At 49.7% G+C, this 72,089-nt stretch overlaps 1 long non-coding RNA gene across 1 annotated transcript; it reads right to left on the minus strand.

The window, feature by feature from the left end:
- Positions 1–20,184: 20,184 nt before the first annotated feature.
- LOC109277782 (uncharacterized) lies at positions 20,185–43,145 on the minus strand. Its single transcript, XR_002085329.2, has 3 exons — positions 42,996–43,145; positions 38,760–38,829; positions 20,185–22,196 (listed from the first exon to the last, which is right to left on the minus strand). It is a non-coding gene; the product is annotated as an uncharacterized LOC109277782 (long non-coding RNA).
- Between the last annotated feature and the right edge of the window lie 28,944 nt (positions 43,146–72,089).

Consider the following 72,089-nt stretch of genomic DNA (forward strand, 5'->3'; position numbering starts at 1 on the left):
TGTTACTAAGGCTCAAGCATGCCCCTCTACGGGTCTGCATTCAGCAAGCGGATCAGTGATCTCTTTATCACTTCCTCTAAATTCACCCAATGTTGAACCATCTAAAGAGACCTTGGGAGGTGAGCTCATTTGGACTTATTCCACATTAACCCAGAAACCGCAGGCTTCCGGCCATCTCCAGAGATGACATCACCGTCTACTTAGTGACCAATTTCCTTTGCATTTCTGAGCAAACAGCAGTTCAGATTTTCTCTGACAGCACATCTATCAGGAAACATACCCATTGTAAACTAAGTGTGAAAAGAAGATGCTTCCCTGGGGCAGGAAAGCCTTTAAAATGTTAATGCAACTTTTTGGGAGTCTTTGGCACCTCATTCGTGCTCAGTCCAGTGGATATTGGGAACCTGAAAACTTTATTATTGCGGAGTAAGTTGGTAGGTGCCACCTTCCAGAGCGGCAATAGCGTTTTTAGCTATTTCTGTCCAAGAATGAAAAAGCAATCCAGCCCCTTGCTGATGATGTGGGACTGGCTTCTGGTGTTCTGGAAGCCAAGGTTCACTGGCAAACAATACAGTTACCAGTAACGGAAAAACAGCAGCCCAGCCCTCAGTCAGAAAGGTAGATTCTCAAAGGTTGCACTATAATCGCACCCTGGAAATCACATTCGTCTTCCTTCCGGAAAAGACCTTCAAAGAAACTGGAAAGAAAAAGGAAAAGCAAAACAAGAAATGATATGAGGTTTAGAGGTGATGTGGTTAAATACAGAAGTGTTTTTGAAAACTCAAAAAAGCTCGCTCCAACTAACAGATCCCTTTGATGGAGGATTAGCAGGAACGGTACTTTGGCTACTAGTTCCTGAGGACGGCCTCTGTCGACACATCCACGCTGAAAATTCAGTAATGCGCGGTGTGGGGAGGGGCAGCTCTGGGGTCTGCAAGCACCCGGGAGCACCTGCCCACTGGGCGACCCGGGGTGAGTTTCCTAACGTCTCTGCACCTCTGATCACACATCCATAACATCGCGTGGTAAATAGTCTTACCTGCCTCAGAAACATGGGTGAGTTAAATGAGTCAGCAGTGCCTAGCACATCGTGAGAGTGAGAGTGAGTGAGAGGGAGTGAGAGCTCCAAAAAGGGTTAACTAGTTCTTTCCCTCAGGCTGGTTATCACCTTCCACGGACAGGACACATATCCGTATCCCAGCTGGTTGCCCACCAAGCCCCCTGCCCATTGCTGTGCTCAGAGCAGACCATCATCCCTGTTGGAACAAAAGCATCCCATGAAGCAAAACCACACTTGGGCCAAGGTTGCAAGCCCAAGTCAGATCACTTCGACAAAGATGCTCCAGATACCAGTCCTCTTGGAAGATGTCCAACAGCAGGGTCTTCCCCAGGGACGTTCTAGCAAAGACTAAACGACCACAGAGAGAGCTCACTGCATCTTGGGAAAGAGCTCTGGAATGAACTGCATCTCCCCAAATTCACATGCCGAAGCCCTAACCCCAGTGTGACTGTGTTTGGAGAGACGGCCTCTGGGTGGGGGTCATGAGGATCCAGTGAGGTGATTAGGGTGCAATGCAGTAGAAGCGGTGTCCTTGGAAGAAGAGGGACAGACACCAGGGACCTCCTCCTCTGTGCATGTGCACAGATAAAGGGCCATGTGAGGACACAGCCAGGAGGCAGCTATCTGAAAGCCAGCAAGAGTGGCCTCACAAGACACCAGCCCTGAGAGCACCTTGCTTTCAAACCTTACTGATAAAATGAATTTCTACTGTTTAAGTCACCCAGCCCATGGTATTTTGTGAGGACAGCTCTAGCTGACAGATTTCCCTAATACCGTCTGTCCTACATACACATTAGTACTTCTGTGTGTGATAAACATTGGTGAATGAGATAGAGTTCTTATCCTATGGAGCTTTGAATCAAGCGGAGGTAAAACATTACGGACATCCCTACACACAAGCTCAATTCCTAAAGGGACACGCAAATTTACTCCCAGATTGGCAAAAACAAAAGCAAACTCGGAGTCTAATTCCATGGGTCTTAGACTGGATATTTTGGACAGAGAGAATGCTTACTTTGCCAATGAATCATTTAGGCACATTCTGTATTTCCAGAAAGACACAGTTCTTTCTTGGCATCCTGGTCCTGCTCATTCAATCTTTTCATAGTCCACTCCTGATAGATGCCAGGGCATGGGGTTAGAAAGAACAGGTGTGAAGGAACACGGCACATGCAATTGTCGTGCTCAACTTGACCTTCTCAACCATCTATATGGTAAGCACTATTTTTCTTCTCTTCTACAGACAGATGATGTGTTTTTCTTTGATAAAAATTTGGAACTAACAACTACTGGGCAAGAGAACAGAAAGTTTGGAGTGCAAATTTGAAAACATGGTAATTGAGCTAAGGGAGGTGTAGCATTGGCATGTTATACATATGTGGGGATTTTTTTCTCCTTCTAGATAGAATTATAATCATTCATCCATCCATTCATCTATCTGTCCATTCATACATCCATACATTCACTCACCTGTCCATTCACTCACACATCCATTTACTTATCCATCCATCCACCCATCCACTCATTCACTCACTCATTCATCCATTCACTCATCCAAATCATTCATTCGCCCATTCACTCACACATTCATTCACTCACGCATCCATTCACTTATCCATCCATCCACTCATCCATTCATCCACCCATTCATCCAATCATTCATTCATTCTCCCATCCATTCATCCACTCATCCATCCACTCATTCATCCATTCACTCATCCAAATCATTCATTCATCCATTCACTCACCTGTCCATTCACTCACACATCCATTCACTTATCCATCCATCCACTCATCCACTCACTCATTCATCCATTCATGCATTCATCCATCTGTGCACCAAGCGTTACCTGAACGCATACTTCGGTCATTTTTCTATTCTGTACATTAAGATGACCAATAAACAAACAACCAAATGATACAGATTCCCCACTGGGAAGAATCCATTCTCACAAGAAAAAATAAACAAACACAAATAATTAAGATGTCCATTGGGAAAGCCCTGAGCCATTGGGGATAAAAAGACATCGTGGCAGTTCGGACAAAAGTGCAGATGTGGAGAGATGTTCTTGGAAGCAGAGCTGAGGTTTTTGAAGAAAGAAGAATCCCATGAGTGGATGGCAACCTCAGCTGCTGTCCAGCTTTCCGGGTCCACATCCTGACAGCGTGCCCCTTGGGTTTCTGACGTGCCTGCCGCCCCCACCGCTGTAGAGACCAGCTCTGTGCATTGCTTCTCTTAGCAGATGCATGTGCCATGGTTTCTGTTCCTCACCAGCTGGCTGGTCGGGTTAACACAGAGGCTGCTCAGGGGAACAGCCAAGATCGGAAGAGAGACTCTTAGAGTCAACACCCACCGTCCTAGATGAGCTAAATACCGTGCTATTTCCTCAGCCAAATCACCTCCTCCAATAAATGCAGTTACAATATCATCTTATCTAACTAAAAAGGGATCTTTGAGGGTGAACACTGACCTCCTAAAACTTTAGCTAAAACAAATGAGAAAGAATGCACAACAAGAACTAATTGTGTTTTGCACGATGTGAAGTTCGGCCAGTAGAGAAATACCGAAGGAGCCCCAAGGCTCACGAATATTGACCACAAGGCTTGTGGTTTATGATATACCCAATCCGCCTACATCCCGAAAGCTCCAGGAGAGGCCGCAAGCCCTGAGGTCCAACGCCAACCTCTGAGGGTGACTTCATTCCATTTTTCTCCCTTTGCCCTCACGTGCCTCGAGTCATGCTTTATAAAACTTCAAGACAGCTGTAAACTTCCGGCAGAGAAAAACTCAGGTTTTTGCTACCACGTACATCATGATTTTCAATCCCCGTGCTGGGCATCAGATAACTCTGAAGTCTGCCTAGCCTACCACTTAAACTCTATTTTTGTGGCCTCTGATAATAGGCTATCCTGGTGGTATACACTTTCAAAATCCAGCTACCTGTTGGTCCCTGCAGAAAATGAGGAAAGACATTTCAAATAAGATAGCACTTAGAGAAAAATTCAATAAAAATTCAGCTCAGCTCAAAGCACACTTGCTGTGTCGAGGGGGTAATAGCTAATAAGGGGAGACGGGAAAGCTGGAGGAAACTCCCATTATCACCATCCCTGTGGATGGAGAACGTCCATCAGTAGCCAAGACTAACTAGATAATAGCATCCACCTACCTGCCCCCCGGGGTCACTGCGAGGAAGCGACTGGCCACTGGGCTTTATGTATCGTTCACCAAGTTTTCTCGATTAAATGCATCTGTACAGCTTGCAGGCAGAATATAAAACAGGTGAGTTTCTAACCTGTGCACGGAAAGCTTGAAGCTGGGGAGGCAACAATAAAGACAAATTGCCCCTTCCGGCGAGAGTGGGAGCATCTGAACCGAGAAAACTCGAAGGGGCTGGCAATCCAATGAGAGTAAAAGACCAACTTTCATGTCTGCAACATGGTGAATGAGTGGCCACCCCATGTTTGTTAAATAAATGTGAGGCAGTGCTATTCAAACGCTCATTAGGAATTTCTCTCTTCCTGATATCCTTCTGCCTGGGGACAGCTACAGGGACCCCAGAAGCCATTCTGGGAAGCTGGGAAGCATGACCCACCTACCCTGACCACCACTGATTCGTCCATTGGTGAACTTGCCCCAAACTGGGTCTTGAGGCAACAGCCATGGGTTTGGGGGGGTTAAGTCTCTGTCTTAGCTCTTCTCTTGAGAGGTAGGGGCATAAACCCAGGAGCAGCTGGTGGCCATTTCATGCCACCTACATGAAAAGCAGAGAAAGGAGTCCTGTAGGAAGGGCAACAAGCAAGCACCTTTGTAGAAAGAGGCAGAAATATGAGCTCCAGGGCTGGTTTCAGGTTATCCTTAAGCAAGATGGCGGGGGGAGGCGGAGAGAGTCTCCTGCCCTTGGTGTCGTTGAGGCACCCTGTCACCATAGCAACACACATCAGTGCCCTTTCCACCATGAGTCCATTGTGGGGGTTGCTGGCCTACGGTCTCTACATTTTCCCCATCATCCTAAAGCGTGTAAAGCCTTCCCACCTGCACCCCATTTTCACTTACTGTTCAGAGACAGACACCAGCTCCTACACTCCCAGCCACACATCCTCGGCCTCGCTGCGGGGAAGGGAAGATGAGTGGGTACAGGAGGCTGTCACTAAGGGTCACAGGTGAGGGCTCACCTCCGCTGTGCTGCCAGGTTTTGGGGCGACCCAAGCCAGCAAGAGCCTCTGTCCACTTCCTCGCCTGCAAATCTGGGAGTCATAGTCTATCCTATCGTGGTTCCCAAGGATGGACAGTGATTGGACAATGAGTGGAGAAAGGGAAGGAGGGAAGGAAGAGAGAGGATTATTATCTTGCCAAGCGGAGGAAAGGTCAGCCGAACCCTGGAAAGAATGAGTCTCTGAGACAAAGCCCTCCAAAGGTCGAGATGGGGACGGAGAGGACAGAACGACCTGGATGCCTCCCATCGGGGGAAGTACCGGGACACGCACCTTACAAGAAGAGGAGCGGAGGCTCAGAGACCAGTCACTTCCCTGAGGTCACAAGGCGGCTCAGGCGTTGAGCTGGGGCGTGCCAGGCTGCAGCGTCACGTGGGGAAAGCCTGCACTTGTCGCCGTGACTGGGGGTGGGGGGAAGAGGGGGGGAGTCTGGTTTTCAATATGTTGGTAGCTGTGCAGAATTGTACCATGTCATGGTGAATAAAAAACACGATTCGGTTCGTGGCTGAGTCTCCCTCTGCGTTTGATAACGAACAACAAGCAAAGCGAAGCCTTGATGTTCTGTTATCACTCGGGGCCCCCCTCCGTCTGCGGCGTCTGAACCGAGAGACAGGTGTCTGTCAGGCATCTGTGGGCGGGCAGGGCGACCAGTGATCTCCCGGTTCTGTGCCAGGGAGGAACAGAATCCTGGTCTGCGTGAGGGGGAGGGACAGGACCGAGAGGCAGGCAGACAGTCAGATAAGGTAAGGAAACTGAGGCGGAAAGAGAGGACGTCAGAGAATCCCCACGCGCAAAGAAACCAGAGGCAGAATGGCACAAGCGGGACCCCCGTAGTTCGAAGGACAGCCGGAGGCAGCGAGAGGGGCTGGGAAGTGCAGAGATGGGGCACAGGGGCTTTCAGACAGACGGAGCCACGGAAATGAGGCCAAAGACGGTCGGAAAAAAAAATTAACTTCTGCTCCGATACAGGCATCACAGCCTAACCCCGAGGACGGGCCAGTGTCCTCCTGACGGCAGAAGAGGGACTCACAGAGGTGATGAAGTTCAAGGTCTTGAGAAGAGGAAGCCGTCCTCATTATGACCCCTGAACACACCTGCCTGTGTCCTCTAAGAGGCAGGGACAGGAGCGTCTGGTGCAGAAGGAAGGGGGACAGGCAGGTGCCCAGCAGTGAGGGGGCCACAAGCCAAGGGACGCCAGGGGCCGCCAGAGGAGGAGGGAGGGGGTCATCCCCGGGGCCTCCTGAGGGCACGCCCCCTGCGGACGCCTTGGTTTCGGCCCCACCCACGCTGATTTTAGACTTTCGACCTCCAGGGTAGTGAGAGGGCACATTTCTGCTGTTTTAAGTCATCCCCGCTGTGGTCAGTTGTTAACAGCAGTCACAAGAAAGGACACGCCATCGGGCAGAGAGAGACCAGCCGGAGAGGGGATGACAGACAGGCGGGAACACGGCAGAGCCTGGCAGGCAAGGTCGAGCGTGCCCAGCTGACACTGTCTCCGTCATGCAGGTGGGTCCGCTCATTCGCACACCCCAGCGCCGGCACTGAATAATCAGTGTTTATCTCTAATTCCTTCCCGGCGCCTGAATCTATTAGCGGTTCAGTCGAGCTCTGCCTAATTACGCCTGTAACCTGCTAACGCAACCATCTTTGTTGACTGAAGGCGCCTTCTTCCCCGCCGTGGGCCAAATGAAAATTAAATAGGACATCCAGTTGTCACAGAGCTAGCATGCAAATATCGGTCGCTGAATTAACACCCAACCCTGATGAGACAGCAGCTTGTGGAGCAAAGCTCTGGAAGAGAAGCCTGGAACCCCGGCCCGTGGCGGTGGCTTCGCTGAAGAACGAGGGCCCCCTGCCCCATGGCTCCTGTCATATGGACACGGGTAGGTCCGGTCAGCAGGGGAGAGGCGGCCGGAGCCGGGTTGACTCTCAGTCCTTTGGTGAGAAGACGGGAAGGGACAGGGAGACAGGCAGATAGAGACAAGACCCACACGTTGAGTAGAGTCACAGGCAGAGGAGCAGAGGGCTGGACAGAATACGCGACAGAGTATCGATGCAGACTGAGTAACAGAATGAACACAGAAACAGAGGTGGGGGGGGGGGGCGGGGAGAGAGAGAGAGAGAGAGAGAGAGAGAGAGAATGGGAAGGCCAGGCTGGTTAAAAACAGTAGGAAATCCAAGAGAGAGGCAGACGGCCAAGGACACAGAGACGAAAGCTAACAGAGCAGATAGCGGGCAAGACAAAGACATACAGAGAGGGCATCAAAGGGAGATACGGAGGGAGAGGCAAGGTGACCTCGGACCCAGGGACGCGTGCGGTCCTCATGGCCTGTCCCACCCCATACCTGTGACTACGGTGTTCTGGATGTCAATCCAGCCACCCCGGCCCCCGTTTAGCTGCATCCCGGTGCTTATCCAGGCATCTGGCAGGTAGCGTGTTCTCAGCCGACACATGTTGGCAAGGACAGAGGAGAGGGAGGCGTAAGAAAAGAGAGGAGCCCCCCAGAAAGGGGGGTTCCCACAAACCCCTGCAAGAGACCGCACCTGTCCACCCGTTTTGTGAAGCTTCCGCGGGGCTGATTATCCGTCCCCGAGCCACACAGCTGGGGAGTCACACGCCATCCAGTCCCTGAGCAGATGACTTCCTTTAACCATTCGTGCTTCAGCAGGCTTCTCTCTCTTTCCCGACGCTCTTTCTTCCCCAGCGCCCACCGGTGTGGTGTGACGGCTGAAAGCCGGGTCCTGGGGACAGCGGGCCTGCTCCAAAAGCTACCTGTGCTTGGGAGAGTCCCCCATGGGCTCATCTGTAAAATGGACATACTGAGCATTTCCTCTCGTTCACACGGGTTTTTTTGAATTTTTTTTTTAACATTTATTTTTGAGAGACAGAGCGTGAGCAGGGGAGGGGCAGGGAGAGAGGGAGACACAGAATCCGAAGCAGGCTCCAGGCCCCCAGTTGTCGGCACAGAGCCCGACACGGGGCTCGAACCCACGAACCGGGAGATCATGACCTGAGCCGCAGTCGGACGTTTAAGCGACTGAGCCACCCGGGGGCCCCTCGCTCACACTGTTGAATGGCTGATAGTGACAAGGCATTTGAAACATGTAAAAAGCACGTGTGGGGCACAGTTAGTGCTGTTAACAGTAACTACTGATTTCATGACTCACGGCTCCTCATTCTTCCTGGCAAACTCCTACCGATCCTTCAAAACCCCATTCCGATACTGTCTTTACTTTCAAGCCGTCCCAGGTGAAACGTGCCCCTCTTGGAAGAGTCAGCCCTCTCTTTAAATACGGAGACCTACCGCCCCTTAGCATATAGGAACATCGCTTACATACCTGTGTCTCAGCTCTACTGTACAAGTCCTGAAAGTGAGGGATGGGGACAACTTGATTGTTTACGCCTAGAACCAAGTACATAGCACCTGGAGCAGAGACAGTGCTTGAGTGAATTGGTAAAGAGCTGGGGGAGGGGAGGGGAGCTGGGGAAATGAGAAATGTCACCACATTTTCCGTGGCAGAAATTCTGAACGCACCCCTCCCCCCCCCCCCCCCGCCCCGACCCTGAGCCCGCCACGGTCCCCTCCCCCTCGCCAAGAAGCAAAAACTCGTCTCGGGAGAGTGTGATCGGTTAAGTCATTTTTGGGGGAGAACAGCTAGGCACAAAGAAAAGCGGTCTGTGTGTCAGCAGGGGAAAATCTGATAGAAAACTGTGTCTTTTTCCGTCAAGGCTTCGGCATTGAAATCTCTCAGGAGAGGTTACAAGAGGGTAGCAATAAACCAAAGTCTCTGAAAACCATATCATGTGTTCTACTGGTGGCCTCCATGCCGAGCCCCCTCCCACGCCCGTTGGAAGCAGGTGCCCTCAGAAGGGGTCCTCGAGGGGCCATCCTTCCTCTGTGCCATTTGAACAATGGACAGGGTGACTTTTTTTCCCTTTGTGAGAGTTATTCACCACGATGTTTCTTCTTCAGATGAAACAGAAAGGAGACGTATTTACTGAGCCAGCCTGCTATAGAGAGTAGATGATTTGCTAAATTATGATCATGCAAAGCAATTCTGACGTGCTGCCCAGCACTTCTGAGCAGGACTCGGAGCACAAATGCATAAGCGTCGGCCCACAGGCAGCAAGGCTGTTTTTGATTTCCAGTGTTACATCCAAGTCAGCTCTCTCGTATCTTTGCCTAAGTCTTAGAGCACAGAAGGGGCTCCTATCTTTTTTTTTAAATGTTTATTTATTTTTGAGGGAGAGAGAGGGAGACAGAGTGCGATCGGGGAGGTGGGGTGACAGAGGGAGACACAGAGTCTGAAACAGGCTCCAGGCTCCCAGCCGTCAGCACAGAGCCCGACGCGGGGCTCGAACCCACGAACCGTGAGATCATGACCTGAGCCGAACTCTGACGCTCAACCGACTGAGCCACCCAGGCGCCCCAACGGGCTCCTTTCTTAAGGCTACAGGAAGCAGGGCTCACGCTGAACGGTCTGGCGTTGATCTTGCTAGAACACAAAGGAAACATGGCGGCCGTTGCCTTCATCCAGAGAAAACACTTCCTCATCCTCTAAACGATACCGCAGTAGTTTGGGGAAACCATCTGGGTTCTTTTTTTCCCCAAAGAACTCTCAAGTTGCCAAGCAACCATTTTCAGGGTCCCCTTCTTAATGAGAAGTATGATCACCAGCCTTTTATCCTATGGAAAGGTCTCAGTATTTTGCTTCCAAAGGTTGTACTCCAGAAAATGGTCCTGGTCTATGATCAGGAGGGAAAGGGAAGGTAACCTGTACCTTCTCTTCTCCAACGCTGGTCACAGCACACCGTTGTCCAGAACGGGTCGCTGGCCGGGTCGCGGGGTCTGTGAGGATCGCAGGTCTGACAGGGGGTTTGTGATGCCTGCCCGGCCTCGGGTGGGGAGGTGATCATCGAACAGATGGGCTGATGGCACCAGTCTTCTCTTGTAGATTTACGTCTGGGCGGGAGCAGGGAGCCCAGAGTGTCTCTGCCTCTGTCTTCCGTGCTGCTCCCAGACATCAACCCTCTAACCTCCATTTGGAAGAGGGTCCCTGGGGTGATGGTTTCGGAGAATTGGTGTGAGTGGATCCTACTATGAAACAAAGAAAACTCCATGCCTTCCCTGAATAGATTAACGTGAGGAGTGGTGTTTTGCATGGGGAACGGGACAGTACCTGCCTTTGCTTTCCTCCCGACATGTCTCATCTTCTGTGGCTTTGAACCCTCTTGAGCTCCCCGGGTGAAATCTGAAAGCAGGGCCGAGGGAGGGCAGGGAGAGGCCGAGAAACGGGCAGAGCGCCCCGGATGGCAGGCAGCAGGTGCAACAGGCAGGGGCGCTCCCATCCAGGCTTGTCTTGGGGGACGGACGAGCAGATTTGGGCCCCGCCTGCCAGTATCTTGGGGTTCACAGAGAGGCCTCAGCGGGCATCGCCGCAACATCGCCATGGTCTCAGCGCCACATACCCCTCAAGGCCGCGGCCCGGAAACCCGCTCCCACCATGGGAAGGAAGGCAGAGCCCCATCCGGAAGAGAGGTACAGCAGCCATCTTCGCACCATGAGGCAACAAGCATGGGGAAAAGATCTAAAGAATCTCAAAAACTCTGATCCCGATATCATAGAACCATGGCGCCGAAACAGAAGCTTCCAGCCCTCTTGCCCTGGAGACCAATAAGCCCCTATTTCATTTTGTTTTGCTCTGTTTAACCACCATGACTCAGCTGTTCTGTTGCTCACAGACAAAAGCATATCTAATAGCCACCCCTTCCAATGGCTTAGGGGAAGCCCAAGGGAGGCAAAATTAAACAAAGAAGGCCAATGGGACATTAGCTGTCTGTGAAAGGCAGGAGAGAAGTCGGGAAGAGGGGAGAGGGAAAGAAAACCGGCCAGAGAAGCTTGTTCTCGGTGTTCTTTGTGGATGTGGGGGCAAGGGTGGCATACGTTTACCGTGGGACCCAGGGAATGTCTCGGGTGATGCAAACACCGACTTGAACGGCCTCTGGACCTTCACGTACTCAGATTAAGCTTCTCTGTCTGTCTCCCCCAGATCCAGATGTACTTTGATAGCAGAAGGCCGCACGGCAGGTTCCTATTGTTTCATGGATTATTCTAAACCTTCCCCACGTTCGCGATTGCGTGGCATCTTATCGTGTGTCTGGATCCTCAGCCCTCCCGCACCAGAACTTCTCCCGGGGGCACCCCAGATTTTAAAGAAACAGGCACGGGAAGCGATACTCCGCAAGCTATCGCTTTATGAGACCCCAGTGGGTTTCTCAGCTTGAATTGTAATTCATAAAGCGGTCTGTGGCCCGCTCTCTCTCAGCCGCCAGCATTGCTGCTGCTTAATTCTTCAAAGGACTGTGCTAATTGCTTTTCTCCCCCCCCCCACCCCCACCTCCTTTTTTGTAAAAGTTGAAAGAGACAGTTTCCACAGCAGAGGCCAGCTTTCTTCCTCGTCTTTCAGCGGCTCAAGAACCTGTGGGTACAGGTTTTAACGGCTCCGTCACCTTCCGCCAAGATTCTGCTACAATTTGGTGTTGTCAGTGACAAATCCCGCTGTCCGGGCGGCTGAAGATGAAATACACTGATGACAAGGAAAAGGTGAGTGTTTGCGGTGGTGACACAAGAGAGATCCCGCAGCCCGAGACTCGGGCCGTCCCCTCGCCTCGGAGGGGCCTCCCTGCACAGCGTCCCCCGTGGGATTCGGGGCTCGCCTCCGAGACCCCGAGCACGGTTCGTCCTGCCACGGGGGAGCAGTGGCAGCGGGGGAGCTCGGCCTTGGGTCTGAGGGAGGCACGGAGACCCCTCACCCCCCACACGCTCACCCGCCGACACGCCCTGTGCTACTTCGTGTCTCTTCGAAAGGTCACCAGCTTGGTATTTTTCTTTAAAGCAGCTCAGGCCTCAACTCACAAGCCTTGCCGTGAGCAACGGGCTTTGCAAAATACCGTCCGATGGGCCAGCGTCCCCTCACTTCCTTCCTCCTAATGCGTTTTAATTACAGCTACGCGCGTACACGGTGTGCACGCACATAAACGCACGTGGAGATGCGCATTCAAGCACGTGCACGCGCCCCATCGCCTGTGCTATGAAAACCGGCCAGTGACAAACATGAGTCTTATTGAAATGACTCGTTTTAATCAGGAGAAGGGGCCCCGAGAAGAGAAAGGACTTCTCCAGCGTCATTTAGCTAAAACAGTAAGGGGCAGAACTCGAACCCAGGACCACCGATGCCCGATCCAGACCTCTTGTCTGAAGAATCAAGATTGCCCGGCTTGACAGACAAGGCCAAATCAGGTAAGGCGGACGGTGGCCGCATGGGGGAGGCGCATCGGGTAGAGCACCATGGGAGGCCTCAGACCTGCACACCTGGGGGTGTGTTCACACCAGGGGGAGGGGTCACAGCGGCTGGAGCAGGTGGGTTGAGATCCAAGGCCTTATGTCTCCCTCCTACCTAGGAACTGCCTACCTAAGACCCCTGCCTCCAGGGGCGCCTGGGTGGCTCAGTCGGTTGAGCGTCCGACTTCAGCTCAGTTCACGATCTCATGGTGTGTGGGTTCGGGCCCCGCGTCGGGCTCTGTGCTGACAGCTCAGAGCCTGGAGGCTGTTCCAGATTCTGTGTCTCCCTCTTTCTCTGCCCGTCCTTGCTTGCTCTCTGTCTCTCTCAAAAATAAACATTAAAAAAAAATAAGACCCCTTGCTCCATTCAGCCTGGACCCTCAGCGTGGCTTTTCCTCACCCTGTCCCCATCACGACCTTTGCCATATCCAGACAAATGTCAGCTCCTGGGACTATGGACCCTGGGCCTTTTTAAAAAGGAGTAAAGGGGCGCCTGGGTGGCGCAGTCGGTTAAGCGTCCGACTTCAGCCAGGTCACGATCTCGCGGTCCGTGAGTTCGAGCCCCGCATCAGGCTCTGGGCTGATGGCTCGGAGCCTGGAGCCTGTTTCCGATTCTGTGTCTCCCTCTCTCTCTGCCCCTCCCCCGTTCATGCTCTGTCTCTCTCTGTCCCAAACATAAAAAAAAAAATAAAAAACGTTGAAAAAAAAAATTAAAAAAAAAAAAAAAAAAAAGGAGTAAAGATGGGGCGCCTGGGTGGCTCAGTCGGTTGAGCGCCCAACTTCGGCTCAGGTCATGATCTCACAGTCTGTGGGTTTGAGCCCCGCGTCAGGCTCTGTGCTGACAGTTCAGAGCCTGGAGCCTGCCTCCAATCCTGTGTCTCCCTCTAGCTCTGCCCCTCCCCACTCTCACTTTGTCTCACTCTGTCTCTCAAAAATAAATAAATAAAAATTAAAAAAAAAAAAGAAAAAGGAGTAAAGAAGAACAACAGTGAAGTTACCAAGTGAACCCACATCCCAAGAGTATGTTCTTGTCCAACTACAGGGACAACAGGGACCTTGCAAAGAAGGGTCGGTGACTGAGGAGGGAGCAGGAAGCAGGAAGTGCCCTTTCCCCAGGGCTCAGGCCCAGGTGGGGAGATGACGATGGCTGTTTGCTGCTGTGAGGAGGTTAAGTTACTCTTTCCCTAGTCGGGCTACAAGGGATCCAGATCCCGTGGTCTTGGGGACACAGCTTAGTCCTGGTCGGGGTCGCCAAGCATGGGTGAACGTGTCTCCCAGGGCACATCGACAGGGTCTAGATCGTCTTTGGCATCTGGCAGGTGGAATCCAGGGATGCTGCTAAAAGTCCCACAAGGCACGGAACAGACTCTCTGGGCAAAGATTTATCCAGCACAAAACGCCAGCCTTGCTGAGGCTGAGAAGCTCCGAGGTCAAGATTGTGGCTCGGAATTGACGGATGTGACAGGACACAGCCGAGGAAGGGACAGCGTCCTACCTGTGGTCACCAAAGTGTCAGCGGGGCATCCCCCGCCCGCCCTCCACCCGCCGGGGCCAGTCTGCCACAGGGGGTGACATCCGCCAGAAGACAACGGTATTCTCTACTGTGGGAATCATGAATGCTTCTCGTTTCTATCCGGGGAGGACATCTCCAAGGTCATTCTTGTCCGACGGTGTTGTGAACGACTCTGGGGTTCGTGCATGATGTCACATCACAGGGACCATTACTGACGCAAACGGGGAGAGAAACAAGGTTACCCGTGACTCGAGAATCGAGGGGGCTGGAGGAAACACCCAGAAAGGGGTATTTCGCTCCTTTGAGAGGAGCAACCCTACAGAGGAAAAACTGAAGGCGGCTGGAGGGGAGGTGGGGGGGGGCATGGGCTGGATGGGGGATGGGCATCAGGAGGGCACTTGCTGGGATGAGCCCTGGGTGCCATTTGGAAGTGACAGGCCACTAACTTCTACTCATGAAACCATTCCTACACTACATGTCAACCAGCTTAGATTTAAATAAAATTTTAAAAATGATAATAGCCAAAAAAAAAAAAAAACCCAAGCAAACCAAACAGAACCATCACGTGAATCTGTCAGCCGGTCTGTGGGCTCCACCTTCTAACACTGAAAACCGGAGTCCTGCCCGTCGCTGGCACTGCTAGCTCTTGGGTCCAAGCCACTCCCACCATCCACCGTCCGGATTATTCCAGCAGCCTCCCACCTGACCCGTTCGACCTTGCCTTTGCTCCTCTTTGGTATGTCCTCAAACCAGCATCCAGTGTGAGCCTCTAAAAATGTGTAACGAAACAAATCCCTCCTCTACTCAAATTCTCCAACGGCTCCTAATTCCTGCGAAGAAAAAGCCACAGTCCTTCAATGGTCATGAAGACCCACCATGATTTCCTCAATCCCACACAGACACATTCCTGCCTCAGGGCCTTTGTACTTGCTGTCCCCTCTTCCTGGAATCCCTAGGTATCTTTGTGGCCAATTCACACATTTCCATTCGTCTTTACTCAGATGGAAAGAATGTTCATTTTTTTGGAGAAAAATTTCCTGGATGCTCTCTAAAATTGCAAGCTTTCCTTTTACCCCTACAGACACTATGCCTGGTCTTTCTTTTCTGAACACTTTTCACGATCTAACATACCACATATATTAGTCATGTATGTACCTCTCTCTGCCCCAGAAGATGCCAAGTCCCATGAGAACAGAGATTTTTTAAAGTATATTTATTTATTTGAGGATGGTGGGAGGGGCAGAGAGAGAGAGAGAGAGAAAGAGAGAATCCCAAACAGGCTCCATGCTGCCAGCACGGAGCCCAACCTGGGGTTCAATCTCACAGTTCATGAGATCATGACCTGAGCCAAAATCAACGCTCAACCGACTGAGCCACCCAGGCGCCCAGAGAACAGAGATTTTTATATTTGGTCATTATGAAATCACCAATGCCTAGAATCATGCCTACCATATATAGGAGGCTCTCAGTAATTATTTCTTGAATGAATTAATGAGACATAATAGAAAAATTGCTAACCATGCAGCCTTTATACACACACTGTTTCTGAAAAGCTCACGTGATGATGATATATGTGTCCCACTTACCAATCAAATATGTAAATACCAGAAATCAGTAAGTACAAAAATGTGTTCCTTACTTACAAGTTACAAAAGAAGCGCGAGTAAAAACAATATGACATTTTCCCCATCAAATTAGCAAGTATGTTTTAAAAACAGATTGACAATGCCCAGTATCAGGATGAGTAAGCGTTTCTCACACTGTTAATGAGAAATCAGTCTTGCGACTTCTCTGCGAAACATGTTGGCAAACAGGTAGCAGCAACCTTAAAAATATTTGTGAAAACATTAGTCATTTCATTTTAAGAAACAATCTAAAGAAATCACAAGAGGACCAGACAAAGACATATAACATATAACGTAAGCCTGTAACACTGCTTATAATATTAAAAAAAATTGGGAGCACCTGGGTGGCTCAGTCGGCTCAGCATCCGACTCCGGCTCAGGTCGTGATCTCGCAGCTCATGAGTTGGAGCCCTGCATCGGGCTCTGTGCTGATGGCTCAGAGCCTGGAGCCTGCTTCGGATTCTGTGTCTCCCTGTCTCTCTGCCCCTCCTCCGATTGTGCTCGCTCTCTCTCTCTCTCTCTCTCTCAAAAATAAATAAACATTAAAAAAAATTTTTTAAAGAAAAGGAGTTGATTAACTACATTATATTTCAGCCATTTAGCAAGGTGCTCTGGCCAACGAAATCCTGAGTGGTCGGTTACTGGGCGATATATTCCAATAGTATGTTAAGTAGCTGGCTGCAAATCTTCACCCCTCCCTATGTCTACACTCGCCTGCAATAGAGTCCACACTCTCATATTCCTCTGTAGGTACTGGATGCTTTAAATGAACAGCTGCTCCTGTTTGAAAGAGTTAAAGAGTTAGCTGAGCAATGGCCAGCACTGCAGTCAATCGAATCTGAATTTCCCATACATGTACCTAAAATAGAGAACCATGATAGGGAGGTAGCTCTACATGGCAGGTCAACATCCGAACAAGACATAACATGTGTCCTCCCCCCCACCCCCCACGTCAGGACACAAGACCTTCTGTCACACCAGTGCTTCCTCTGGGTCTTTGAGGTGAAGTCTACGGCACAATCCGGGGTCTCTGAAAGTTTCCACGGGGCTGTGTGTGTGTGTTGCCCCCCATGGAGTGGGGAGAGTGTAAGTGCATTTTGGACGACTGGGCTGCGTGTGTGTTTGTTCTCCACGACAGAGAAGGAGCAAACACAGAGTTCTCCTGCTGGTGACGCGGTGGACGAGAGCCTCCCTGGGATGTCCTTCCCCAGTTCTGCAGGATGTGAGAGGGGCTTTGGGCCAAAAGCAACTTTAAATGTACACCAGCAGCAATAAATGTAAGTGACCATCAAGCTTTGCTCTGCTCCAGAATCCCCAAGCTGTTCTCGGATCAGCTCAGGTCATAGAGGAACCATCTCAGGTCTGGGCTTCAGGAAGGACCTTAGCCACGCCCCCTGCTGCCACGCTGGCCCCAGCCACCGTGTCCCTTCTCCTGGACGAGGACAGCAGCTTCCAAAGCTGCCACCCACCTTCCAAGCTTGAAATGCCCCACCCCGATGCCAGTAGCCAGACTTGCAGATTCAATGGTTTTATGTATAAATAAGGTAGATAATGTCAGCCTCCTGCTTCAAGCCCTACAGTGACTTCCTGCCTTTACAGAAAGACCCAGGCTCTGTCCATGGTCTTGAGAGGCCCCGCACAATTGAGCACCTGTGTACAATTCTAATCTCCGTTTGTACAACATTTCTTTGTTGTCTGCCACAAATTATCCAAAACTTGGTGGCTTAAAAATAACAGAAATTCATTCTCTCAGGGCACCCGGGTGGCTCGGTCAGTTGAGCGTCAGACTTCAGCTCGGGTCATGATCTCGTGGTTCGTAAGTTCGAGTCCAACGTCAGGCTCTGTGCTGACAGCTCAGAGTCTGGAGGCTGCTTCAGATTCTGTGTCTCCCCCTCTCTCTGCCCCTCCCTTGCTCGCTCTCTGTCTCTCTTTCTCTCAAAAATAAATTTAAAAAAAACATTTAAAATTTAAAAAAAGAAGTAGGATGTCTACAGAGTACAGGTACAGTGAATGGCCCCAGGACATTTCTCCGTTCTTGTCAGCAGGACACCTGGTGCCTACAGTCACCACTGACAAGTGTCCCAGAAGCCACGACCTCCCCAAGTATTCCCATCGTTTGAGAGCAAAAGGGGAAGAAAGGCAGAAGCCACGACCTCCCCAAGTATTCCCATCATTTGAGAGCAAAAGGGGAAGAAAGGCAGAAGCCATGACCTCCCCAAGTATTCCCATCGTTTGAGAGCAAAAGGGGAAGAAAGGAGGAACAAAAGCTGGAGGGGAGTCAGATCATTCTCCCTGCCCCAATTCTAGTGCGATTGCCTCACCAAAGGAATTTATCAGCTATCTACCACGTGCCAAGGACGATTTTAAGGAGTTTTATTGAAGTATACGTGCTATAAAACAGAATGCATATATTTAAGAAATGTAATACTTTCTAAGTTTCGACCTATGTGTTAGCCTGGAAGACCATGACCGAAAGCAAGAGAACAATGATCATCCCTCCACCTACCCCCTCCCTCGCCCCGCACCCCTACCCCAATCCGCACACGACCGCTGGTCTGATTTCTGACGTAGGTTTGTTGATATACTGTAATTCCCTAAGAACGGAATCTCCCATGTTCTGCGTGGTTTCTTTCATTTAGCACAATTATTTTCAGACCCGTCACGTTGGAGCATGCATCAGTAGTCAATTTCCTCTGACGGCTTAGTGCTATTTCCTTATATGGACACATGGCTGCCCATGCACCTGTTGGTGGACATTCGTGCCCTTTCCATGGGCTAGTACCAATAAGGGTGCTACCAACGTTCAGGAACCAGGCTAGTAAATACTGGCAAATACCAAGAAGTGGAAAGCCTGGGCCATAGGGAAGTTATGTTTAACTTTTTATTTTTTTTTATTAAGTCAACCATTTTATAAAGTGGCCATCCAGGGGCACCTGGGTGGCTCAGTCGGTTAAGCGTCCGACTCTTGATTTCGGCTCAGGCAGGTCACGATCTCACGGTTCGTGGGTTCAAGCCCCACATCAGGCTCTGCTCTGACAGCACAGAGCCTGCTTGGGATTCTCTCTCTCTCTCTCTCTCTCTCTCTCTTTCTCTCTCTCTCTCTCCGTCTCTCCCATTCATGCTCTCTCTCTCAAAAACAAATAAACTTTAAAAAAGATAAATAAAGTGGCCATCCGTTTTACTCCCCACTAGAAAGTTCCTGTTTCTCCACATCCTCTCCTACACTTGAAAAGGTGGATTCTTTTCTTAAATAATACCCATTCCGATGGGCGTGTAAAGGTATCTCTTACAGTTTTAATTTCCATTGCTCTGATTACTAAGGATGTTGACCATCGTTGTTCACGCACCAGCTCGCCATCCATCCATTTTGCTATGTTGGCCGTTTGTCACGAGAGCTACAAGTGATGTCCTTCCAGCTGGAACTCACATAGAAACGACAGAGCCATGAGTCACCGCCTGGGAGGAGAGAACTGAATATACTGGCAGTAAAATGAGAATAAGCCTTCTGGAGAAAATGCAAACGGCTTCTGTCCAAACGATGCCTAATTGTTCCTCGTGTGAGATGACAGAGCTCAGCCACTGACAGTGAGGTGTGCGTCCTGCCCCTGAGGACAACTGTCCGTGGCACTAAACACAGCAAAGACCTCCTAACAGAGGTCGCCCTCCTCCCCACTGGGAGGCAAATGTGATGCAGGAAAGAGCCAGGACTCTGGCGAAGTGAGTGATCTGGCCGTTCAGCTCCTGGCTGGCTGAGTGAAGGTCAGCAAATCCACCCCCAACTCCGGGAAGAGCAAGATAATGACCCAGGACTAGGGGGGTCCAATTGCTTAGATGGTCTCCATCCCAATCAGACAGTCTGTGAACTCTCAGCCTTTGAATTGCTATTGCTGGGGTGGGGGGGGACATTTGGAGGACAAGGAGGGGTACAGAGTGCCGGCTGGGGTGCAGGGAACCATAGAGCAGCCGGAAAGCGGATGCTCGTGTCGCCATCTGACCTTGGCAAGTCATTTCAGCTCCGAGCCTCAGCGTCCCCATCGGCACCTGTTCACCAGGTGAGCGATCATCACGACGAGCCCTGGAGGGGGCACTGTCGCATCTGCACGAGGCCGCAGCGTCTGGGATTCAGTTAGTTTTTCCCAGAGGATAATGTGGATTCACTTTTACCAGATCTTACAGCTGGTGCTGCTGTAACTCTTACTATCTCGTGTTGACTACACGCAGGGCTCTGCTCCCTCTTTACTCTCCCAGCACAGTCACCTCCACTTGGCAGCTGGGGAAACAGAGGCTCAGAGAGGCTCGGAGATTTGGCCAAGGTCGCACAGCGGTAACGCAGGGATTCGAACCCAGGTCTGCCCACATCAGGAGCACTGTCTGTACGCACGGTGGTCTGGTGCATCTCCTCCCGCCCGTCCTCTGGCATATCTACCTCTTCAAACTGCCCTGCCTGGGGACAGGTAATGATCAAGCTAACACTGGACCAGATGTCTCCATTCAGGATCGAACAGCCGGGTTTCCAGACATCACCCCAGGCTGGAGGGTCTGCTGCTCACCTCGGCCACCCTCTGCTTGCAGCGTTTGGAAGCATCCAGTGACGGAGTGGCTGTGCGCTCGAGGCAGGCTCATTCTGGCAGTGCTCCTGCTTAAGCGTCATTAAGTAGAAGTTGCTGTTTCTGCTACAGATGGGGCCGCTTTGGTTTGGGGACATCGATGTGCTATGTTTAGAGATCGCATTCAATTTAAACGTCGCAGCCTGGCTCAAAATATTTCCAGTGGCTGTAAGCATACAATTTTCCATCTTCATCAGTATTCCTGCTGCAAAGTCCCAGGGAGGCATTGACCACATCAGAGTTTGCTCATCCCACTGGGGGATCCTCAGTGTTCTGAGAATCTAGGACTTTGCACTGTCTCCTTTTCTGTCTCCATCTCTCTCCAAGTGGATTTGGACTCAGGGTCACGGACGGACTCAGGGTCATGGACTGAGCCAGAAGGAGTGATATACCGGTTGGTTCCCATGAGCCTGGGGCAGGCACAGAGAGGAGTCTCTCCATCAGTGATCATGCCCAATCCCGGGGGACATCTCAGTGGCAGGATATCTTCCCCAGGACCTTTGGAATGCCGCTGACTGACAATTAAGCACGTGGGTTCATCACAGATTCAACAGGAGGCAGAGGAGGCAACGTTGACCTTGGGTCTGGAGACGCTTGGGTTCAAGTCCATTTCAGCCCCGGTGTCGTTTGGAAAAGCAAATTTCCAGTGTTGACTTTGTTGATCTACATTCGCTTCGAAGGATTTATCCTATTGTAACGTTGTCCTTTCTCGGGATTTTTTTTTTCTAATTTCAAACCATTTACTAGACAATAAACACAGGTAATAAAGGAACTAAGCAAAGAACACGAAAGAGTGCGTCCGGAAGCCAATCTGTCCCGCGGTGGCCATGCGTCGTTTCTCAAGCCGTGTGTTAGTAACGAGAATCCCCAATATTGTCATCCTTTTGGCCAGGCGGGTCTGGGCGGGAGTCTGTATCTATTTAATGTTGGCCCCTCGCTGTCTCTGCAGCAATCCTGCATCACCTTGTAGCAGAGACCTCCGCCGACCGTGCGGGACCCTGTTTGGGGCAGCCGGTGCCTTCCCTCCTTGGCAAGTCAGCGGGACAGCAACGTCAGGGCGGCCCCAGCATCTCACGAGCAGGCAGCCTCACCTGCCCAGACGCAGCCCATCCCCGAGCCAAGGCGAGCCTGGTTGTACAGAGCTGCCTCTTACACGGGAGTTTCGAACGGCCCGCGAGGGAGCCCCAGATGGGAACTCTTATTGGATGCAAACTCGCAGGGAGGCTGCGCGGCTCTCCCAGAAAATTAGACTGTGTTCTGTCCCATTAGGTTTCCTACGGCCCGGGCAGCTCATTGCCGAGCGGGGTTACCGGCTCCCTCTGAAATCCGTCCTCCCTCCGAGAGAGAGGTGGGGACCTCACCATCCCCGTCCACGACTGAGCCGCCTCCTCGGCCGAAGGTAAATATTTTCCAGAGACAGAGACGATGGCTCCGGGGAGACCAGGAAATGCAGCCAAGTTGCCCGAGCTCCTTCCAAGTTTTCCTGCTCCCAGTTAAAAACCCGACAGTTTTCTTCTGCCTCATATTGAACAGGCTACTTCCCTCGAGGGTATTAGTGTTATAAGCGTGCGCCTCAGATGCGGGGTGAGACCCACTATGGATTGCATTTACCAAAAATGCCTGCAAGGACGCCGTCCACATAACCTCACTGTGACACAGGGCTCTCGTTATCCCGCGGCGTGGGCCTGGTTTCCCGTCCTTGATCTTGGGCAGACGTGTGGTTCCGGTAGAAGTTACACTCTGTGACCTCTGAGGCCTCATCACAAAAGGCCCGATCCATCTTTCCAAGGAGGAAAGGTTTGGAGTTCATCAGCGTTCGTTTGGATCCTTCCTCTCCTGTTAAATAAGTGAAAATAAATTTGGCACATTTTTACAAAAACAGCATGCAGGGTGCTGGTGCGTTTTTATAGCACATTATCCCCATTCATTCGGGGATCCATTTATAGCCACCCTGTGGGGTGAGGACTGAAGAAATCACAGTCTTCCGAGATGGAGAATGCAGAATTTAGGATCTTGGGGTTTGAGGTGATTTTTTTCTTTGTTGTTGCCAAGCGTCTGTGCTGCTTGACTTTTCCAGAATAAGCATCTTTTAAAATAAAAACTGAAGTCATAACCAAAACACAAAGGGGCGTTGGCTGATGGAGGCACACATATGTTTTGCCTACAAGCTGTCACCTACCCATCACTGCCCACGCCTCTAAGGAGCTCTCGAAAGGAGATTTGGGGGCTCCTGGGGGGCTCAGTCGGTTGAGCGTCCGACTTCGGCTCAGGTCCTGATCTCACGGTTCGTGATTTCGAGCCCCGCGTCGGGCTCTGTGCAGACAGCTCGGAGCCCGGAGCCTGTTTCGGATTCTGTGTCTCCCTCTCTCTGCCCCTCCTCCACTCACACTCTGTGTGTGTGTGTGTGTGTGTGTGTGTGTCTCAAAAATAAATAAAAACATTAAAAAATAAGAAAATGTCGTCTTGAGAGGAAGTAAAATAACAGCCATGAAAAGTGCTAGAATCAGGACCATACTGTGCAGGAACAGGTGTAGCAACCACTCCCCCCTGTGTCCCTGGCAGCCGCAGGCACGGTCACGGCCGGACCGCATGCCCAGAACTGGTTGGTGCTCATGGCTGGTTCCTGGTAAACTTTTGAACTCTCTCCCTTCTCCTCTCTCTCTTCCTGCGTGTGTGTGTGTATGTGTGTGTGTTTAAAGCATACAGACCTAAAATGGACCTGTATTATTAATTTTCATTTGCTTACTATAGGCTAAGCATTTTATTCTTTAATATTATGTTATGTTTATATTATACCTGATAATTATATTTCTATCTTATATTTCCATTATTTTATAGCACTGATGGCCTTGGTAGTCAGGACTCCACATCATGGTGAATCGCCAGTCCTCCTATCCACAGTGACAGGATTATGTCTTCAATGAGAACGTCACCGTCTGGGACATTCTCACTCACCTGTCTCCCCTTCTCACTCACCACTAACAACACAGAACAACTGCGGTCACCCAGCCTGTGACGCGTGTGGCCGCAGTAGCTGCTTTTGAAGTGGGTCATAAATATTAGAGATCGTGGCAGAACCTTTAAGAATTTGGCATGTCCTGTTCTCGCCCCAGAATCACCCAGAATTCTATACCCGGCTGACGAACAGCCGTTTTTCTTATGGGCTTGTTGATCTGGGTCCATTTTTTCCAATTCACCTTAAGAAACTGCACATCTGTGAAGGTTGTCCTGAAAAGATGCGGGTCAATTGAACCGAATACCTTTCTAGTTTGTTCTCCCTCTTCTTTTACATTTAGCTGGCTCCCATCTGCTCCCTGGGATCAATCATTTTGTATTTCTTTGTTTCTGAGTGTGGGCTAAGAAATGACTTCACATATAAACGCTGTTATGTGGCCACCGTGGCAGTGCAGCTGAAGAGATGCTTGTTGGCATTCCTGTGCTATAAGGAGGCACAGATGTGGGCAGATGGCTAGCGTGGGGCACGATGGCAGTGTGGCCCCCACTCTGCAGGGACCCCATGTCCTCAGTGCTTACAAAGGGCGCTGCTCACTCTAGTTTACGCAAAAGCATCAAGGCCAACTTGCCCCAGGTTTATTCTGGAAACCGACAGCCATAATCCAGGCTCTGGTCGGGTGACAGACTCAAACAAATACCTATAAATTTACTTTGGGATTCAGACCTACAAACGCTTATGAGGTAAGAGTTAATCAAAGATAACTTTTGAAGATAGAAGAACCTATTTCTTGTTCTAATAAACAGGAACTAATCATAGTACCTAATGTAAACCTTTATTGTTCTTGATCACCATAAACATCTATTGAAAACTAATTAAAACTAATTAGAGTCAGAATTTCTGCTATATGCAGTATACAATAGTCAGTATACTCAGTAAACAACTCTGACCAGTATGTACTGGGGACTAAATGTGATCTATAGAGAAAGTAGATGGATGAATGGATGGATGGATGTGTGGGTGGTTGGATGGATGGATGGATGGATGTCTTGGTGGTTGGATGGATGGATGGGTGGGTGGGTGGATGGATGGATGGATGGATGTATGGATGTCTTGGTGGTTGGATGGATGGATGGATGGATGGATGGATGGGTGGGTAGAGGGGTGGATAGATGGATGAATGGACTGATTAACCACTGGTCTGATCCTTTCATGTGAAAGTTGGGAACACAGGCCTAGAGACTGAATCTGACCTACCAAAGGACGTACCTCTTTCTCACAGACATAGGTTCCAGCTATCTATTCAGACATGTCCTTTCTGAGTATCTTAGTCTGTTCTGATTATTATAACAAAACACCACAGACTGGGCAGCTTCAACATCAGAATTGTATTTCTCACAGTTCTGGAGTGGCAGTCCAAGCTCAAGGTCCAGGTGAGGCCCACTTCCTGGATTGTAGAGGGCTGCCTTCTTCCCAAGTTCTGACATAGAGAGCGGGGAGAGAGAGAGAGAGAGAGAGAGAGAGAGAGAGAGAGAGAGAGAATGCACATACCCTGGTGTCTCTCCTTATAATTCTATCAGCTGGGACTCTGCCCTATGAGTTCATCTCAATTACCTCCCCATAGGCACTATCATCAAATACAGTCATATTGGGAGTCAGGATTTCAACCTACGGATTTGGGGAGAGGGGAACACGATTCAGTCCATAGTGACTATAGATTCCATTAAAAAAAAAACAAGCAAAATCACAGGCTAAGTCATTTCAGTCTTTCCTCTCCTCAGAGAGCAGACAGAGGTAGTCAGCATTTTAGGACAAGGAGTCCCCTCCTTCTGTCAAGAACCATCCTGTGCCCTGTCACAGTAAATGCTCCCACAGCAGCTGAGCAAATGATATAGCTCCATCCCTAAGACTTAACATGCCTCCAGCAAGTCCCTGGCCTCTAGGGTCACATCCCCTGCAGGTCCCTGGAGAGAGTGTTTCACACTCAAAAACAGTGAACAGACCCCAGCCAAGTCTAAAGCCAGAAGGGTGGGCGTCAACACCCTCTGCCTCAAGCTTAAGCCCTAGCCTGCATCACAAGAGGGGCGGTGGGTTTGGAAAGAGGAATTCCCACAATGGCTGCCAACACCAGATGTGTCTCATGCACCCTCTAAGAGCCGGGAAGCCATATTTGGAGGATGCAGGAAAGAACAGGCTGATATAAGTTTAAAGAGGAGCCTTGGAAGGGATGCTGGAGACAGAAGACTGAGCTGCCATCACTCTCTCTGAATTGGCAGATCATAGTTCTGACAAATGTGCTGAAGGAAATTACAGGGCTGTGGGGAGGGAGCTGAGCGCTGTCCTAAACCATGGGCTCCACACTCTACAACTGGGAGCCGCTGGCCGTCAGGAAGGTTCCTCTGCCTTTCTTGTCACTTTGCGCCACTCCGTTTGTCTTTCAGACTTGGATCCGTTGCCACCTCGACAGCTGTCTTTAGACTTCTCTCTTCCTTCTGTCCCTGTTTCACAGAAAGAGATTTCCCTTTCCATTTGTTTGCTTTAATGTGGGCTGTTTCTCCCGGAGTGGGCTCAGAAAACCCGCCCCTCCACTCTCAAGCAAGCATCGATCATTCTGGATTCTTCCCAAGGATCAGCCCTGGTCTCCACCAGCACAAAACTGCTATCCCAACTCCCCACTCAACATAAATCCATGAGAGCAAGTTACTGTCACACTCGCTTTGAACAGAAACAAATTAAAAATCCAGGATGCCCCGATGATCGGGTTTGAATTTTCACCCAGTGTTCAGCATCTGACCAATACTAACTTAAGCTGAGCAAATTTAAGACCCGCAAATAAATTTTGCCTCAATAAAAGAAATAATAAATTCAGGTCCTAGTAGAAAAAATATATGGGTTTTATTGAGAAACATAAATCAGGTGAACTAGAAGAGTTACTTATTTTAGCAAAATAATTTTTCAGAATTCTCTCTCAGAAGGCAAGAGATTGGATTGGGTGAGATAGACAATATACCCCATAAATCAGAATAATTGCATTATTTCACTATCTCGGTGGCTCAGTTTTCTCCTGACAAAATTTTTTAAATTGGAAGATCATTTTTTACATTTAAAACATTTTATGATACAGTCAGCCACCTGTAAATGATAGCTATATACATATATATATGTTCTATAGAACTACAAATACTTCCATATAATTACTAAGATATACATGTAATTCTAAATTTATGTTAATGTGGAAATGCTGGGGTTCAGAGCCAATAGCCAAGGAATTCTTGAGATGTCTTTGGTACAAAAAGGTGGCTTTATTAAAGCACGGGGACAGGGCCCGTGACAGGGGTTGTGAGGGGTGACTGATTATATACTTTCAAGCTGGGAGGGGGTTAGGGACAGCACATGTCTTCAAGGAATCTTGGAAACAAGGTTTCCAGGACCCTGGGGGGGGGGGCTAGCCATTGTTAGGAAAAGGTCATTTGTCCCTGTTTAGTAAACCCTCAGCCATGACATCCTTCAGATGTATATCAGGGGGCCATATGCTTGGAGGATGATTGCTAACATATATTTTGGGGTGTGGAGATAAAGGAAGTTTCCAGAGGGATTTTTATATGATAAAGTAGACTCATGGGATCCTGGAGGCCAGGATAACGTTGAGCTAAGATTGTCTTTTGCTCCTAGCAAAGTGTCGTCATTAAGGCAGCTGAGCTCCTAGAGGAAGATCATTCTACCTGTTTTCAGGACTTGTCAATGGGCCGTAGTAGGGAAACTTACTTTGTTTAATTTTGCCTTTGTTTCCCACATCATATATAATTTATATACACATATATATTTAGATAAATGTATATACATAATATATCATTTATATTTGTTAATATAAATGACATATGTGTGTGTGTGTGTGTATATACACACATGTATATAATTCTAAAAAGTTGGCTGTGAATTCACGGTTGACTCAAAACTCAATGGGGGCGCCTGGGTGGCTCAGTCGGTTAAGCGTCCGACTTCGGCTCAGGTCATGATCTCACGGTCCGTGAGTTCGAGCCCCGCGTTGGGCTCTGTGCTGACAGCTCGGAGCCTGGAGCCCGTTTCGGATTCTGTGCCTCCCTCTCTCTCTGACCCTCCCCCATTCATGCTCTGTCTCTCTCTGTCTCAAAAATAAATAAACGTTAAAAAAATTAAAAAAAAAAAAAACTCAATGGACACTATGGGGATCAGGCCATCAGGCCATAAATTAGCATCCGCACGGGGTTGCAGTGGTTTTTGAGAGACCAAGCAGGAAATTGGAGCTAGAGTCACGGTTTCCCAAGTCCCATGGTTAAGTGGGCAGATCTTGCCTTTTGAAATACACTCAGCCCTCCACGTAGGATAAGCTCCCATCCACCAACAACTATAAATTTGGCTGAAGAAGAAGATTACATTTTATTATGTTCCATACAAATCGTTTTCAAGTCCTAAAACGGGGCAGGTCATTAGACTGAATTCTCAGATCCCTTTCTATCCGCTGGGCCGGTGTGAGAAAATCGAGCTATAAACAGCAGTGGCATCAAAAGGGAGATGTCTCCGCTGGCGTCTAGGCTTCCATTATCAAGCTATCGATTTTTATAACTATTTTCAAATACTATTCCTTTCTTCTTTTACTCTTTAAAAACAGGCTCGTATCATCATATGTCTCCACTCCATTTTTATTACCCACCGTCTCCAAATCCTAACTCAAACGCATTGTGGTTGCATTAGAAGGTAGGCAGATTATGGCACGTTTCCGTCACCGAATCTCAAAACCAGAGCTAAGCCACCTTGCACGTATGCTACACTCAAGATTTATGAGAGCAATATTGAGTAAAGTTTAATTAATGATGCAAACAACACCATCATGCTCCAGGGACATTTAACTCCAACCATCTGCTTGGCACGGACACACACAAAAATTAATTTCTTCTCATCATCACAAGGAAAGGTATAGGGAGAATTAAGATATGTTTTCAGACCTTCTTCTTGGTCCAACATCTGTTGAAAGAAATATGCATTTTGGTGGTCGGGAGTTATTAAAATAAAGGAACTGACATATTAGTTGCTAAGTAAGGATCAAACTTGTGCTGGGCCTTGAGCACACTTACCTCATTTAATGAGCTTTTCCCCTGGAAGTGTTGGACGGGGGTGGTGGCCATCTCTCCAGATACCCGTGCACCCCATCTCTTTCTATTTATAGCACTATGATGGATTGCATCATTAGCCTCCACTTTTACACCTGCTGTCGTGGGAAGATGCCAGTTCGTCCCATCAAAAGGCCCTTTTGACTTGGAATTCAACCATGAGCCTTGCTTTGGCCAAAAGAAAGAGACATAAGTATTGGGGATCCACATCTGAGTCTCAGATTTCTCAGTACATCCACGGTCATTTCTATCATGTATTACCTCATTTAAAAAAAAGAAAGAAAGAAAGAAAGAAAAGGAAACCATTGGTGTTCTTGTTGCTCTGCTGGGCTCCTGTGGGCCTCTGACAACGCCTGGAGAAGAGTGTGGCTGTGCTAGCCCACTGGTGACAGGGGGACAAGGACAGATGCGTGTGAAGGAGAGCATCTCCAACTCAGCCACCTCACAGATGTTGGAGGGAAAATAAATGAGTAATTTTAATATATCTTTTTTTTTAAGTTTGAAACAATCACGAAGTCACACAACAGTTACAAGTATAGTGCAAGAAATTCGGGATGCATGGGTGGCTCAGTGGGTTAAGCATCCGACTCTTGGTTTCAGCTCAGGTCACAATCCTATGGTTTCATGGGTTCACGCCCCATGTCCGGCTCTGCGCTCGAGTCTGCTTGGGGTTCTCTCTCTCCCTCTGTCTCTGCCCCTTCTCCACTCGCGCTGTCTCTGTCTGTCTCAATTTAAACAATTAACTTAAAAAAAAGAAATTATTTTTCCCCTGAACTGAACAAGAGCAAATTGCCAATCTAATGCCTCAACCCTTTAAGCAACTGAAGTGTGCATTTCCTACACCAAGAACAAAACCACCAAAGCCTCACGACAGCCATCAACATCTTCACACCCACACATTACTGATATTTAAGAGTCAAACTTCATTCAGCTTTTTCCAAATGTCACAGTCATGTCCTTACAGCAAAGGAGCCAATCCTGCATTATGGGCCGTTGGTGGGAACCTTCTGAACCTTCTCTTTCTCCTGGGATTGCTACTGTATTGCTTCTCTTTCTACTGGGATTGCTACTGATTGCTACTGGGATTGCTACTGTATTGCTTCTCTTTCTACTGGGATTGCTACTGATTGCTACTGGGATTGCTACTGTAAGTGACCAGACGCTGACGGTGGTGTCTGTGAGCGCCTGGGGGAGACCTCCGTCCACGCTGCCACAGAGAATAGCGGAGCCGTAAAGACATTATTCACTGACTTTCTCTCCAGCATCTGTGGGGTGGCCGAGCTCCTGCTAGAGAGGCTCTCTGACGTGTATCTGTCTGTGTGCCCCTGACGCGGGGCACAGCCCTTGAGCATCCAGACCCAAGGACACAATGAGGCACTAGACCGAGTGGCCACAAGGCACCAACTCAAAAACAACTTCTACCTGGAATCCCAGAGCACCCATCTGGAAAGAAGGTGTTCTTTTCTCTTTTAGTCAGGGAGTCTGAATTTTGCTGCTTGGGGTTTTATCAAACAGCCATTCTCTACCTATCCCTACTGTGCCGACTCACAGTAAATGTTTATAATGGTTTATTATCGCGAGTATAAACCCTAGCTCCGCCACTTCCTAATTCTCAGCCTGTGTAACTTCATCTTTCGGTGCCTCAGTTTATCCATCCATAAAATAGGTACTGGAAAGGCTGGATGGCCCCATGAAGCCCTTATCACAGTGCCCCATCCACTACAAATATTCCACGATGTCTCATATATACGGAACACCGTCAGGCTCTATATAATTACCAGCACTATCGTTGATAGTGTGCCTCAGGTTGCCTAACAAAGCCACAAGCCCACAAGGCCCCCCATGCAAACAGAAGAGGAAAAAGACAATGGAAATCTGGCTACCAGGACTTCCGATATTTACTGTAAATTAAAAATGATCCAATCAGACATTTCCAGGAGAAAAAAAAAAAAAGCTAAACTTGAACTTTAATTATCTACAAAGACAGTCTCCTGTGACCTACACATCCCTTTGCTGCTAGAGGGAATTTTCTGATTAACTCCGTTTTCCATTAAAACACAAGTATTAATCCACTATGGGAACACGAACCCAGTCACTTAATACTTGTGATGCACACAACAGAAACAAATTAGTGTGAGTGTGTTAGAAAATACTCAGTTACTCCACGAAAATATGACTTTTTAAAAGTTAAATTAATTAGGCTTATTTCATTTTTGTTGCCTTCTAATAAGGTCATTTATAAGAAAATAAACTCAGGCTTAAGAAGACAGTATATTTCACAGATTGAAGCAAGTAAGACAGGAGGCTTCCAAATGAGAATCCATGACCAGGCAAAATTCAGCAATTTAATGATTATTAAATTAAGCCCAGAAACTTAGTATTATTTTTAATTGCTTGGGATTTTGATTAATCACCGTCTTTAGGACACAGATTAGTGATTCGCATACCAAGGCTTCCATCCATCACTTGCCTGCTCCTTTTCCATTTTCAGTGATGATTTGTCAGCTCCTGAGTGGAATTAAAGATTCTAGGTGATCCCTAACATCCCCCTTTGTGTGGAAGAGAGGAAGTGCATTACTTCACAAAGGCTACATCTCCCCTGCCCGTGCCTACTGGGTTTCTGTTTAATCTGAGCTCAGCAGAGACCAAGGAGGTGGTAGGCTGCCCTGATGTCACAATATGACACTCTACGTCTTGTCATGCAATGACGTAATGCATTCTATCTACAGAGCGCTTAGCACATCGGAAGGACTTTCCATATAGTGCTATAAATAGAAAAAGATGGAACCTGGCTTGTCCATGAGATGGCAGTCTAAAATAATGATCCAAATTCCTTTTCAACTCATTCTGCAACCGAGGACATGCTGAGAAGAGCTAAAAATTCTTTGCATTATTGACCCAACCCACGGCCAGTCTGTAAAGCTCGACCATAGCCGCATTGCTACATGGTTCAACAACTTGGGATGAGATTGCTTTGTTTAATCAGCCAAGACTTACTGAGAACCACCTGGATGCCAAGCACTTGCCTGGACACTAGCACTTCCTAGAGGAAAACGAGGGTCCCTATGATCGTGCAGCTTATTTTTTTTTTAGAGCAAAACAGACCGTTAATCAAGTAAGTAGACAACATGTGAGATGGTAATAAATGCAAAGAAGAAAAATAGATGCATAAAGAGGAGGAAGGGATAAAGAGTGAGGACAAGGGTTGTTATTTTAAATAGGGCGGTCATAGAATGCTTTACTGCAAGGCACCAGTGGAGGTGACAACGGACATGCATGATGACAATGACATTGGTGATGACCACAGGTGTCCTCTGTTGTGGCTGTATTCACCACGTGGCATGCCACGTCAGAATCTTACAACCCTGCAGAGTAGATTCTGTTACAGACTCCTATTTTAAGGGGAACACAAGGTTAAATTCCCTTTTTCAAAGTCACCCCATAGTAACTGTGTTGCCACTGAAGCATTTTTTTTTTTAAATCATGGACCTGCTGGCACCTGGTACGGAGTGATACCAACCAGACACCATGACTCATTCTAGCTGACTGCTTAGGAGTGCACTAAGTTGAAAAGGGCATAGTCACTGGTGGATGTATGTCTAGATACCAGGAAGATCTCCCATCACTTCCTGCATTCCATCAGAGCCAACGCTTCACCTGACCAGTGTTTGATCTAGGCATTGTCTGCCTTGTTCTAGTCATCTTCCAGAAGATGCCGGGAGCATTCGAGAAGTGCTGTGGCATTTCATGGTCATACCTTGCTGCAAATACTAGATGAATGACAAAATTTAAACCGGATGTTTTCCAGACACCTGCTGGTGACCAGAGTGCATCTACATATAACAATCCACGATGTCTGAGCAGCAGGACTTTCTTGGTCCTCCATGCTTTCCTGTCAACTGGCTGGTCACACCGGGAAGCTAGCAAGGAAGAGAGGGTAGACTAGACTGGGGATGGTGGAAATAAGTTCCAGGAATCTGGGGAGGGGTCAGAGACACACGTAATTAGCTCGACATATTCAGTGAATGACGAGATACCTTGAGTGAAAGGTAAAGCCCGGTTAAATAAGGGCGATTAGATGCAGCCACTGACAGTAAAGAACCCAGATGCCACTGGCCACTGCTCACTGTTTGGAAGTGGAAAGAGCAGAAATGATTGCCATTTATGGCTGAAGATGTTTTTAACAATCAGTAAGTATCCACCTCAGGGAATTCTGCCACTTTGTCTGCCTGCTATGTTCTTGCTCCAAAATTTTTGTAGCTGACTCCTTGCTATCCAAGTTGCCACTCAAGAGAAGCTTTTCCTGACCTTCCTCCCAAAGCCACCTGGCTTCCTCCAGGCTGCTTCAATTACATTATCTGATTCTTTGGCATCATCAAATTATCCTTGGCTTAATTACTCGTGTATTTATTCATCTGTGTGTCTGTTGTCTTTTCTGCTAGAATCTAATGTCCTAGAAATTAGGAATCTCGCCTTCCACGTGAGCTGCTGTTTTCTTAACGTGTAGCACAGTGCTTGGCACATAGTGGTTACTCAATAAATGAATGGCCCTTACAAGTGAACAAGCTGGAGAAGAGCAATGAAGTCACTTGTCTAAGGTCATGGACATTCCCAGGGGCAGAGCTAGGTCTCAAATTTAAGACTCTTGGCTATTGGTAGGTTCTGCTTTCCAGACTCCTGGTGAAAAAACAAAATCCTTTCCTATGGATGTTTAATGGTGGATGTCAAACTGAATGGTGATGTTTTGCAGATAACAGTCCTGGGAAAGATTATACTTATTTCTTGCTTTGTTTTGTTTGCTCAGTAAAGTTTTGCTACTCAGATGGTTCGGCACTGAGGCTCTTCTGGGGCACACAGATTTCACCTCCAGAAGAAAATCTGGAAATGTTTTTTCTTCTACAGATGACATTAACAATTTAGAAAATGGTTTGAAACATAAAGGCATTTCACAGAAATGCCAATAAGAGTTAGCAAATCTCATTAATGAGATATACTAACTTGGAAGTTACCACGATCCTATTTCCCAGTGAAACTATTGTAATTAAGTCAGCACGCGTCTGTGTTATTTAGAAAAATAAGTAATTACACTATGCCCTTGAGACATATTACTAATTGGGTGCATTGAGCCAACACTTTCGCGGTCTTGTCTGGTACTGAACTTGATAATCTGATGCCCAGGACCACACTCAGGGCAATGGACTGCCTCCTACAAGAACACAGTAGTGCCCCAGCAACACTGCTGGTGAACTTGAGGTCACACAGCAAAATGACAACTGACATATACTCCGACTGTTGCTGATTATAAACAGCACAACGCTTTTAGTTCAACACACAATGACTAAGTAACACCAACATATCAGGCCTGTGAGGAACACAGGCTTTATGGGTGGCATGTGTCCACACGGTAAGTTGGCTGCAGAAGGGTATTAAAAAGGGTCAAAACTCAAAGATGCATTAGTATCACAAAATACGGTATCTGAGCTTACAAGAAAATTTGACTCCAGTATCTAAAGCAGATACGGCACATACAAAGGAAGTCAAATCTAGCTCCTGACCCATTCAGTACCTCAAAGATGAATAAGCCTAGAGATCTAATGTGTAGCTATGGTTAGTAACACTGCATTGAATACTGGAAGTTTTCCAAGAGGGTAGATTGCAGATGGCCTCAGCACACGTGCAAAACTGGTAATGACATCAGGAGATGTGTCAATTAGCTCAACTGTAGTAACCAGTCGCTAGAAATATAATACGTATAATGTATATATAATACGTACCCATGTTGTACACCTTAAATATGTACAATTTTTACACTGGGACATTTTAATGAATGAGTATTAAAGAGTGTTTATCGGGACGCCTGGGTGGCTCATTCGGTTAAGCGTCCGACTTTGGCTCAGGTCATGATCTCACGGTCCGTGGGTTCAAGCCCCGCGTCAGGCTCTGTGCTGACAGCTCAGAGCCTGGGCCTGCTTTGGATTCTGTGGCTCCCTCTCTCTCTGACCCTCCCCCATTCATGCTCTGTCTCTCTCTCTCTCTCAAAAATAAATTTAAAAAATTTTTTTTAATTTAAAAAAAATAAAAAAAAAACCAAAAGGGAGAGGAAACAGGGTTCTGAGATGCCCATCATATTAGAAACTCACCCCATCACCATCTATCCCCGTGATGGCAACACTGATGAGCAAAGGCAGCCACTCAGACTACAAGTGTCATGAATATTGGTGGATTGTGAATATACATTTAAGAAATATTCTTCCACCAATGAAGACCCACTTGTTACCCAAGTAAGATGTGAGGTGACTCTTCTGGGTCAGAGTAGGCTTGAAAGAGCTATCAGATGGATGCTTTCTTTAACTCACGTTAATAATTCGATTACGTCCTGCCATTCTCAATACAGAAGACCTGAGTTCTTACCTTACTATCTTTAAGGCAGGAGGAACATGACACTCCTGAGATCGTCATGGGGGGTCAAGTAGCCTTATTGAGGAAAAACCCAATTGTGAAACAGTCATTCCACTCCTAACTTTAGCTAGTTAGTTCATCAACAAAGGGCACTGGATCTTGGACAAAGGGCTGCAGGTAGCTCCAGAAAGAATCCCCACCATCATGGGACATCCAGTTTGGATTACACAAGCTGTTGATGGTGAGCTACGGTTATCCGTGCCTTTCGTACAGAGAAAGAAAGCACGACTGAACTAGAAGTAGTCTTATTCAGGAAGTTCTCCAGAGTTGCATAACTCGGTTTATATACAGAACATTTACATATATATGCACACACTCACACATATACATGTGTGTGTGTATATACCCAAATAAAACCGAAAAAGTGCATGTGTATAAATATATATGTAAAATAAATATATATGTAATAAGTACACGTCTAGAAAACATTGTATACATACACATGTTTTCTGCTTTATTTTCAATACTTTTTATCGCCATGTGTTCAAATTTACTAGTATCTTTTTAAAATTTTTTTTAATGTTTATTTATTTTTGAGAGAGAGAGAGAGAGAGAGAGAGAGAGAGAGAGACAGACAGAGTGCGAGTGGAGGAGGGATAGAGAGAGACACACACACACAGAGAATCTCAAGCAGGCTCCAGGCTCCGAGCTATCAGCACAGAGCCTGACGCGGGGCTCAAACTCACGAATTGTGAGATCGTGACCTGAGCCACAGTCGGACACTTCACCAACCAAGCGACCTAGGCGCCCCGGCCAGTATCTATTTTGCCATTAACGCCACCCAATGAACATCCCCCTCACTGTGGTTTCCATCCTTAGAATTTGACTTGAGCCTTTTTATGTCTCCCAAGCCGTTAGTGACGTGGGTTTAAATCATACACTAACGAAGCTAGAAAACAGTATGATGTGATCTGTAAACGGTTTCTAAAACATTTTGCGTATGTAGTGAAAGGTCAAATGACCGAAGAGAAGGCAGAGCTCCAGGAAGGGGTGTCAGTTAGCTATCGCTGAATAACACATCACCCCAAGCAGGTGGCATAAGTGAATCGTAAGCATCTCTTGTGATGCTGGCTGGTCTGTGCATCTGTGGGTCAGCTCTACAGATGCACAGATGCTTCGACCCAGGAACGTCATCGCTAGGTACACCCAAGTGCACACAGGAAACGAGTACAGCAATGTTCACTTAAGGGAACTATCTGGAGGGATCGAGTTCCCATGCAAGGAATCCGTTAGCTGACTTCCATTTCCTCGGCATTAGCTGTTGGAACACTTATTTTTTTATCGCTAATTTTTCGTTATGTTTTTGCTTATTTTTCTGCATAATCGTGTGGTTTTCATCTTCATTTACTCACATTTCCTCACCATGAGTGTTCATTAAAATATTTTAAATGAAGACTTCTTCTGCCTTTCTAACCCTGTGCATTGGGTCTTTGCATTTAACAGCTTTTCAAATTCTTATCACAGCATTTCAGGCAGTTTGCGTGTTACATTCTATTACGACGATTCTACCCAAGGTTGTCACAATTCAGAGATTACAGCTTCTGCAGGATGGTTTTTTCTTTTTTTTAGGAATATATTCATATATTCACTTTGTCAGCCATCAAACACATCCCATGAGCCTGCATTTAACATCTCATTTGATAGCATAATTCGACAAAGGGGCTAAAAGAAGCAATTTTTATTAATATTATGGAATGGGTTTTACAGGGGTGTTAGACAGGCACACACTGTCATCCCAAAGCAAACATTTCTGCATTTCTAGCACTGCCAGCAAGGCAAAAAGAGGAAAAGGGGAGAAAGAGGCAGGACATGTGAGAACTTCTCCTAATGATGTAACTCTGGTTGTATAATGCCTTTTTTTCTCACGCAATCTTTCCAGTCTTTTCTAAAAAGAATCCAAAATTATCCTCCCAAATGTGACAAACACCATCTGTGTTGTTCTTGGGGTTTGAAAACATCACTACTTGATCGAATAGTTGAAGAAAATATATGCCCTATGCAAAATCCACAGACGTTATCATTATGTGCCCAGACAGTATTTCCTGAGGGCGTAGAGACAGAAAATCTCATGGGTACTCCTGAGGCACAGTACCTGGAACAGAAAGACTATGGTGACAGCCTGGCCTCTCTCGTTTCTGGCCTCCCACAGCTTGCACCCCCCGGAATGCCTCCCGTCCTCCAAGCCTGTGTCGTTCAGGCAGGCTGGCCACAGTGATGGGTTCCGGTGGGTCCGTGATGCAAGACAAGCCAAACAGAGCCAGCGGACCAGACAGGGAAGAACGGTGTCCTCCCCGAAGTGACCACAATGGCGGGACGGACATTGGGAGCTGCTGGTGGCCAACTCGCCACCAGGAGGGAAGATCCTGCTGGAGACGATGCCAACCCAGAGGAGAGACAGGAGACAGGCTGCTAAGGACGCTGCTTGGACACCTGCACCCTGACGTCCCTGGTCCCCGCCCCCCTGCACGTCTCCATCCACATGAGGAGCCCGAGTCCCCTTTCTGCTTGAGTTGCATTGGCACAGCACCAAACGGCAGCCAGTGGACAAAGCCACCTGACCGACGCCACGGCAACCCAGAGGGAGTCTTCCAGTGGGGACACGAACGCACAGGGTCCCAGTGCAAAACACAGAACCAAACAGATACAGCCTCCGGAGAGAGAGGAAGACCACTGGCTACCTCTCCAGCCGTCGCTATCTCATACCTCATCCTTGGCAACAAGGCCTGCTCCCAACGCTCCCAACTGTGAATCCTAAAAACGTCAAATATGCACCTGACCAAACCCTCTGAAGCCAGGACCCACTGGGGATCAGCTGGGATCTGAGGGGAAGACCAATGGAGGGTTTGTGGAAAGGTGGTGCTCCCTGGCAGAGACAGACAAGACAAGAAACATCTCCCTTCCCGCCTTTGGGTGAGCTGGGTGAGTTTGTGATCCCTGGAGGAGCTGCAGCTGTCTTGTGATCATGAGGAAACAAAGTTGGAGAATGACAGCCAGTGGCCTGGGTATCGTGGAGTGGAAAAATAGAAACATTCTGGATGACACCGCTGCCCCACTGGATTCACAAACCAACGGACCAACCACCTCCGGAAGTTTTGTTACGAAAGGGTATTAAGTCCTACCACGTCAGCCACTTTCGGGTGGCTTTCTCCTAACTGCAGCTGACGTCATCGTAAATAAGACACATGTCTCGTGCCTTCTCCCTGGTTTTGCAACTGAGGCTTAGGGGATGTTCATTAGGAGTGTGCAGGTTTCCAAAAGCCCCTGGGTATATAACAAGGTTGCATAAGGAAATCCTTCCTCAGTGATCGTGATGGAGCGTCGGGACTGAGAATGAGAATATTGAGTTTGGAATGATCTAGTTCTTAACCAGTGGCTATCTACTTAGAAAGTTTTGACCACTGGACCTCAGTCACCTCTTCCTCACTGGAAGAGATCTTCTAAGGCAGACAGAACACAGCCCCAGACCGCAGGTGTTGGGGTCGGCAAGAACAGAGCCCTCACTGCACAACCCCACGGGTGGTGTTCTGGCCAATTCCTCCCGTACTTACACACTCACGGACTCTCTCATTAAACAAGTACTCATCAGCACTTACTGTGTGCCTAGCACCGTAGAACCCAAGTCCTTTAAGGGTTGAAAAAGAAGGAAAAGCACGTTCAGGCTCTGTCATAACCACACAGCAGGAAAGCAGCTGTAGAAGATACTAGATGCAAGTGTGTGGCTGTGTTTCAATAAAACTTCATTTACAAAAGAGAGGATGGGCCGGGTTGGGCCCACAGCTGTGGTTTTCCCACCCCCGATCTAAGAAAAGGACCCCTGATCTAAGTTTCCATGCATCTTACATGAAGGGTCCCAGGTACACATGGCTGTGGTGTGTGAAGTCTCTGTCCATCGAATGGTGACCTCTTGGTTCTCCACCATGAAAGCAGAAAGGAGGAAAAAGACAAAAGATGAAATTATTGGGGCGCCTGGGTGGCTCAGTCGGTTAAGCGTCCGACTTCGGCTCAGGTCGTGATCTCACGGTCCGTGAGTTCGAGCCCTGTGTCGGGCTCTGTGCTGACAGCTCAGAGCCTGGAGCCTATTTCGGATTCTGTGTCTCCCTCTCTCTGACCCTCCCCCATTCATGCTCTGTCTCTCTCTGTCTCAAAAATAAACGTTAAAAAAAATTAAAAAAAAAAGATGAAATTATTAACGGAACCCTTGGAAACTGAGGCAGGTCACCAAACAGTTTACCAACGAGCGATATACATTCTGAACTTCATTCTCTTTGAAATGTCACATTCCTTCTGGGAAGTGCCAACAAATCACAAGGTCCATATATAATTATCTCTGTGGAAAGTTGGAAGCCACACGTGTGTTTACAGTGTTATTTGTTCGATGAGAATTCGTGGTGCATTTGGGTGGATTGTTATTTCCTCCTCTGTCGCTCAGACTTCAGTTTCGCTGAGCCACCATGCCTCAGGTCGCACAGGGGACCTTTTCCGTTCTCAGGTCTTCTCCATGGTTGGATAAGTCAGGCTGAGGAATCTGAATCTCTGCCCCAAGTGGGCCTCTCAGCCTTGGGGCTGCGGATGCAAAAAGCCTTACTCCAAAAAAATCTTTGGGCAAGATTGGCCACCTGCCCCAAAGGAATTCACTCCCAGACCCTCTTGGGGACCTTCCAAAAATGAAACCAAAAAGCAAAAAAAAAATCAAAGTGCAGTCCATTAAGTGTCCGACTCTTGACCTCTGGTCATGATCTCAAAGTTCGTGGGTTCGAGCCCTGCATCAGGCTCTGTGCTGTTGGGACTGGGGATTCTCTCTCCTTCTCTCTCTGCCCCTCCCCTGCCTGTGCTCTCCTGTGCTGCCTTCTTGGAGTGAGGAGACGAAGCCCAGTTTAAAGGCTTCCCCAGAAATCCTGCTCTTAGCACAGAGACGGGCCCCTGAATGTTGGCAGCAGCTTTGTTGACGATAGTCAAAGCCTGGAAACAATCCCAGTGTCAACCAACACGTGAGGAAATAGACAAGTGGACGTATATCCCATCCCGGCAATAAAATACCGCTCAGCAATAAAAAAAAAAAAGGACTAAACCACAGAGTCATGTACTCATGCACGAATCTCATGAGCATTTGCAAGAAACCAGACCCATCACGGTGCATGAAAACACGGATAGGATATTCTAGAAAGGACAAATCCAGTTTGTAATGAAAAACAAAACAAAACAACAACTAGGGTGGGTGATGAATGTTCTAGATCTTTTTTTTTTTTTTTTTTTGGAATGTGCTAGATCTTAAAAGTTTATGTATGTACTTTGAGAGACAGAGAGGGAGGGAGAGAGAGAGAATCCCAAGCAGGCACTGCACTGTCAGTGCAGGGCTCAAACTCACCAACAGCGAGACCATGACCTGAGCTATAATCAAGAGTCAGAGACTTAACCAACAGAGCCACCCAGGCGTCCCTCTATATCTTGACTGTTACATAAGTATGTATATTTATTTAAATGATTCAAACTACGCATTGAGCATGGGTGTGCTTTGCCACACATAAATTATTTCTCCAAAAAGCTAATTAAAAAAAAATCCATACGTTCCACAAACCAAAGTACACGGAGCTTAAATCCAGCCCAAGTGTCACCTACACTAGTCGCCATCAGCGAATCCAACTGTTGTCTTCTGCTGGATAGCCAGAGCCCTCAACCCCACTGCCCTACTTCTCACGTTGGAAGCTTCCTGCCTAATCTCTATAAGCAGCCACAGCGAGCCTTTAAAAAAAAAAAATGAAATAACTCATGTTATCCCTTGGCTTAAAACCCTCCAAACACTTCCTCTAGAGGGTTTGAGGGTTTTTTTCGTGGTTTATGACACAAGTTCAGCGGTGAATCACAGAGGACAACCCCCCCCCCCACACACACACACAGTGCAGTGCCTTAAATCAAAAACAAATGTATTTCTCGGTCAAGGCAGTGACACATAGAGGCGGCCAGCCCAGGGCTGGCATGGGAGACCCGGACAGCCCTCTTGGTGCTCTACTGTGTGAAGCTTCCATTCTTGAGGTCACCTCGTGGTCCAAGATAGATGTTGGGGCTCCAGCCATTACATCCATGCTCTGGCCACCAGAAAACAGGAAGGCACCCCTCCTTCCATTAAAAACACATCAAGAAACTTTCAGGCACCACAAACGCTGACACATAGGTCGCTCATAGGGTCACATCTATCTTATGCAAAGAAGTGAGAAAATACAGTAATCACTGTGCTGAGCTATCAGGGTTTGTACAGTGAGGGAGGGAAAGGAGAATGGATTTCAGCAAACCCCCCCCCCCCGCCCCCCGAGGCCTCAGGTGTCCATCAGGGTCCGTGGGGCTCCCGTGCCCACCTTCCCCGACTCTTGTGGGCCTTCCTCTCCAGCCACCTGCCCCTCTTGGTGCACCTCCAGGCAGCAAATTGACTGCATTTTACCAGCCCTGCCCTGGCTGAACAGCTCGTCCGAGGACCCATGCTTTCCTCCTCTCGTCCCTGCTCCTGCTCCAAAGCCAGCCTTCCCCAGGACCTCAGGACCCACCACCCAAAAGAGCTCAAGCTCCTTCACTGTTCCCCGACCCACCAGCCTTCCGCATTGACCCAGGGGATCTATTTTGCCTAGTCAAGTTCACAGAGAAGAAAAACGCCTTCACCCAGGGGGAAAAGGGGGGGGGGGATGTATTTCAAACAGCAGAGAGGATGTTTGTGAAAAACGGGGCGTCGCTGGGCTGTCTGAGAACCTGCAGCTTCAGAGAAGGGCGGTTTCCAGGGAATTTCCGGCTATGCGCAGTGACTTCCGGGAAGCACAACCGACTTCAATGTCACTTAGCAATGCCCCTTCCGGTGCGTTTAGAGGCCGGCGTTAGGCGGAAAGGCTCACGGGAGGAAACTAGGCGGAAGGGCTCACGGGAGGAAGCGGTTGTTAGGCTGTGCCCTTGCCTTTCGGGAGTCAGCTCATCCTGGGACAGGGAACCGAGGGGCCGCGCGCGAGGAGCAGAGGCTGTGCACCTGCAGAGCGGGGTTAGCCACCTGCCCCACCCCCACCCCCCCGCGCTCAGAGGTGCGGACCTGCAGACACTTCAGCTCAACGTGGGCACCATTCTCCTCGGCACTTGACCCGACCTCGAGACTCCCCAGGAGCCTGTGTCCTGCAGGGAGGACTCAGGTGCCGACAGCTCCCAGGACCCAGAGGCAGAACCTCCCCTCCGTCCTCTCGCCGCCCGCCCTGCAGTTGCCGAATCCACCAGACCACCCCGACGCCACGTGCGCAGAATAAAACTAGCAAGATAATACCAGCTGATCTCCTCTGGAACTTTCTAGGCGCTGTGCTACGTGCCGGCTAACTTCCCTCCGCTCCACGAGTCTGTGCCGTTCTGCTACGGAGAGGGGGCAGTTCAGTTCTGTCCAGGAGAACTCGCACCCACCTCCCCCAGACGCCTGCCCCTGAGTCCCTCAGTCTCTACCTGAAACCCCAAATTGCTCTGAAATCAACCTCAGGTGCCCGCGGAGAGATCCCAGATTTCTGGCAAGAGACAAGCACTGTGGGCGTGCCTTCCTTCGTGGGCCATGATCGGCGCTTGGGACCCCTCGGTTGGGGACAAGGGGGCGCAAAACGCTGGGTTCCCTGGTCCTGAATCTCCGGACGCGCAGTTCGCGCAGAGGGGCGGTGGAGCCCCACTAGGGGACGGTTCGCTCCGTCATCTGTCCTCCCTGATGGACGAAGCTGGGGCAGAGCAGGCCCCGTTTTTAAGGGCCGGCACTCCCAGCCGCAGAACCTCAGCCTGACCTGGGGACGGGGCGGGGGGGCGGGGACAAGCAAAGGAACTTTCTTTCCCCTTGGGCACGCCCCCTTCCCTACTCCGGGGCGGCACCCGGGAATCTCAGGACTAGCCAGGCTAGCGCCCCGCGCCCCACCGCTCCCAGCGGGATCTGCCCGTCCGGGCTGGGGACCCGCTCCCGGGGCGGCCAGCCCTGTCGCCGGGTCGCCTAACTCCAGGTTCGGGCTCCCTACTCTGGAAACGCCTGCAAATCAGGGGCAATCTCCCGAGCGCCTGCGCGACAGCCACCAGCTCCTGCCTTACCTCGACCCAGCGGCGCCCTGGGAGCGCACTTCGCGTCCCCAGTGTCCGCGCCCTGCCCCGGCCGGTCCTCCCCGATCCACCCCGGCTCGCGCTCGGCTGGCCCTACCCCCAACAACTCAGTCACGGAGCTTCGGATCCCGGCGCTCCCGCCCCCGGCTGGGGTCCCGCCCACCCCGTTCCGCCCCTGGCCCCGCCCCCACCCCAGGCCCGCCCAGCCCACCTGACCTCCGCTCCTGGCGCGCTCCCGCTCAGGTTCACCTTAAGCTCCTCTCCGGCCCCGCCCCGCCCCACCTAGCGCACCTGCGCTCCTCCCTGGCCCCGCCCCCAGTCCAGGTCCACCCTACCTGCCGCTCCGAGTCCCCCACAGCCTCAAGACAACACCCACCGCTCACCTCCAGCCCCTTTTCTTTCCAGGACTGCCCCCTCTCCGCTGGGCGCCTTTCGGTCCCCAGGGCCGGGTCCCACCGCCCAGGCCCCGATGCGCCCCCAGGTTGGGTGGTGAGCGCCGGGAGCCGGGAGGAGAACGCGCGGGGTGGAGCATCTCGTGGGGTCCCAAGCGGCGGTGCGGGAGGAAGACCAGGAGGGAGAACGCAGGGCCCCCTGAGGGATCCCGTCCTTGGACCGAGAAACTTCCTCGCGGCAACTCCTTTCCTCGTGCTCTGCGTCGCAGCCCTGAGGATTGGACCCAGACGCTCGGCGACAGAGAGGGAGGTGGCCCCTTTCATCATCTGCCTTGCCCTTCCGAGAGGCTGTCCTGTCGCCTGTGCCCACTAAAGTGTCTTCCTGTCCTCCGGAGCACGTGTGTCTTTCCGAGACCTCCACTGACTGGGCACTTTTACCTGTCCTGTCCAGGCAACGTGGTGTCACTGATGTAACGCATCAGTGTGGTCTCCCCGCCCCCCCCCCCCCCCCCCCGGGATGTCCCAGCAGGCCAGATCTCTGTGGGCTGCGCTTCGGCAGTGAGAAGGCGTTAGTCCAGTCCTGGGACAACACTGTAAATTAATAGCGTTGTAGGGGACAAGAGCAGGCCGCCCCAAGATGGGCTACTTTGGTGTAAAAGTTATTTTGAGTTCAAAGCAATCCAAACTCAGCAGATTGAGGAAAAAGCTCACGTGCACCTCCCGTTTCGCTGCCGGCCTGCCCCCGGAAGAGAGCTGTTACCAAAGACTGCTCTTTACAAGAAACTGATCTGCATAGTAAGGCAAGCTTTGTTTTCCAAATATCTCTTCTGTCTTCCTGCTGAAGGTCTTCCTTCCCTTTGTATCCTCAGACCCTAGGGCTCTCCTTAGCTCTTATAAGCCTCACGTCGGCTCTTTGGAGTTTCCTGTCTGGCTTCCCGTGGATGACACTAAATTTGATTTTCTCCTGTTTATCTGTCTCCTATGCATTTGACTCTTAGCCCATCGAGAAGGACCTTGAAAGGCAGAGGAAATTCTTCCTCCCCAACATTGTCCATCAGCAAGCATGCAATGATGTGTGTATATGTATGTGTACACATGCCTGTCCATGTACATGTATGTGTTCTGAGATGCCGTGCAAACTACTTTTTTAAATAATTTATTGTCACGTTAGCTAACACAGCGTATACAGTGTAGTCTCGGTTTCAGGAATAGATGCCCGTAATTCATCACCGACATACAACACCCAGTGTTCATCCCAACGAGCGCCCTCCTCCGTGCCCATTCCCCGCCCACTTCCCCTCCAGGAACCCTCAGTTTGTTCTCTGTATTTAAGAATCTCTTATGATTTGCCTCCCTCTCTGTTCGAAACAGTCTCCCTTCCCTTCCCTTCCCTTCCCCGTGATCTTCTGTGAGGTTTCTCAAATCCCACCTAGGAGTGAACACATAGGATATCTGTCTTTTTCTGACTGATTTACTGTGCACACTGTATTTAACATTGTGGGTTACAGTCAAAAACGTGATGCCAAGCACCTGGAGTGTATACGTGGCAGGAGAATCCCTGCGTGCCTGGGTATATGTGTCTTTCACATTCGCTGTTGCCAAACTGCTCCCCAAATTGGAGGCGCCGGTTGGCAAGTTGTGTGTGAGGTTTGAAAGTTTCTTTCCTTTCTGAGAGGAGAGGATTTTCCAGAAGCTTGTCTTTGTGTATCTCATTTTGAGGTGACAGACTTCTGGCTGGGTTTCATAGATCCGCAGTTGGTGTTTCGTTTTGCAGAGAAACACTCTTCTTTATGGCTCACCATTTAATTTCCCTGCTGTCAGGAGGCAGAATTAAGTTATTCCTCTTTTTAAAAGAATGAGATAAGTAGGGAATAATGAATGCAAAATGCTGTAGTTAAACATCAGCAGATACACTGATGGATCGGCTGTCACTGAGATTATGCTATAAACTGGAAGAAAGTAATATTTAATCGTTTGCAAAAAAAAACAAAAACAAAAATAGCGGTGAGGGATTCGGTGTACTTTGACTCTGAGTGACTCGTTACAGCGGACTGTTATTTTCCAGTTAACGGAAAGAAGAAAAAGTACAAAGCGTAGGGAAAAGCCGTTGCTTTCAAGAGCATGTGAGGCCTCCCAAAAGGCTTAAATAATTGCAAAGCTAAACACGGTCACGGGCTGACTTGTGTCCTCTCAAATTCCTGCTGAAGTCCTGACCCCCAGGACCTGACGATGTGTCTGTATTTGGAGACGGGACTTTAAAGAGTAATTAAGGTACGATGAGGTCAGGTGGATGGGCCCTAATCCAACACGGCTGGCGTCTTTAATAAAAGAGGGAAGACATGGGAAGACACGGGCCTCGGAAGAAACCAGTCCCACCGACAGGAAGGTAGAAACCAGCCCCAACGACAGGAATCTTTCCTTGCCTTTTCCAGTTTTTGGTGGCTCCTGCCATTCCCTGGCTGTAGGGTCACTCCAGTCTCTGCCTGCATCCCCATATGGACTCGGCCTCTTCTCTGTGTCTTGTCCTTTTCTTATGAGGACACTTGCTGTGGGGATTGAGGGTCACCCTGGCTAATCCAGGATGAGTGCATCTCAAGATCACTCACTCAGTGACATCTGCAAAGAAGCCTTCCAAACAAACTCACATGTATAGGTTCCAGATAGACGTATCTTTTGGAAAAACCGCCATTCAACCCACCACAGGGCCCACCCAGATAGTCTAGGGTGATCTCTTCATCTCGAGACCCTTAATCTGATTATATTTGTAGAGACCCCACTTCCAAAGAAGGTCACGTTTACAGGTTATTGGAATTAGGTATGGCCATGACTTTGGGGGTCATTGTCATTCATCCAGTGGGGGCATTGTGGGGTTGGAATCGTTTTATCTGTGCGAAGCGCTTGCAATGGTGTCTGAGAAGGTGGCCAGTAAGTATTGACTAAATGCTTTCATTGACCACATTTGTATCAAAAATGAGGGGAAAGAGAGTTTTGAGATAAATGTGAGAGCACATTTCTTTGTAACAGAGAAGAATATTCCAATACACAGACTGTGCACACAACAGATTTCCAGCTGGGGCCGATCTGGAAGCCTCCCAGACTCTGTCCTATGCGTCCCTCCTTTGCTTAATTTCAATCTGTACCCCCTCCCTTCAATAAGCCACAACCAAGAGGAGAAGAGCATCTTGAATTCTGTGAATGCTTTGCTCAAATTTGACTCAGGGAACCCCCCTGAATGGACAGTTGGTGTCAGAAGTGAGGGTGGCCCTGTGGAGGGGTAGGTACCCCCTACCTTTGGTTACTTTGAGTTTTGCAGTTTGCCTCCCCCTGGCTAAAGGCAACGTGATGAGTGTGGCTTCCCTTCTCCTGGGACACATGCAGATTTTCACTTAAGATTGTGACTCTTGCCGCAGGGGACCCTTCTGGCTGAGAGCTCACGCAGGGAACCGGGGTCTGAGCAGCATTTTGGGGAGCCATGTCTGCCTTGGGTGATGCCCCCCCAGGTGCTTCGATTATTTTTCTTCTTCAAGGGAGAGAAGGGGCTTCTGCTGGTTTCCCTCTTCCCTCTCGGTAGCAGGAGACCCAGGTATGCATTGGAGGACGGCGTCTGTGGTTCAGGAGAAGACCACCGTCATCCAGCTGGTGGGGACACAGGGCTGGTTGGTAACGTCTGGGTCTGTAAGGGGACATGTATGAGCCCCCGTGGCCATCAACCTTCTGTATTTGGTGCCGGGGGGGGGGGGGCGGTTCTCTGCTTTGAGAGAGTTTCAGCGAGCTGAGTGACGATCACTGCTGTGGATATTTTTCCACTCTGTTTTCTTGGTAACAGTTCTTTCTTAAGAAGTGAAGTTATTTTAAATTGAAATGGAGACAGCTTATAATTAAACATTTGCAATGAAAGCACATTTATCGCCAAGGTGGCCACGTCTTCCATTTTGAACAGATACCATTGAAGCTAAGTATACCACCGAAACTGCGAGAGGAATGTCTACACCCTGTTAACAACGGTGGTCGCTATTCCCTCTGTTTTCCTGGGAGCCTTAGTGACAGCAGAGAAGACAACTGAAAGCCATGAAATGGCGCTGAATGGGAAAGTGCTGGGTCCATGAAAAGCATTCTCCCCTGTGGACTTTTGTTGAATGGCCTTTTCATGAGTTGAGAAAAGTTTCCTCTACTGATGGTGTTGGCTGGTTTGGGAAAATACCATTCCTTCCCTATGAATCCTCTGGACCATTTCCTTTAAAGATGAAATTAGGGAGTGCCTGGGTGGCTCAGTTGGTTAAGCGTCCGACTCTTGATTTCGGCTCAGGTCATGATCTCACGGTTTGAGGGATCGAGCCCTATGTCGGGCGGGCTCTGTGCTGACAGCATGGGGGAGCCTGCTTGGGATTCTCTCTCTCTCTCTCTCTCTCTCTCTCTCTCTCTCTGCCCCTCCCTCACATGTGCACACACGCACTCTCTCTCTCAAAAAAAAGAAAAAGTTAAGAAAAATAAAGATGAAATTAGGTAATTATCTTCATTTGCGTCTAAAATCTTGGGATCTAGATGAACTAGATCAAGTAATCCCAACTGTTGGAATAAAATCTCACTTTTATGCCTGCTTCACCTTTGGAATTTTTTTTTCTTTTTAGTGTGAAATTTAAAAAGCAGTACAAGGTGTCAAGTAACTCAGCATGGCACTCTTGGTCATTTATTCCAGGGAAATGAAAACTTACGCGTTGTGCGTGCACGCACACACACACACACACACACACACACACAGACCTGCGTATGAATCCTCATAGCAGTTTTATCTGTAGTAGGCAAAAATTGGAAACAACTCAAATATCTTCAGTGGGTGAGTGGTTACATTTGGCACATCCCAAATCCCAAACGGGATCCCCAAATTTTTCATCCTATATGAACCCCTTAATATAACAATCTTGAAGGGAGAAAATTATAGGGAAGGAGGACAGATTTGTGGTGGCCAGGACCTAGGGACTGGCAGGGGCACAGGGACAATTGGAAGGATGGGCTCTGGAATTAAGGTGGACATCATGTGGTGAGGAAGCTACTCTTGCTTGTGGTGGTGATTAGACACATTTTCACGGGTGAAAAAAATTACATGGACCTAAATGCACAAAGACACAAACGGATGTACGTAAAAGTACCCAAATTTGAATACTGTCAGTAGGTTGTATACAGGTATACTTCCTGGTTGTGACGTTGTGCTATACTTATGCAAGATTGTACCCTTGGCAGGAGCTCAATGAATGGAGCTTAGGTGCCTCTGCTTTATTTCCTACAGCTGCGTGTGAATCTGCAGTACACTCAAAACAAACAAAAATAATAATTAAACAAATATATAAGGTTCATTGGTGAAAAATCGGGAAGCATAAATTATAAGGAACTGCTATTAATATTTTGTCCTCCTATCCCGCGTCTTTATTCCGTGCATTTCTTCCCTGCTTGAGTCCCACGATGCTTCTTGTTACAAAACATAAGTGGCTTTATTGTTTCGAATGCCGTACATTTTATTATCTCACTTGAAAGCCAGTGCACGCTAACGCACGCTGCTGCCTATGTTGTAAAATTCATTGGGTTTATTCCTCCTGGTCTGCATTGGGATTTATAGTTTCTCTCTATTATGAAATGAACATTGGGTTTTCTGCCATGAACAATGACAAGAACCAAGATCTCAAATCGTGTGACGTGTTTGTTTGTTTGTTTGTTTTTTTAAATTTTTTTTTCAACGTTTTTTATTTATTTTGGGGACAGAGAGAGACAGAGCATGAACGGGGGAGGGGCAGAGAGAGAGGGAGACACAGAATCGGAAACAGGCTCCAGGCTCCGAGCCATCAGCCCAGAGCCTGACGCGGGGCTCGAACTCATGGACCGCGAGATCGTGACCTGGCTGAAATCGGACGCTTAACCGACTGCGCCACCCAGGCGCCCCTGTTTGTTTGTTTTTAATGTATGTGTACATGTACTTGACGTGCTGCATTCCATATGTCCTCTTTGGGTCTAGATCGTGGGGAAAATGTCCAAACGATATGAAGGACACAAGTGCACAGTGCTATCCAGCACCCTTGCAACTTATTGGAAACGATGTACACGCCCACCTTGAGCATCTGTTGCCGTGTAACAAGCAATACCACCACTTAGCCACCCGAAACAGCCAGTAATTATTGTCTCACAGCTTGTGTGGGTCAAGCATGTACCCACGATGGCTTCGCTGGATGTCTCTGGTTCAGGGTCTCTCACGACGTTGTGGTCAAGCTGTCAGATGGGGGCGCAGTCGCGTCAAGCTCGACCAGGAATGGAAGGTCCCTTCAAGCTCACTCATTGGTCATTGACAGGCCTCGGTTCCTTGCTGTCTGTTGGCCGGGAACTCGGTTCTCTACCACACGGGTTCCCGTCAGACCTGCGTGTCTTCACAACATGGTAGCCGGCTTTCCACAGAGCGAGTGATCCCAGAGACAGCAGCCAAGGAAGAGAGGGCTCAGGATGGAACTGTGGTTTTTATCACCTGATTTTTCCCTTCTGCCGTCGATCATGGGAGGGGGCTGCGAAAGAGCCACTGGGACGTCCTGGGGGCTGGTGACCATGCTGTCCAAGCTCAGGAGCGTGGATAAACTGCCGGGCATCACACAGTGGGGCCCCTTGCTATTGGAAACAGGAAAGAAGAGAATGTCTAGGAACTGTGGCTTCCAGAAGATACTGCTAAGTACACATTCTACCTTTTGTATCAGACAGAAGAGAAAATACAAAAACACACCTTTGTCTGCTCATCTGTATAGAAAGATGATACCCAGGAATCTAAGGCAGCTGACGCCAAGGCTGTTTACCTGAAGCAGGGGGGCCTGAGAGGAGGGCACGTGGGCAGAGGAGTAACACGTCTTCTGCATCCTGAATGGTCTTCACTCGTGGATGTAGGAGAAATGTCAACAAAGATAAGGACTAAAAAAAATCACACCCCTAAGCGTAAAACGAACAAATGAACCCAACAGTATCTCACGCAAATACAAAAACAGTGCAGAAGGGAAGACACAAAACACAAACCAACCAACCAAACACTTAGAAGTTAATGAGAATAGAAAGGAGAAAGCTAACTGAGGCAGAGTCACCAGGAGAGGCCTCTCCAAAAGTTGACCTGTGAGGCAGAGAGAGACAAAAAAAGAAAAAAAAAAATCAGCCCAGCAGAACATTCTGGGTCAAGAGGACTTAACCCTGAAGGACTTGCAACACCCAACAGAAAACAACAACAACAGTAAATCCTATAGGAACATGGGCGAACACGGATATTTCCCCACGGAGGACGCACAGGTGAGAAGCACATGAACACGTGCTCAGCATCATGAGCCACTCGGGACCAGACCACGGGAGACAGAGCAGTACACGTTAGGATGGCTGAAGCCAAAACGAGGGACGCCACCAAATGCCGGTGAGGACACAGAGAAATTGGATCTCTTTCAGCAGGTGGACGCTTGGGCGGGCGCTGGTATGGCCGAAGCACGGAGTACCCCTCAGGCGCGCAAAGGAACAGCTTCCATGAGCAGAACTGCCTGAAAGGGCACGAAGGACCAAGTGCTTAGTGCAAAACAAATACTGACCGGAAAGTGTTACATCCTCTAAGACTTCACTTAATTTCCATGTTTGACATGACAGAACAGCAGAGATGGTCAGATTCGTGGTCAGCGGGGAAATAGGCAGAGGGGGGCAGTGTGGTCGCTGGGCGTACCAGCGAGATCTTCGGTACCCACGGTGGAATTCTGCATCTAATTTACCACTGGTTCCACGAATCTGAATACGGGGTTAAATCGTAGAGAGCGGCACGCACATGAACTCGGGCTAAAAAAAAAAGGCTGAAATCGAATAAGGTGTACGGTCGAGTTAAGGGTTACGTATTAATACTCATTTCTTGATCTTGACATTGTACATCTACCATGTCAGACGTCACTGTTGTGGGGAGCATACACGGGCTCCTTGGTCCTATTTTTACAACTTTCCACAGGCCTAAACTCACTCCAAAATAAAAAGCTTACATGTAAAAAAATACGACAAAATAAGCGTATAGAAACTACTTAAGTCTGAGAGCAGGAGGACGGATGTCCCCGAAAGGCCACCTTTCCGCAGGTTAGGGGATTTGGAGACAGCCAAAGTGCTGATTAAAAACTGCATACGCTAAAAAGAGAGACTACCTGCTTTGGTCGCACTGCATCGCAGCGCTGCAATCGCCAGCCATTATTTCCGAGCCAATTTTCCCGCGAACAAGAGAGGCGCGTAACACACATCGGCCTTGCCGGCTCCAGCAGCGGGCAATTAAAACGCTATGCAACCCCAGCACCCCTGTCAGATTGCTCCCTAAATAAAGATGAGCCCCTAAATGTGCCAGAAATGCACATTTCTGTGGGTGCACCACAACACAACACTGGCCTCCCCCAAAGATGCGGGAAAACCCAGACAGCACTCAAGGAGTCCCGAGTAGAGCACCGCCTGTAGGTGGGGTCATTTTGCAAACCATTGTCCTGTGGTTTTTCATCTACAAACTTATTTTAGGACTTCAGCCTGCCATATTGACACTTGCCAGTTTCTTTCCTCCTTGGCCCCAGATCACCCAGTCAACACACGGTGCGGATGACCAGCGATAACCGTCTTTGCTGGGTGATAGGAAATATATATATATAGGAATGTATATATCATATATTCCACACAGTGGACAGCCGCCCAACACGTCCAGGGCCATTCAACCACCCACCGCCAACAACCCAGGACGTGGACACTGGTGAACACGGCCAGCAAACCCGGTTCCACAACGTTCACTTAACGTTCTGAGGTTACGCCATTTCCCGGCACACAATAAAAATCCGGGGATAAAAGGATCGATGCGAGGATGCACGCTTTAGTAGGGAAGGTAGAAAAGGTGAAGGGAAAACCCATTAAGATGTTCAGTTCAGTTGACCTGAGTCAACTCAGGAAAACCTTTACTGATGGGTAATTTCTGAAGATGAAAGGGAAGCATAGACCCAACTAAACAAGTCCGTGAAAGAAACTAGTGACTGTCACTCAGAGAAACAAAGCGAGAGAATCCCGAGTGTTTCTGTTGCAGACGGAATGTGACAGGGCACATTTTTAAGGCTCTGTCAATACCATTAATATTTATGACCCGTCTCGCGAAAACATCCGTCGAGAGGCACATCCATCAAAGGCTTCTGTTGGGGGATTGTTTTGTTTTGTTGGATGATGAGTCCCAAATGACAAAATTGAGTGTTATTATATAAAGGGTTTTATTTGCCTCCGTTGTACACACACCCTTCAAGATGGCAAAATCATCAGGAGGCTGTATTCTGAGAAGATACGGTTCCTTTTGAGAAGAAAAACCACCTTTCCTCTTACCAGGTGAACTAAGTTATTTCCTGCACCCAGCCTCCAAGGTGCCGCCTCCAAGCTGACAGTATAGGGACCAGCCCCTTTCCACAGTTGGGGGGCGCTGGTTAAGACCCTTTCTTTACACCAGCTCCCCCACCTCTTGAAACCCAGAGACATAAGATGCATTCCTATGCCCAGGGGAACCTAGATCTTTCTCTATAATGATGTAATTCTGGGTTCCCTTGTGGGTGAAATGAGACAACAATATATGCCCACTGTTTGTCCCATGACATGGGTCTAGTGAACGTTAACCGCCGCTTCTCTTCAGCATACCAGTGCCCTTAAAGGGGGGACCCTTAAGAGTAGTGGTGACGTTGAAAGTACTCTGTAACCAGGGGGCCAGGGTCACTGACCAGCTGGATTAGATGCGGCTGTAAAGAATCCTTAGGCCCCCGCCCTCCCCGCGCACCCCAGAGGGAAACGCGCAGGAAATGTGGCAATGCACTCCCCCCTCCTTTTTTTTTTTTTTTTTTTTTTTTTTTGCATAGCTTAGCGCGGAGCCCTGCACACCTCTCCCCAAAGGGCCTTGATTTCACAACCGGCAAGACGGCAATTCTGATCGGCTCCAGCGGCTCCTGCCCAAACCGACCGTCCCCGGGGCGCCCACTAGATGGCGCGCGCAGACCAGCTTGTGGCCACACCTGCCCCGCGCTCCCCTCCCCCTGGAAGGTCCCTGCACACCTGCCCCTGCGCAGTCTTCTTCCCACCTACCTACCTACCTGCCTCCTCAAGCCCTTGCCCCCCCCCCGCCCCCCGGGGGCCAAGTGGGAGCCAGGAAGGCGCCCCCCGCAGCCCCACCCCGCGCTCTCACCTGCCGTGGGGCACCTGCCTCGGGCACCTGTCAGCCCGGAAAGGTGTGGCCTCCCTCCGCCAGCCCCACCCCCGCCCTGCCGCTGGATGGAGGCCCTGCTCCATGGTTGTCAGGGAAAAGGACGCATGCTCGCTGTAAACATTCCAAAGGGCTCCAGGAAACCTCAGAATCCCGGCAGCCCCGGCAGGGCCTTCGCTGACATTCTAGACGCGTCACTCCACATCTAAGTCCACGGCCCTGCACAGAGATGGCCGGACGAGGGGACGGCAGACGACCTCGTGCTTTCTAACAATGACGTCATCCTCCGTGCGCCGCTACTTTCTCAAGTGCTAAGTTTCCCGTTTCGCTTAGATTTAACAGAAGGCAGTGAATCCAATGTGAAATGTCTGAGCTTCAAAAACCAATCGCTACAAGATACGCTGATCGTTGAAACACCTCGCTGTGGCCCGGCGGAAAGTTCCAGGCGAAACGAGTCACTGACTAGAGCTCCACCTTATGTCTATTATTATACTGTTTCATTTATTTATATGTCTGTATTTACTTATTTACTTATTTTATTTATTTATGTTGTCAGATTATTGGGGCATAAGTGACAAATAAAAATTGTGGGCATTGATGGTATACAGGGTGATGTTCTGATGTACACATACATCGTGGAACGATTACCACCATCAAGCTAGTTAGTAGCAGGGACCTCACGTAGTCACCATTTTCTGCGTACGTGCGCGTGCGTGTGGCGAGACCACCTAGGATGTACCCTCTTAGCAACTTTCAAGTATACAACACAGTATCGCTAACTGAAGTCCGTCCTGCCCACTAGATCCCCAGCACTCACCCATCTTATTCATAACTGAGACCTTGTGCCCTTGACCAACATCTCCCCGTTTCCTGCAGCCCCCACCCCCTGGCAAACATCACTGTGTGTTTCTACGCATTCAGCTCTTTTAGATTCCACGCAAAAATGAGATCAGTGTTTGTCTTTCTGGGTCGGGCTTATTTCACGTCGCATGATGTCCTCCAGATTCATCCATGTTGCTCCGAATGGCCGGGCTTCCTTCTTTTTAAAAGATGACTAGTGTTCGTCTATCTCTTCCTATATATCACATTTTATTTGTCGGCTCATCCATTGACCGTTTAGGTTGTTTCCCTACCTTAGCGGTTGTGAATAACGCTGCTGTGAACGTGGGTGTGCACATACCTCTCTGACACAGGACAGCGTCTGAGCTGTCCAATGTGGCGGCCATTGGTCACATGTGGTTATTTAAATTAACATTAACTGACATTAAATACCATTAAGATTCAGTTCCTCAGTTGCACTAGCCGCGTTTCAAGTGCCAGAAAGCCACGTGTAGCTGGTGGTGACCTTATTAGCACAGATAAAGAATTTTCTGTCACTGAAGACAGTGCTGGTATTAACTGACTCCCTTCTTTGACAGATGCGTGAACGGTACCCTTGGACTCCTTCCCACTTTCCTCTGCTTAGATATTTATTAGTTTTACATATATTTTTGTGCTTAAATTTGTCACATTTGCAGAAGCTGACGCCTCACTCCAATGCTAATCCATTCTTCACATCCTCCTTTAAGCACCCCCCTTACTTCATCAGTCACCACGGTTCCAGAAAGGATGGGTCTGATCTTTGATCACCGAAGGCCCCTTTTTGGTGAGGGCTTTCCACTTTTTATTCCTTTAGTCTCAGTTTAATGAAGTCCCGGGGGGAGAAATGAGATAAACCAAGTGGTCAGCCGCTGTGTTGGACCAGAAGTCCTGAAATGCTTGGTGAACTGGGGAGTGCCGTTCAGATTTGGGGAACAGGTGGCCAGTCCTTCCTTCCACACACCCGATGGAGGGCCCGTGTGCTGGACTCCACGGTGGGAGCCGGGACGGGTGAGGGAGACTCAGTTCTTGGCATCGGTGAAGGCAGCAGGGACCTTCCATCCAAGGGGGAGAATTCCCCTGCTTTGGGGGGAAGGTTCTTTCATAGAGGAGGAAGTATTCCGTCCCACAGTCAAAGACCAAGTGAAACCATTGACACCCTTGGGTGGAGCTACCCTTACCTTCATTTATTTATTGAGACCCAGCTGGAGAAGCTGCTGGTTCTCTTCTGAGACCAGGAGCCAGGCTTTGGAGCAGACCCAGGGAAGAGGTGCTGTGGCCTCGGGGGGGAGGTCTGCCACCTCTCCGCCTTTCCCAGGACCACGTTTGACCCTGGAAGATGTCACCATGGCTGGTGACGATCATGCAGTCCTACCCTCCCTGCCGGGGAGCTCGCAGAGGAGGAAGAAATAAGCACTAGAATCTGTGGGCAGCAAGAAACAGGATGCCCTAGTGTCTAGGGTGGGAGTCCCTTCCCCTGAGCACCCTGTGGGTCCCCCTGGGGCTGCTCTGAGTCTCCATCTGAGGGCAGCCAAAGAAAACTATGGCAAGGTGGCCCCTATTCCCCTCCACATGTCGGGCTGGCCCTGACCTTGCTGGCCCTCTGACCGGCTAGGAGGGGAGGGGACAGGTGCTCTGAGCATCGCCTGTGATGGGGCTGAGTCTGCCCAGTCCTCCACAGGGGCAGTGACAGGCTGCTGTCCAGGGTGCTTATCAGTCACAGAGGCTGTCTATGCCATGGAGACGCGTTTCCCAGGTGCCAAGGGCCAGGGCAACCCAGCAGGTTGGGTGTTCTTGCAGTCTTCCTAATCATAAGCCTCCTGGGGACAGGACCCCATCACATCACATGTTTATAACCTCCCCCCCCCCCATGCCTACAATGGTGCTATGGACACCACGGGGCGAGGGGCTTAAAGTCAAATTTCTCCAGGAACTGGGTTCGGATGGGGGTGAGTGAAGGTCATGGAGGTAGGAGAAAAGTGAGTGAGGGAGGCCCTTGACTGGGGCTCATTCCCACCTACAGGGGACGCCACTTGGCTCCCCTATCTCCAGGGGACAGTCACGGTCCAGGATTTCTCACTGCTCCACGTTTTCATGACAGGCCCTAAATATTTTTTTAAATTTTTTTAACGTTTTATTTATTTTTGAGACAGGGAGAGACAGAGCATGAACAGGGGAGGGTCAGAGAGAGGGAGACACAGAATCTGAAACAGGCTCCAGGCTCTGAGCTGTCAGCACAGAGCCCGACGCAGGGCTCGAACTCACGGACCGTGAGATCGTGACCTGAGCCGAATTCGGCCGCTTAACCGACTGAGCCACCCACGCGCCCCTAAGCCCTAAATTTTTAAGATGAATTTGGTTTTCTAATTTTTAATTGTTATCTCAAATCTTTTCTTTTAAGTTTATTTATTTATCTTGAGAGAGACAGAGACAGCTGAGTGGGGAGGGGCAGAGAGAGCGGGAGGGAGGGAGAATCCCCAGCAGGCTCCACACTGTCAGCGCAGAGCCCGATGCAGGGCTCGAACCCACAAACTGCGAGATCATGACCTGAGCCGAAACCAAGAGTCGGATGCTTAACCACGGAGCCACCCCAGTGCCCCTGTAACTGATTTAAAGCGAAGTCAAGTTTGTCTTCAGATCCAGGTGCCCGATGACATCATCCTCGGGAGGTTTCTTTTGTTGGGTTTCCCGTTGCACACGTCACTCACTCTCTCTTCTGTTCGTGCACTCGTACGATACACAGATTCCCAAAGTGTGTGCAACAGACAGCATGTGGAGCAAGGGGCAGGCTCCTGAGCCCTTCCAGTGTGGTTTCCTGGCTGGAGGGGGGTCCTTGCCTGTCCCTGTGGTTTAGCACGGGTGAGGCCAGCTGAGGTCTACCAGAATATCCCAAGGAAGACCGTGAGCTCAGGCCCGAGTTTCTTTGACAACTGCTATTTTTTCCTCTTCTATAACCCCACCCACCATCCCCTGAGGAAAAGCATGGACTGAAGACATATTTTTAAGAACAAGTGCTCTAGAAGGAGAGCGGCCCCTAAATAAATCAGTTTACATTAAAAAAAAATTTTTAACGTTTATTTTTTTTTTGAGAGAGAGAGAGAGAGAGAGCGCGTGTGGGGGAGGGGCAGAGAGAGAAAGAGAGGGGACAGAGGCTCCCAAAAGGGCTCTGCATTGACAGCAGTGTGCCAGACGCGGGGCTCAAACTCATGAACCATGAGATCATGACCCAAACTGAAGTCAGATGCTCTACTGACCCGAGCCACCCAGGCACCCCAAAATAGTTTACATTTTTGACCCCTTAGCCAAGCTCTCTAGATCCTGGAAGGGTTGCACGATATGCCTTGGAGGAATGCTGAAAGATGGTCCATTGGCCTCCAAGCTGCTGGGGAGACGGTAACAACATGAACTTAACTGTCCACGTGGAAATAAGACAGATACAGATACAGCTGTCGGAGTGGACGTATCTCTAGACAGTGATAACGTACGCGTGAGTTTCTTTAGGAAGCCTAGGAAACGGTGGACTATTTTTTGCTGTTCTTTGAGGTTTTTTTCTTTCATTTTTCCGTCTTTTATGTTATTTTCCAAAGACATGTTTAAATTAAAAAAAAAACAAACCATAAAGACACTTATTAAAATTATTCCATAAAAGCCAAACAAACCGCCTCACCAAGCTCAAGGCTTGTCTAAGTCTTTCTAAGACTCCGGGAGGCAGAGGGTGACGGGCACCAGGTTTCTCTGGCACCACTTATCTTCCATTTCTGCTGCCCCTGGTGATCTCCCTGGGGACCTCGAGGGACTGATTGCTGCCCTAGGGCCTTCCCAGCCAGACAGGGGGACAATTGCTCTGGTGATGACTCCAGGAATGTGTGACTGTGTGAGTGGGGGCAAGACCCCAGACATCTCTGAGCTTCCGTGTCCCCTCATCTGCCAATCAGATGTGTTTCAGTAACACAGAGAGTTCACAGATGATACCTGATTTGGATGGCAACCCTGGAGATCATTCCATCGAACTCAGCCTCTGAGGGAAACTGAGGCATCGCAGAGACGATTTTACCCAGCTCATTTTTTTTTGCCTGTTCTCCAGTCTCCTAGAGAAAATTTGTTTATGAAACCTGGCCAGGTAGGGGCTGTGCTGACTAAAACCCCACATCTCCCGAGTCCCAGCTCTCTCCTGGGATAAGGAACAACTACTTGGAGAGCCACCTGTGAAGATGACCGTGGCCTCCATTAAGTGGCCACCACGGATTTTAGTGGCGCGGCCGCTGGATGTCACCATCCCAGCGTGGGCACACAGACCTTCAGTAGCATCAGACCAGCAAGTGCCTCTCAGGTAATTAATCATCTGTCAGACAGTCACTTGGACAGAGGCATTTGTTGGAAGAAGGCTCCTCCTTCTTCCATTGCCAATTGATGAAGTGTTTGGTTCCCGGTCCCTGGATTACACAGGGATTCTGATGCGAGCTCCAGTTCAAAGGGCATCACTTGTGACTGTGCAAACAAGTTCCTTCTAGAGTGAAATTCCTGCTAATCACCTCTTCCAGCAACATTTGGCTTTGGAAATCTGATTTGCGAAGGGGCCGCTAAGCCAAGCTTTCGGTAATTGCTGGGATCAGGAGGTTCTCCCAGCTGCATTCTTCGTGTCGGCAGACGGAATCTTCCCTGACTCCACAGACAGCACTGCCATCCTCCCAGCTGCTTGGAATACTAATCTAGGAGGCGTCCACGATGCTTCTGCATTGCTAACAACCACATGCGTCCAGTCCATGAGGAAGTGACAGTGCCTCTGCTCTCCAGAGCATATCCAGAATCCAACCACTGCCTTCGGTCTACACTGCCAACACCCGAGCCAAGTGCATCATCTCTTGTCAGGATGAGCTGACGCCCTCCGCGCTGGGCTCCCCGTCCGCCCCGTCACACCTTCATAGCACTTGGCACGCCCCACAGTTGCCTCGTGACACGTGTTTGTCTGCTGACTTGTCTCTCGGTCCTCATAGGAATGTTTCTTATTTCCATGATGGTAGCTCATATTTGTCACTATCATCCATCCTCATGACCTAGAAGACCACTTGACATCTAAGGGGGCGTTCAGGAAATAGTTGTCAAAGAAAGAACAGTGGAAGGAGGGGCAGAGATAGCCAAGGTCAGTCATATGGCTTTCCAAACGGGTGCTGTCTTCCAAGGAGCATATGTTCAGCCTGTGTCCTTTCTCCCTCATTCCATTCCTTTTTTCTTCTGGCTTTTCCCCTTTTCCTCTCCTCTTCACCACCCTCCCATCTTTCCAATGACAGCTGCATTTCAGGTTGGGCAGTGGGCGTTGAGGAACAAGGCTAATTTAACCTCCCCTGGAAAGATATATCGGGATCTTCGATGCAGAGTGTGTGGGAAGGGTCCTTCGCTATAGAACCATCTAAGTAAGCACATGATCATACACAGAGTTGGGTGCCCAGGAGACAGGTGTTGAATGAGTAAATGGAAAACATTAACAAGCTAACTAGACATGCAAGGCCAGGTAGGATAAGGGGGCAAGAGGGAGATGTGGTGAATGAGTAAGACGGCATTGGACACTGTGGGTCACCCTAGAGGCCCTTTTTATAAAGGCTTCATCCAGAATCACACATTGTGGATAAGTGAGATGGGTGTTGAGAAAAGCAAGCTCCCTTAGACATTTCAGCAGGCTTGTTGTGACTGCTGCAAAGACTGACGAGGAATTAGACCAGAAATCAGGGCTACTTGGGGGAGTATGGCAGTCATTGAGCCAAGAGCTAATGGCAGCTTCAGCCGAAGATCGAGTTCTCCAGGGGGCATCGGTACAAAGTGGCCTTAGTCTGGAAGGAAGATCTGAGAAGGTTTGATTTTGACTTTCATATTGCGTATGAGAGAATGAGGAAGCCGAGATTTTTATCCAGAAAAACAGAGAGGACCGAGCTACAACTGACTGAGACAGGAGCACTTTGAGGAGAAGCGGTTTTGATGAGCTTGGTAGGACGATCGTCGAGAGCGGGGGTTGGCAAACCAGGACGTCAGGCCAAATCTGGCCCGCTGCCCGGTGTTGTAAATAAAGTTTTATTGGAACAAACCCACGCCTATTTGTTTGTGTATTGACAGCAGCTGTTTTCAAGCTACAACAGCAGATTGGAATATTCATTCTGAATATTTTTCTATTGCGATGTCTTCATATTATTTTCCCTTGAAGTGTATAATCTGCTGTTAATCCCATCTGGTGCATTTTTCAATTCAAATACTGCATTTTCCATCTCTTGAATTTCCATTTGAGTCTTTTGTTATACGTTTTATGGCTCACCTTGTCATATCCATGCTTTCCTTTATATTCTACAGCATATAGTTGACATTAATAGTAACTATTTTAAGGTCCGTGTATGCTAAGTCAATTATCTCCATCATCCGTGGATCTGTTTCTATTGGTTGATTTTCTCCTCTGGCTATGGGTCATATTTTTATGCTTTTTATTATGCTCGGTAATTTTTTATTGGCTAATGGACAATGTGAATTTTGCATTTTTGAGACATAGATCCATTGTATTTCTTTTACCAGGATTGGACTCTTTTCTTCCATGATGTTAAGTTCCTTGCAGATCATTTGATTCTTTTGAGACTTGTTTTTAAGCTTCATTAGGGCAGGTGCAGAGTAGTCTCTGCTCTAGGGCTAATTTAGTCAAATTTTAGATTTTTAAAATATTTTTTTTTCAACGTTTTTTATTTATTTTTGGGACAGAGAGAGACATAGCATGAACGGGGAAGGGACAGAGAGAGAGGGAGACACAGAATCGGAAACAGGCTCCAGGCTCCGAGCCATCAGCCCAGAGCCTGACGCGGGGCTGGAACTCACGGACCGCGAGATCGTGACCTGGCTGAAGTCGGACGCTTAACCGACTGCGCCACCCAGGCGCCCCAAATTTTAGATTTTTAAAAGTGCGTATCTATTTCTTTTTTTGAGAGAGAGAGAGAGAGAGAGAGAGAGAGAGAGAGAGAGAGAGCTTGAGCGAGGGAGGGGCAGAGAGAGAGGGAGACACAGAATCCAAAGCAGGCTCCAGGCTCTGAGCTGTTAGCACAGAGCCGGACTCGGGGCTCAAACCCATGAACCGTGAGATCATGACCTGAGCCAAGGTTGGACAGCTAACCGACGGAGCCACCCAGGAACCCCTAATTCAGTCCAATTTTAAAGGGAGGACCCATCTGACAACTGTATCCAATGCAGAGTGTGATATGGTCCCTCCATCTGGCTGGTGGGAATGTGTACCTCGTCATGTGTGAGTCAGGGAAGCAGTTCAATTTATGGCTTTTGGTGATGCTTTTCTTGGCCTTGGGAACTTCGACCTGTGCACACACAGACAGCACACAGCCCGAGAAGAAAGGGGGCCGATCTTTCTCCGGACACTTTCCTTCCAGCCCAGTTGCCTTAACTACCTTCACCTTTACTCTCTGTCCCTTGGGTCAGCCTGACTCCTGGATGGTTTCTTCCTCCCCTGGCTGCTGCCTGGAAAATGCCTGCAGACACCCAGCGGTGACACCTGTAAGACTCACATTGTGCTGTCCCTTTCTCTCAATGAGCACGGTCTTGTGCTACCCACGGTTGCAGTATCCGAACACAGGTATGTCGTATATTTTGTCCGGTTTTCTACCCACGGGGGATAGGGAAATTCTGGGAGCAGTGAATCCCTCATGGACTGGCTTCATGGGAAAGCAGAGAGCTGCGGATTTATTTTACTTGGATAAGACAGATCGTAACCAAATAACTGAATAAATAATTTTGAGATGGCTGTAAGTGGGCAAAAAGATAGCGTGAGTCATGCATAAAAATAATGGCGGGAAGCGAGGAGTCAGGAAAGGCTCCCTCTCTGCAGATTAGCGAGACGGTGCGTGCAAAGTGCCTGCCACAGCGACTGCAAAGATGAGGTATAGAGTGGGTTTGAGGCATCGCTAGCATGTTATTATATTGATAAGCCAAATAGGGTGGTGTTCAGGAGCCTGATCTCCCGGACTTGAGACCCGGGTCTAGTATGTCACCACTTGACCTTGGACAAGCTCTCTGTCTTCACACCCTCATTTGTAATGTGGGATGCACCAAGAGCGTCTCCTCCTAAGGTTGTTGTGGGCCTTCCATAAATAAATTATGCAAGTGTGAACGGTGCCTCTACCTTGTAAGCCCTCTGCTGCTCTTTCTAATCCTTGGGGTTGCCTTTCCAGGGCCTCTTGCACCGGGGGCCACGCATCTTGTTCCGCGTGGTGCCTGTGGCCAGAGGTGACCTTGCCGTGCCGCGCACTTTGAAGGAAGTGCTCCCTGGCGTGCTGGCTTTGCGATTATGTCACAGTGACGGGCTGGAGCGCGGTCAGCCTCGGCTGGAAGGTCACAGGTGCCCTGACGACACCGCGTCCCTGCCCTGGAGGCACCTGTGAGCCTGTTCACTTTGTTGGGAGCGGAGAGCCCCTGACTTGGGTAGCTGCAAGACGTGTCTGTGTGTCTGTCTCTTTGTTCTGTCTTTCTCGCTGCCTGTGTTGGTATTTCCGTCTGCCGATCTCTCTCTGGCCGCCTTCAGGCCCTTGACTCACAGCCCCTGCCTTGTTCTGTTTGCTTGTCCCTCGGCGTCTCCACCCTGGTGCGTTTCTTCCCTTTGTCACACAGCCGTTCTCTTCTCAGACTTCATTTACGCCTGCGTGTTCTCTGTAACTCTTTATTCCCACAACATTTCCTACCCCCCCTTCTCTCCCCGTCCCTCCCCGTGTTTGTCTGTCCTTGTCGTCTGGTTTCTCCTTCCTGCTCCGTTTTCCCATTTTCTCTGTCCATCCGTGGGCCCCACCGAAGGACTGGGACCCGCCAGAGCCCGCAGCCAAGGCTCCCCTGCCCGCCCCAGTCCCCCGGCACCAGGCACCAGCCAGTCCTCGGGAAAACACCGCACAGAAGGGTTTATTCATATTTAAATAAAGTCATTACTGTGGACTGGAATTTCAGTAGGTCTCCGCTTTTTCCTCGGGAGGGCTTCTCTCGGTGGTGCATCTAATCGGGTTTGGGTTTTCACGGAGCAGCTGTCATTTGCTTGCTGAATCTGTGGCAAGCCCATGTTTGATTAAATTTTAATTTAGCCCAAGATGTATAAGGAGATTTATTTCACACAACAGAGTAACCGTTGTAATTAAGCAGAGCTTTGTCAAAGGGGTAGCAGTAAGGTCCAAGAGGGGAGTTAGAGAGATACTTCTGTAATTATTATTTGCTGCAACGTGAGTATATACGTGGACCCCGCTGAGTCAGAAGGAGCAAAGGACATCAGAAGGCAGGGGACGCAGACCAAAATCTCCCCTCGTAGGTACTGTGTCTCTCTCTCTCTCTCTGATTCTCTTTCTCTCGTCTCCGTGACTGTCTTTCTCTCCACTTTGCTACGTCTCCAGGCTTCACCCTTCTCTGCCTCCCTACCTGCCTGCACGGGGGACTTTCTGTTGTTCAAAAACATGCATAACAATTACACCTCAATCACGTTAAAAAATTAAATGCAAAAATGCAAAAAAAAAAAAGAGAGAGAGAGAGAGGGTGTGTTTTCTTTTCCGTCTGTCTGTGTCTCGCTGCCCGTCTCTCTCGTTCTACAGAAGCGACGGGTCCCTTTCCGCCCAGCTCCGATCCTGCACCGGGGGTGGGTGCCCACGGCCTCGGGTCCTCTCCGAGCTCCGCTTCTCCACCAGCCAGAAACCCCGATCTCCTCCGTCGCTCTGTGCGCGGGGACTCGTTCGACCTCGGAACACAGAAACCCGATTTTGGACCTGCTGATTCCCATCTGCTACAGAGCCCTCCTGATGGGATTTAATTAATATCTGTTTCGGGTTTTGTTTTTTGTTTTTGCCTTGAGGCTGAGGTGACGGAGTCAGAGTAACACGGGCAGGTGTTATCTGGGATCCCGGACTTCAACAGCTGGAATAGCGGAGGCTCGTTCTTGCTCCCTGGCCGTGGCTGACAGGGACCGGCTGGTGCTTCGCTGGGCCCCGTCGTCACCCCGGGACCCGGGCCGCTGCAGCAGCCACTGTCCCCGAGGCACAGACGGGAGAGCAAGGGTTTTTGTTCTCTTTCAGCTTCTGCTTAGGAATGAGTCCTCGCTGAGCTCAGTGTGTTGGCCAAACATACACATCCAGAGGGGACAGGAGGGCAATCCGACCATGTGCCCCGGAGAGCAGGTGCACGTGCCCAGCCCGTTCCCCTCTTGGATCCCCAGAAACCCTTTGAAAAATGTCTTATTTAACAGCTGAGGTGGCACAAGAGACGAAGTGACCTTCCTATGGTCACAGAAGCCAGGAGCTGGATGCCAACCTGCTCTTGACCAACTGACCCAAATACATGGTCCAATATCACCACGTTTCCACCTGCTGTTTAACGTCCTAACACACGTGTGCACACGCACACACACACACACACACATGCCCTCATGTGTGCACACACACACGGGCACATGCACACTCGGGGGTGCACACACGTGCATGCACGTGCTCACACACACCTGCTCAAGGACATTTAGAGGTTGTTTCCAACATCTCCCTGTTGGAACCAGTGCTCCAGCGAATATCCTTTCCAGGCTTCCCGGGTGACATTTTCTAAGTAAATCCCCAGGAGGTGAAGTGCTAGGCTGTCCATTTTCGTGACCATCTAGAATGTCCACGTATCCCCAGCTCTGTGTAAGAGGAAGATGGAGATGGAACCCACACCGTCGATTAATTTGTCAGCGGAGAGTCTGTGGGCTGGCGTCTCCTTACGATGACTCCCGGCAAATGCCAGATGCGCCCTTCTGTCACAGCCAGATTTCGTCAGTGCACGGAGTGTCTGTACTCTCCGTTAACCTTGTGTTGGCTGTGGGGAGTTCGATGACCCTGGGGGGGATCTTGAGCCAAGGGCCAAGCAAGAATTCTGTAGACGTCGTTGGTACAAAAGGGCGATTTTATTAAAGCACGGGGACAGGACCCGTGGGCAGGGAGCGCTGCACTAGGGTTGGGACAAGACTGACGACATACTCTTAAGCGAGCGAGGGTTAGGGAGAGCGTAAGTCCCTAAGGAATTTGAAAGCAGGGATTTGGGGACCTTGAGGGGCTTGCTGCTATTAAGATATGGTTGCTTTTAGTCTTTAATCACACAAAAACATTAAGGCATCAAGGCAGCCGTGAGTTCCTTGAGCAAGGTCACATACTACACGTTTCAGGTGTCTATCCGGGGGCCGCAGGCTGCAAGGAGATTTAATTCATGCTACATTTCTCTTGCCTTTGTTTCCATCATCAAACCCACTGGAGCGTCAATATCTACACAGGGGAGAAGGAATCACAGCTCCCTTCCCTTCCTGGAGGCAGGTGTGGAGCCAACGTTTATTCTGGCATTTCTTTCCAGCTCTGAGATCCTGCTTAGTTTCAATGGTCTCCACGGCTGAGACATCAACAGTGGCAACAGTGTTATTTAAGAAATGGTGACCGTCTATCTGAACAGCACAAAGACAGACGGAAGCCTTGTCTTGTGGTAGATGGTGAATTATTTGAAGTCTCTGGCATTATGGGATGATTTGGGGGAAATATTTAAATGGAGCAAGAGCTTTATTGTCATGCCGAAAGTAGGCGGGAAGTCCCTTTGGGATTCTTGAGAGGCTGTTTGGAAAAATGGGTGTAAATGTCCGAGTCGCTCGTGAAAAACTAGGCACAGGTGAACACAGCTGCAAAGAAATTTGTAAGAAAAGCATAAGCCTGGATCAGTTGTGATTTTCTTTTATTTTTCCTTATAACCTAGTCACCTCCCTTTGAAACTGTGCCTGGGAATATCACTGCAGGCCCTCTCGGAAGGCAGTGAGCATCTAGTGAGCAGAGACCAGTATTAGTCTATTCTGTTCCCCTAGTGCTGGCAGGGGTTTGCCCGGGCTCATTCTGTATTAATAAGAACGCTTTCAGGCACAAGTGTCAAAACAGAACAAAACAAAACATGTAAAAAGCAAAAACCAATTTGCACTAAGAAATTAGTTTCTGTAGCTAAAATTTCCAGGGATGACGGGCTTCAGGAACAGCTTGACCCAGGAATCCTGCCATTATTTTCAGGAATCTGGCTCTGCCGCCCTTGAATTTCGCTTGAAGCAGTCATTCAAGGGAATGAATTGGCCAGGTTGGGGTCACGGGCCCACCTGTGTCACGGGCCCAAAGCGTCAGCACCACCCCAGGTACACGTACCTGTAGCAGGGGTGTGTGCACCCACATGGAAACTGTAACTGTCGGTCGGCTTGCTATCGAGAGGAGGAGGAGACATGCAGGGTGGACACAATCAATGCTGGGCGGGGAAATCTGGTAATTTTCCAGTGTGCACACAGAACTTAACAAGCAATGCTCGCAATTGGATGACTGTGTTGTGTTGGAGGGAGGAAAGGAGGCCACAGGACATGACCCCGGCTGACCCTTGGCTGACCCCGGGGCTGTGGGAGGCCCCTCCGGCTCCTGTCCCGGGGATGGGGCTCTGCCTGCCGTTCCACGGTGGGAGCGGGCTTCCAGGCGGCCGCCCTGAGAGGCGTGTGGCGCTGAGACCCTGTGAACTCTGCGGTGCCGCCCGCTGAGGCCTCCCCGTGAACCCCAGGATGCAGGCGGGCGGGGGAGGGGGGCAGACAGCGCTCCGCCCAAGAAGAGCCTGGAATCAGGTTCTCTTGCTTGTTTGTTGCACCTGCCGCCTGGGGCTCTGCTCCTTCCAGCCTGTCTCCCGCCTCCAAGCTGGGCAGGTTTCAGATTTCACCCCGAGGCTCCTGTGTTTGCAAAGAAGTTGAATTCGGCCCTTTGTTGTGGAAACAGGGTCCCACATTGTCTCTGTAAACAGTGTGATTACTCCTCCATCCACATTCTATCCTGCATTTGGTAAGTTACAATATCCATTCGTACAATTACTTTTTATTCATGCTGCACTCCTTAAATACACCTCTGTATAGATTTCCTCTCCCCAGTAAGGATGGAATTCTTGGAGACCTGGGCTGCGTCTTATACACTCTTGGGTTTGTCTCCAAAAGGGCATTCACAAATTCACAGAAAGTGTGGGCGTTTGGTCCACACAAAATGAACAAACCTTTCTGAAAATTTTATTTAAAATTTTTTTTAATGTTTATTTATTTTTGAGAGAGGCAGCACGACCAGGGGAGGGGCAGAGAGAGAGACAGAGAGAGAGAGAGAATCTCAAGCAGGCTCTGCGATGACAGCACAGAGCCCAACTCGGGGCTTGAACCCACGCACCTTCAGATCATGACCCGAGCCGAAGTCAGATGCTTAACTGTCTGAGCCACCCAGGCACCCCTGAAATTTCAAAGAGAAAGGAAAACAGTTTTATTTGAGCCCAAGTTAAGACAGCTGTCCGGGATCTACAATTTTCCCCAAAATAGAGTGGTCTGGGGAAGGAACATTTGGTGCAGGGTGATATATGGTTTTTACCCAGAGAGGTGCAAGTCATAATGAAGGACATTCCAGAAAGTTATAGACCTTATCTTTTGATTTTAGTATGTGCGAGGCTGTATGACTTTAATCTTATGGAAACCAGGGAGGGGTTTTTTTTTTCCTTATCTTTATATTTGGAATGCTCCCATTAAAAAAAAACAAATTAGACCTACAATGTGTGCTTGGGGCAGAAACAGAGCCCCAGCTTTGAGGTTTTGAGGCTTCCTCTTGACCTTGGTAAATGTTAAAGTATAACTTCCCTAACATTAAAAGTTGAAAATCTCTTTTATCAAGGTAACTACTAAAGAATGAATGAGCCAATGAACAAATGAATGAATGAATCCAGAGGAGAGAACGCATATTTTTAAGAAGTTAATTATTTGGCTTTCCCAGATTCAATTGACATTGCTTTCAAATTCTTATTCCGAAATTGTATTTTGTAGACAAGTTGCTTTTATTTGGAGGTTTCATATCCATGAAAAGCAATCATCTGCAAAATGGAAGTAATAACTATAATGGTTATTTGTAGTATTCTTGAGAGGATCAACAGAGAAATTAAGTGCAGTAAAACCTTGGTTTGCGAGGATAATCCGTTCCAGAAACATGCTTGTGATCCAAAGCACTCATATATCCAAGCGAATTTCAAAAACCATTGGCTCAGTTGTGATCATGTGACATTCGGCATCACCTACGACTTGTATTACAAGACACTGCTTGTTCATCAAGTTAAAGTCTATTAGAAATGTTTGCTCGTCTTGTGGGACACTCGCAGAACGACCTTCTCGCAATCCAAGGTTTTACTGTATAAGGCACTTGGCCCGGGGCTGGCCGGTCGTCAGTATATATAACACCTGCTGCTTCTACTATTCATGTTGAATGATCTCTTCCCCATTCTGTGTCTGGGGACAGTGAGGACTGACTGAGAAAGCTAACTGGGGACCCACTTAGTGCCCTCCGGGAACAGTCAAAGCTAGAAGGCGATCACTGAAGCAATTATCCGTTGGGTAGAGTCTGGTGGAGGCGACCGTGTCGTTCGGGGGACCTCGCTGCTGAGCGGCATTTTGCCGGCTTCCACCGGCTTCTCTAGTTGACTTTCACTCTTGGGACGAGTGTGGAAGGAGCGTCTTTCCCGGAGTCCCTTGTGGACCTGCCTGGTGGCTCTTTACTTCATTCCTGGAGCAAACCTTTCATAGCATCTGCGGCAGTAGCTGCACGGATGCAGCCCTTGTTCATTTGCCGCCAATTCCGTTCCGAGCTCTGTACGTAGAGAGTCTCGCTAAGCCTTCACGAGGTCACCACGCGGTGGGTACCTTTGTTCTCCCCGTGTCCCACATCAGGGAACTGGGGCGCGGGGGGAGGGAAGTGCCTTGTGGCGGACCCGGGAACGGACTGTGAAAGCCGTTTGCACGCCCGCACTCCACCGCCAGCTTCACTAGGGACGCCCGCTCTGCCAGCCGCCTCCGCAGGTGGCTCCCCGTGCGACAAGCCTTGGACTTCCTGGCGAGGACGAGCGGGTGCACTCTTCCCCCAGCCTGCCTCCCCCTGCTGAGACCGCGGACAGATGGCCGGTGTGACGGGCGCCGTCTGGCTCGCTTGAGGGAGTGGCCGGGAGAACAGCAGAGAAGTAGCCCTGGCCTCGCGGGGTCACTGGACCAGGGTCGGCGGCCGGAGCCTCTGGAGTCCGGTCGTGCCACAGGTGCAGTCAAACCCGCGATGGGTCTTTCACTTGAGTCGGACCTTCTGGGACTTGGGATCCACTGACACGGGGGCCGAGCCAGGCCCAAAGCCAGACCGTCCAGTCCCGGAGCCTGTGCGCCAGACATCCCCCCGCACAGCTTCCCACGCACCAGGTTCCGTCCCCGGTTCCGGGGATGGGACGAGGTCAGAACAGAGGGGGCCGAGACCTTGGGGAGTCTACGGTCTGATGAGTAGTTAGACATGGAAACACAAGCACCAGATGAACACAGGGTGAGCATCGGGGGTGGGTTCCCGCAGGGCAGACCGGGCGCGCCGTCCACACCGTGGCGGGCAGAGGAGCCCCGCTCCCCCCAAGAAGCGGGTGTGGAGGCTGAGACGCGCGGGTGTGGTGAGGGCTCTGCGTGGCTGCGAGCGGGGGTGAGGGTGAGGACTGGGGAGAGGTCTGCGGGGCTCCCGTGGGAGGGCCGGTGGGGGGGCGAGAGAGCCGGAGGCTGGGTCAGGGTCAGATGGCAGCGGGCCGCGAGTGTGGACTTAATCTTAAGAACAAACGGCAGGAGGCTTTCCAAGGGTTGCAACCTAGGGGAGAAACGCTGCGAGTTCCGTTGCCATACAAAGGATGCTCTTCAACTGTCGTGGGGGGCGTGGACACGGGAGGTGGGTGGGCAGCCGTGGCGGCTGTCCACGCGGCAGGACAGGGTCTCCGTGGCGGTGGTCGTGGGGGCAGCAAGAATGTGGCAGGCGGCGGAGAAGTCCCGAAGGTGGCCCCCGCGGGACCCCGGGGATCAGCAGAGGAAGACAGACGTTGCCGAGGCGCCCGCGGATCCCTGGGCTTGGAGGGGACCCTGGTGACCGGGAGGCCTGGGGGAGGAAGGGGGCTGGCGGTCGGCTCCGGAAGGCACAGGTTGCTTTTCCTTGACCGGTTCTCCTTGTTCTGTGTGTGGTTACTTTCCTCCTCCTCCTCCCCCTCCTCCTCCTCCTCCTCCTCCTCCTTCTTCTTCTTTGTAAAGAATCTTTTTTCTCAATGTTTCTTTTTGAGAGACAGAGAGAGAGCGCGCGTGTGAGCGAGCTGGTGGGGGAGGGGCAGAGAGGGAGAGAGAGGATGCAAAGCGGGCTCTACGCTGACAGCACAGAGCCCGATGTGAGGCCGTGAGATCGTGACCCGAGCCAACACTGGCCGCTTAACCGGCTGAACCGCCAGGCGCCCCAGTTACGGGTCTTCATTTGAAACTACAGCGAGGGCCGCGTTCACGGTCTTGGTGAGCTGGGAGGACAGGCGGCCGCCCACCGAGTGACCCCGGAGCGGAGATCTGGGGACCGTTGGAGAGCACCCCGTGTGGTGGGGGAGCCCGGCCGCAGGCTGGAGCGAGGGGGCTGGTGGCAGGAAGGGTCCCGGGAGGGGTGACCGTGCCCCTGTCCCTGGGGGCGGAGGAGGGAGCGCGGCTGTCGGGCTCCGGGAGCTCAGCCTGGGATGCGCTGTCCCCGGCCTCCCCGAACTGCCGAGCCGCGGGGCCTCCGCACTGGGTCCGGGCAGACGGAGTCTCGATGGCAGGGGGAGGGGGGCGGTGGCAGCGGCCTGCTCACGGGCTCCCCTGTGTGTGACCTGTGCCCTCTGCTCTCCCGCGCAGGACACGGAGGTGCTGAACACGGCCGTCCTCACCGGGAAGGCCGTCTCGGTTCCCGTCAAGGTCGTGGCCGTTCAGGAGGACGGCTCCGTGGTGGACGTGTCCGCGGCTGTGGAGTGCAGGTCGGCGGATGAAGACGTCGTTAAGGTACGAGGGGCCTCTCCGCTGGGCCTCGCGAGGGTCCGGGCCTCCGGGGGGCCCCTCCCGCTGTCCCAGGGTCCCGTGGGGCTGGCGCCAGGGTGACCACACTGAGGAGTGGGGGGCCTGGCTGGACCTGGAGGGGCCGTGCAGGTGCGCTGCTTCCCTCCCGGAGTGGGGACCCCCGGCATCTCGAGCAGAAATATTTCTCTGTCTCTGTCTCCAAATACCTTCTCAAATCGTGCCAACTCCCCACATCGTACACGTACACGATTTCCCAGTGTATTTTCTCTAAGAGATTCACTTTTTATTTATTTATTTTAATTTTTTATTTTTGGGACAGAGAGAGACAGAGCATGAGCGGGGGAGGGGCAGAGAGAGAGAGGGAGACACAGAATCGGAAACAGGCTCCAGGCTCCGAGCCATCAGCCCAGAGCCTGACGCGGGGCTCGAACTCACGGACCGCGAGATCCTGACCTGGCTGAAGTCGGACGCTTAACCGACTGCGCCACCCAGGCGCCCCGCGATTCACTTGTTAAACTGGGAGGTCAATTTTAGCCTCACTGCATGACAAGAGAATCTTGACCTTGATGTACTTTTTTTTTTTTTTAACTTGCATTAAATTGGATGACTGGTGACCGCATGTTAGGTGCCACCGAACGTGAGCATCACGTCCCGGCTGACAGTGTGAGGAGTCCGGCGGTGGGGTCTCTCTG

The sequence above is a fragment of the Panthera pardus genome, unplaced genomic scaffold, assembly GCF_024362965.1.
Source record: "Panthera pardus isolate Hobbes unplaced genomic scaffold, ASM2436296v1 HiC_scaffold_14, whole genome shotgun sequence".
NCBI lineage: Eukaryota > Metazoa > Chordata > Mammalia > Carnivora > Felidae > Panthera > Panthera pardus.